The sequence below is a fragment of the Leucoraja erinacea genome, chromosome 17 (genome assembly GCF_028641065.1).
Source record: "Leucoraja erinacea ecotype New England chromosome 17, Leri_hhj_1, whole genome shotgun sequence".
Classification (NCBI taxonomy): domain Eukaryota; kingdom Metazoa; phylum Chordata; class Chondrichthyes; order Rajiformes; family Rajidae; genus Leucoraja; species Leucoraja erinaceus.
This window is the reverse complement of record NC_073393.1, coordinates 4446747-4518835: the sequence shown is the minus strand read 5'-3', so window position 1 is coordinate 4518835 and position 72089 is coordinate 4446747. Positions and strand designations below refer to the sequence as shown.

At 43.3% G+C, this 72089-nt stretch overlaps 1 protein-coding gene across 1 annotated transcript; it reads right to left on the bottom strand.

Annotated features, from left to right (window-relative positions):
* Window positions 1-25975: 25975 nt before the first annotated feature.
* tent4b (terminal nucleotidyltransferase 4B) lies at window positions 25976-68187 on the bottom strand. The gene is given in 13 exon segments (XM_055648406.1): window positions 25976-29235; window positions 31352-31519; window positions 33490-33677; window positions 35694-35797; window positions 35904-36030; window positions 36522-36732; window positions 42190-42318; window positions 42942-43049; window positions 46724-46844; window positions 55835-55881; window positions 56341-56415; window positions 56417-56465; window positions 67668-68187. Coding segments are annotated over 13 exon segments (1926 nt in total). The 5' UTR covers window positions 68087-68187; the 3' UTR covers window positions 25976-29055.
* Window positions 68188-72089: the final 3902 nt, after the last annotated feature.

Genomic DNA, 72089 nt, shown 5'->3' with positions numbered 1-72089 from the left:
AATGTTGGAGGGAGACCCGATACAAGACGGTATTGTGAGTGGCCCAGAGGTGGTAGACAGTCAGAACCTTATTCCCCACGGTGGAAATGTCAAAGACTAGAGATGATAGTTAGGTTTAGTTTAGAGAGACAGAGCGAAAACAGGCCCTTCGGCCCATCCAGTCCGCACCCACCAGCCATCCCAGCACATTAACAATATCCCACACACACACACACACACACACTAGGGGCAAGTTATTTACACCAAGCCAGTTTACCTACAGGACCTGTACGTCTTTGGAGTGTGGAAGGAAACCGAAGATCATAAATGCAAGTCACAAGGAGAACGTACAAACACCACACAGACAGCACCCGCAGTCAGGATCAAAGCTGGGTCTCAATAGACAGTAGACAATAGACAACGGGCGCAGGAGGATGCCACTCGGCCCTTCGAGCCAGCACTGCCATTCAATGCAATCATGTCTCTGGTGCTGTAAGGCAATAGCTCTACCGCTGTGCCACCGTGTTGCCCTCAAGATAGATTTACAGTAGGTGGTGAACAGTTTGAAGGATACATGTGGGGCAAGTTTGTTTTTAATACAGAGGGTGGTGGGTGCCTGGAACGCGTTTGTCAAGAGGTGGTGGTGTAGGTAGATACTATAGTGGCTTTTAAGAGGCTTTTAGATGGGCAGGGAGCAGAGGGATGTGGGTCACATGCAGGCCAGATTAGTTTAATTTTGGCATCGTCAGCACATACGTTGTGGGCCGAATGGCCTCTTCCTGTGCTGTACTGTTCTATGTAATTAAGCAGGAACGAGATAGTCTGGCACCATTGAAGCAAATGGCAACTTTCATTGAGTCACAGAGTGATACAGTGTGGAAACAGGCCCTTCGGCCCAACTTGCCCACACCGGCCAAACGTGTCCCAGCTACACTAGTCCCACCTGCCCGCGTTTGGTCCATATCCCTCCAAACATTTCCATTCCATGTACCTGTCTTAAACGTTGGGATAGTCCCAGCCTCAACTACCTCCTCAGGCAGCTCGTTCCATACAGCCACCAACCACCCTCTGTGCGAAAATGTTACCCCTCAAATTCACATTATACCTTTACCCCTTCACCTTAAACCTTATGTCAGACCCGATGCATCACAGCACAGTTTGGGAACAGCTCCATCCAGGACAATGAGAGATTGCAGAGAATTGTGGACCATCACACAAGCAAACCTCCCTTCTATTGACTCCATCTACACCTCACGCTGCCTCGGCAAGGCCAGCAGCATCATCAAGGACCAGTCTCACCCCGGCCACTCCCTCTTCTCCCCTCTCCCATCCGGCAAGAGGTACAGAAGTGTGAAAACCAACGCACACCTCCAGATTCAGGGACAGTTTCTTCCCCGCTGTTATCAGGCAACTGAACCATCCCACCACAACCAGAGAGCAGTCCTGAACTACTATCTACCTCATTGGTGACCCTCGCACTCCTTGACCAGACTTTACCTTGCACTAAACGTTATTCCCTTATCATGTATCTATACACTGTAGATGGGTTGATTGTAATCATGTGTTGTCTTTCTGCTGGCTGGTTAGCACGCAACAAAAAAGCTTTTTGCTGTACATCGGTACACGTGGCAATAAACTAAAAACTAACGAAATCCTAACAAGGTTCAACAACTTCAGGAGAGGAAGTGAGAGAGGATTGACTTAAGATGAAGCATCAATTTGTATTCATTTCCAGCTCACTTTCCAAACCATTACTGCCTGTTTTCTGACAGTCGTGGCTATTTTTAGCTAACATTTTTTTGCTCAAAGTTTCATAATCCTTCATCCCCAGCAGCTTTCGCATCTCTTGCTTTGACATGAAGACTTTTAAACAACCAATTACCCAGAATAATATCATACTCGGCAGTGTGGCTGATAGTGCTGCTGCCCTCACAACACCAGGTACTTGCCAAAGATAGACATAAAACGCTGGTAGACAAAAATGCTGGAGAAACTCAGCGGGTGAGGCAGCATCTATGGAGCGAAGGAATAGGTGACGTTTCGGGTCGAGACCCGGAAGGGTCTCGACCCGAAACGTCGCCTATTCCTTCGAGAAGAAGGGTCTCGACCCGAAACGTCACCTATTCCTTCGAGAAGAAGGGTCTCGACCCGAAACGTCACCTATTCCTTCGAGAAGAAGGGTCTCGACCCGAAACGTCGCCTATTCCTTCGCTCCATAGATGCTGCCTCGCCCGCTGAGTTTCTCCAGCATATTTTGTCGACCTTCGATTTTCCTAGCATCTGCAGATCTTTCTTAAACACGAAAAGCTGGAGTAACTCAGCGGGTCAGGCAGCATCTCTGGAGAGAAGGAACTGATGATGTTTCGGGTCGAGACACTTCTTCAGACTGGTTAGGGATAAGGGGAACAAGACATATAGACGATGATGTGGAGAGATACAAAACAATGAATCAAAGATATGCAAAAAGGTAAGGATGATAAGGTCTGAGGAAGGGCTTCATCCCGAAACGTTGCCTATTTCCTTCGCTCCATAGATGCTGAGATTCTCCAGCATTTTTGTCTACCTTCGATCTTCCAGCATCTGCAGTTCCTACTTAAACATTGTTAGCTGTTTGTTGGGTGAAAATGTGAAGGTGGTGCGACTTGGGTGGGGGAGGGATAGAGAGGGAGAGAGACAGAGAGAGAGACAGAGAGAGAGAGAGGGAGAGGGAGGGAATGCCGGGGCTACCTGAAGTGAGAGAAATCAATATTCATAACACTGGGCTGTAAGCTGCCCAAGCAAAATATGAGGTAGTACATAGAGGGAGTACAGAGAAGGTTCACCAGACTGATTCCTGGGATGTTAGGACTTTCATATGAAGAAAGACTGGATAGACTCGGTTTGTACTCGCTAGAATTTAGAAGATTGAGGGGGGATCTTATAGAAACTTACAAAATTCTTAAGGGGTTGGACAGGCTAGATGCAGGAAGATTGTTCCCGATGTTGGGGAAGTCCAGAACAAGGGGTCACAGTTTAAGGATAAGGGGGAAATCTTTTAGGACCGAGATGAGGAAAACATTTTTCACACAGAGAGTGGTGAATCTGTGGAATTCTCTGCCACAGAAGGTGGTTGAGGCCACAGTTCATTGTCTATATTTAAGAGGGAGTTAGGTGTGGCCCTTGTGGCTAAAGGGGTCATAGAAACAGGGGGTATGGAGAGAAGGCAGGTACAGGATACTGAGTTGGATGATCAGCCATGATCATCCCTCTTATTGCATGGCGGTGCAGGCTCGAAGGGCCGAATGACCTACTCCTGCACCTATTGTCTATGTTTCTATGTGAGATGCTGTTCCTCCAGTTTGCGTTTAGCCTCACTCATGACAATCCTGCCCTCCAATCCTACAATTAGTACAAATTAATCACAGCACGCGGATTCAATTCCGACTTCAGTTGCTGCCTGTGTGGAGTATTCACGTCGCTCCACTGACCATGTGGTGCTCCAGTTTCCTCCCACATCCCAATGATGTGCATGTCTCTCGGTGGATTGGCCCTCTGTGAAATTGCACACTAGTGTGTAGGGAGTGGATGAGGAAGTTGGGATAGCATAGGGCTTGTGTGAATGGGCTCGCTGGGCCGAAGGGTCTCAACCCTAAACGTCACCCATTCCTTCCCTCCAGAGACGCTGCCTGTCCCTCTGAGTTACTCCAGCATCTTGTGTCGAACTTCAAGGGTCTGTGTCCGTGTTGTATCTTGCAATCGATTCGAAGCTCTCTTCACCAACGAGGAAATGGCGCTCGACTTTAATGAAAATGAACTAATTCACGCGGTACGTGCTATTAATGAGTGACCTTGTTGGTTAGTCCAAAAAGAGCTAAATGAGCTGACCTGTGAAAATCACAAGCCTCAGCACTGAATCACTTAATGGTACATATTTAGTTAGTTACCAAGTCCAATGGGTACCCTATACGTATACAGTTCAAACGCACACAGGCTGCCCCCTCTTTGTGTTAATATTAACACACTGCCTTCACTCACTGCTATGTTTCGTGTTAATAATAAAAATTCAAGTGATCAGTGATTAACAGGGTAAAACGCTTCAGTTTTTAATTAACTGTGAATAGTCTTCTGGATATGAACCAAGAATTCTGAAATAGCATTTCACCCAAAATCTCCTTATCAGCTACTAGATCGTACAATAGTACAGAGTTGTTTCATGATTAGTTCTTGGTGATAAAGCAAACACTTGATCTAAAGTGATACCAGTTTACAAAATACAATTAGTTGAAGAAATAAAATTATAATTTAGCTGAAAATGGAAATATAACTGATCGATCATTAATTGTGGATAAAAGGGCAGCGCAGACATATAGCGGGCAGAGCTGCTGCCTTACAGCGCCAGAGACCCGCGTTCAATCCCGACCTCGGGCGCTGTCTGTGTATGTGGAGTTTGCAGGTTCTCCCTGTGACCGCATTGTGTTTCCTTCGGTTTCCTCCCACATCCCAAAGATCAGAAAGGGTTTGTAGGTTAATTGGCCTATTGTAAAATTGTCCCTGGCACGTCGGGAGTGGGTGAGAAAGCGGGATAACATAGAACTTGTGTGTGAGTGGGTGATCGGTGACCAGTGGGGACTCTTTCCATGCTGTATCTCTAAACTAAAATTGGATTAATACAGAGAGACACAAGGAATGGCAGATGCTGGCTTACAAAAAAGACACAAAGTGCTGGAGGTTTTCAAAATATCTCATAGGTTTATTTTCTCTGCAGGTTAAAACAATATGATTCATTCTGCAATAAGGAAATTATCAGATAGGCAAATCTTCATTTCCTGACAGTTCTGCATAAATGAATACTGAATTTGCAGAGCCATGCCCACAAGGTTAAAATCAACTTGATAAAACTGCACAGCGTCGAGATGCAACTGAGCTGAAACTCACTGTGCAGCCCACGCCTCGCAAAGTCACAGCCACATCACTCAATCTGATTTGCAGGAAGGAACTGCAGATGCTGCTTTAAACCGAAGACAGACACAAAAATGCTGGAGTAACTCAGCGGGACAGGCGGCATCTCTGGAGAGAAGGGATAGGTGACGTCTCGGGTCGAGACCCTTCTTCAGATCTACAGTCGGGATCAAACCCGGGTCCCTGGCGCTGTAAGGCGGCAATTCTGCCGCTGCGCCATCATGCTGCCCTGCTTCTTTCAAATTACTGCACACATGACTTGACACAGAGACCAAGTCACTGGATGGATTTAAGAGAGAGTTAGATAGAGCTCTAGGGGCTAGTAGAATCAAGGGATATGGGGAGAAGGCAGGCACGGGTTATTGATAGGGGACGATCATAGCTGATCACCCCCAATCAGTACCCCGTTCCTGCCGTCTCCCCATATCCCCTGACTACACTATCTTTAAGAGCCCTATCTAGCTCTCTCTTGAAAGCATCCAGAGAACCAGCCTCCACCGCCCTCTGAGGCAGAGAATTCCACAGACTCACAACTCTCTGTGTGAAAAAGTGTTTCCTCATCTCCGTTCTAAATGGCTTACTCATTATTCTTAAACTGTGTGTCCCCTGGTTCTGGACTCCCCCAACATCGGGAACATGTTTCCTGCCGCTAGCGTGTCCAAACCCTTAATAATCTTATATGTTTAAATAAGATAACCTCTCATCCTTCTAAATTCCAGAGTGTACAAGCCCAGCCGCTCCATTCTATCAACATAGTCCCGCCATCCCGGGAATTAACCTCATGAAGGGTCGAGACCCTTCTTCAGACAGAGTTAGGGGAGAGGGAGACTAGAGATAAGGATGGGTAAGGTGTGAAAATGACATATGAAAGGAGATGATGATCAAGGAAATGTAGAACGGTTCTTTGTCGTCAGAGGGGAAGGTGACAACGAGGCGTACAAACAGTAAAATTAATCAGGAGGAGAGTGATACTAGTCGGAGAACTAGGGTGGGGGAGGGACAGAGAGAGAGGGAAAGTAAGGGTTACTTGAAGATAGAGAAGTCAATGTTCGTACCGCTGGGGTGCAAGCTGCCAAAGCGAAATATGAGGTGCTGTTCCTCTAACGTGCGCTGGGCCTCACTCTGACAATGGAGGAGGCCCAGGGCAGAGTCAAGTCAAGTCAAGTGAGTTTATTGTCATGTGTCCCTGATAGGACAATGAAATTCTTGCTTTGCTTCAGCACAACAGAACATAGTAGGCATGGACAGGCTAGATGCAGGAAGATTGTTCCCGATTTTGGGGAAGTCCAGGACAAGTGGTAACAGTTTAAGGATAAAGGGGAAATCCTTTAGGACCGAGATGAGAAAAACATTTTTCACACAGAGAGTGGTGAATCCTTGGAACTCTCTGCCACAGAAGGTAGTTGAGGCCACAGTTCATTGGCTATATTTAAGAGGGAGTTAGATGTGACCCTTGTGGCTAATGGGATCAGGGGGTATGGAGAGAAGGCAGGTACAGGATACTGAGTTGGATGATCAGCCATGATCATATTGAATGGCGGTGCAGGCTTGAAGGGCCGAATGGCCTACTCCTGCACCTATTTTCTATGTTTCTATGATATGGCATTGACTACATAGATATGGGAGCAGATGAGCAGAGAGGTCAGTGTGGGAATGGGAGGGGGAGTCAAAGTGTTGAGCAACCGGGAGATGGCGTAGGCCCAGGCAGATTGGGAGTGGAAGGTATTGACAGAGTTGGGAAGGGTTTTGTTTTGAGGGAATGGAGGGGTGTGGATCATGTACAGGCCGAGGGGGAACAGTTTAACTTGGCATCTTGTTCCTGTGCTGGACTCCTCAATGCTCTATGAATTGCTCAATAAGGCGATAAACCTTACGGTGCCAAAGAGGTACCATCACACGATACTTGACCAGAGGGCCAAGAGTGTTTTAATGTCATCTGTACTTGCAGGTTTGTCCACACAGCACTCAATAGATAAGATCATAATCAGCAATCCTAAAAGGTTCAAAGATGCATCAGTACCAGGTACCTGCCAAGGATAGACATAAAAAGCTGGTAGACAAAAATGCTGGAGAAACTCAGAGGGCGAGGCAGCATCTATGGAGCGAAGGAATAGGTGACGTTTCGGGTCGAGACCCTTCTGGGTCTCGACCCGAAACGTCACCTATTCCTTCGCTCCATAGATGCTGCCTCACCCGCTCCATAGATGCTGCCTCACCCGCTGAGTTTTTCCAGAATTTTTGTCTACCTTTGTGTTACTGAATGATCCGAAACGTCACCTATTCCTTCGCTCCATAGATGCTGCCTCACCCGCTGAGTTTTTCCAGCATTTATGTCTACCTTTGTGTTACTGAATGATCCGAAACGTCACCTATTCCTTCGCTCCATAGATGCTGCCTCACTCGCTGAGTTTCTCCAGCATTTTTGTCTACCTTGGAGACATGGGAGCAGATGAGCAGAGTAGAACAAAGAGATAGACTTTGAGCCATGCTTTAAAGGAGGAAACATAGAAAATAGGTGCAGGAGTAGGCCATTCGGCCCTTCGAGCCTGCACCGCCATTCAATATGATCATGGCTGATCATCCAACTCAGTATCCCGTACCTGCCTTCTCTCCATACCCCCTGATCTCTTTAGCCACAAGGGCCACATCTAACTCCCTCTTAAACATAGCCAATGAACTGTGGCCTCAACTACCTTCTGTGGCAGAGAATTCCAGAGATTCACCACTCTCTTTGTGAAAAATGTTTTCCTCATCTCGGTCCTAAAGGATTTCTATTTTATCCTTAAACTGTGACCCCTTGTCCTGGACTTCCCCAACATCGGGAACAATCTTCCTGCATCTAGCCTGTCCAACCTCTCAAGAATTTTGTACGTTTCTATAAGATCCCCCCTCAATCATTGTGAAGAGTAAACTCAGAGCTTGAGGCACGAGCCAGATAAGATTCTTGATTAGCACGGGTGTCGGGGTAATGGGGAGAAGGCAGGAGAATGGGGTTAGGAGGGAGAGATAGACCAGCCATGATTGAATGGTGGTATAACCTGAAGGGCCGAACGGCCTGATTCCACTCATCTTCGTTGTGACTTTATGGGAGCTAAAAGGTGCAAAACTTCCATTCTTTCATGATCAAGATGAAAAGAGAAAGCACAAAACACCCATCAGAAGACGCACTATTCCTTTGCTCCATAGATGCTGCCTCACCCGCTGAGTTTCTCCAGCATTTTTGTCTATGTCAGAAGGTTGCAAAGAATCTGCACAGCGGCACCGCCCAGGCTTGGTGCGGAGTGGCGAATGCTGCAAATGGAGTCTGTGGCGAATTGAAACCTTATTCGTTTTAGCCGGCATGGTGGCGCGGCGTGTAGAGCTGCTGCCTCACAGCGCCAGAGACCCAGGTTCGACCCTGACATCAGGTGCTGTCTGTGTGGAGTTTGCCCGTTCTCCCTGTGACCGCGTGGGTTTCCTCCGGGCGTTCCGGTTTCCTCCCACACTCCAGAGGCGTGGGCCGCGGAAGTCGGCTACGGGAACGGATCAGCCGGCTCCGGCCGGGCCGGGGATTCAATGCCCTGGAAAATTTGACCTGTCAGTCGGCCGCGGAGGTCCTGATGAGGTCGAGATCAGACACCTCACCCGGCCAAGGCACTACATTTTCGAGGGGGACTTCCGGGAGGGCGGGGGAGGGTTCGAATGTGCTCCCGTAATTTTGTCCGGATTAAAGGATGTGCCGGACCACCAGTTGCCGGATAATCGGAGGTGGACCTGTAACTGGTGCCAAGCAGGTAAAGGGCAGCCAAATAATGCTCACTATTGTCCTTCCTGCAACCAAGAAACTGAGGGTCAGATGAGTTGCCGCTGGGCGCCATCCCGGGAATTTGAGGAAGGACATTCTTGCTATTGAGGGAGTGCAGCGTAGGTTTACATGGTTAATTCCCGGGGTGGCGGGACTGTCATATGCTGAGAGAATGGAGCGACTGGGCACGTACACTCTGGAGTTTAGAAGGATGAGAGGGAGATATCATTGAAACATAAGAAAAGCTAAGGCAGGAAACACGCTAGTTGGGGAGTCCAGAACCAGGGGCCAACATGAATTCCCGATGTAATGGGGAGAGTGGTGAGAATTCTCTGCCTCAGGGCCACAGTTCTCTGGATGCTTTCAAGAGAGCTAGATAGGGCTTTAGAACGGAGACGGGGATATGGGGAGAAGGCACTTTGATTGAGGATCACAGCCAGAGAGAATGGCGGAGCTGGTGGAAGGGCCCCTCCTCACAGAGAGTGTTCTCTGGATGCTTTCAAGAGAGAGTAGTTGAGATGGGGCTCTATTTAAGAGGGAGTTATTTAAAAATAGCGGTCAGGGGATACGGGGAGAAGGCAGTAATGGGGTACTGATTGGGGATGATCAGCCATGATCACATTGAATGACGGTGTTGGCTCGAAGGGCCGAATGGCCTACTCCTCCACCTATTGTCTGTTGTCTGTTACTGTGGTTTAAAGAGACTACTCTTGATTACGTGTGGAACCTGGCATAAGATACAAGGAACCTTGATCCAATGACTCATCCATTTACTTGCCAGAGGCAAATTTTTCATCAATTTTACATCGCAGTCTTAGGTGGAGTCAAAATGATTTCCATTCCAAAGAGAATTAAAACATTTTTAAGAAAACAGACAACCTGGTTTGAAAGGGATGCTGTCGTGCTTGTATTTGTCTGGGTTTGTTTTCATCTGACAATATCCACATGCCAAATAAATCGTAATTTAAGTACTAATTCATGTCCGTAAGTTATAGGAGCAGAATTAGGCCATTCAGCCCATCAAGTCTACTCCGCCATTCAATTATGGCTGATCTATCTTTCTCTCTCAACACCATACTTGGCCTCCACAGGCATCTATGACGGACAGGTTTGCTATTTTGAAAGATTAGTCTCATAGAGTGATACAGTGTGGAAACAGTGCCCTTCTGCCCAACACCGGGGCCAACATGTCCCATCTACACTAGTCCCACCTGCCTGCGACTGGCCCATATCACTACAAACCTGTCCTGATCATTAATTTAATGTATTATAGTGACATGTACCAAGATACGTGTGTTCCAAAAAAAAGCTTTTCACTGAATATCAGTGCACATAATTTAAGAATAAGGAGTAAGCCATTTAGAACGGAGACGAGGAAACACTTTTCTCACAGAGAGTGGTGAGTCTGTGGAATTCTCTGCCTCTGGAAGCAGGTTCTCTGGATGCTTTCAAGAGAGAGCTAGATACGGCTCCCAAAGATAGCGGAGTCAGGGGATATGGGGAGAAGGCAGGAACGGGGTACTGATTGGGGATGATCAGCCACGATCACATTGAATGGCGGTGCTGGCTCGAAGGGCCGAATGGCCTCCTCCTGCACCTATTGTCTATTGTCTGTTGTGACGATAACAAACTCCACTAAACTTTCAAAACAAGGAATTTACATTTAAATTATTTGTTTATTTGACAAGTGAATGTTGTAAAGGTGCTGAACTTTTTACCTGTGTCTGGTCATTAATAAATCGGCAGTACATTCAGAATTAATTCCAAATCTGACACCAAATGTGAATTTTAAAACATCTAAATAGATGCTTAAAATAATCATTGTTTTTCGATCTAAATTATTGTAAAATACTTTTATGTTGTCAGGACAACAAAAGCATCTCAAACTGCCCTGCTCTGCAGTATAATATCAAGCAGCGTTACATTTAAACGTTTGTAGTTTGAACCTAAAACTGCTGCCTTTTAATTCAAAGAGCCAACAATGACCACGGCGTCAACTTAAGGCTGGAAGGCTAACAACATAAACATTTGTTCTCCCAAAAAGAAAATGTACAGTACTTTCTATTTACAGGAAAGTTCTGCATGTTGTCTATATTTAAAAAAAAAAAACATAATTTGACTTTCAATTCTGGGCTCTGTAGATATATATTCTTGAAAAACAATCCGATCACATTCTAAAGCAATTTCTCCTCCCTGGCAAGCATGGTTTGGTTCTGCCGCGAACAGAGAGCCATTGAATTCTTCCCTCTGCTTTCTTTACTCCCAGAGAGGTGGGAGCAGCAATCCACCTTGAATTCCTTTCTCAATCCTGTGTTTATATCCTGGACATATGTTCATCCGTCCCTGCGCCTCAATTGAGGAACCCTCTCCAAGGCAGACGTGAAGCTCACCGTTTGACCTGTTTTTACAAAATGTTAAATGGCCAGCTCGCCATAGATTACAAGACCTACACCAAACCCAAACCAATTAGGAGCAGACGAGGGCATTCGATCCAATTTGTGATCCCAGCTACAAAGACAGATATATACAGCAATTCGTTCTCCCCCCGCACAATTAAAGCTTGGAATAATCTTCACCCTACTATAGTTACCCAACCAGATGCAACTACATTTAAAGTAGCTCTTTCTTCCCAATAAACCTTTCTGGCTTAAGCCCTCCCTTCACCACCTCCAGTTTAAATTCAATTTGGAATATTTTGGAAGAAACCAAGAACCAAGCTGGGATTGATACCCAGACAACTAACTCAACATTGCAACCAGCAGACAAAGGACAAACGATGCAACTTCCCAGCGACTCGCACAAACCTCCTCCACCTCAACAAATCAGATGGGATTTGTTCCACTCCTTCTATTAAACAGGGGCACATTAGCACCACTTACCTTTCGCTCCCCCAGCCTTGCTCCAACTTGTAGTATTTCTATTTTGCTTTCTTCTTTTTTTGTTTTGCACTTCCGTTTCTCAGCAGCCTGCGTTACCCAACAGGAAAGGTTGCATTTCAGTCGGGTTTAAAATGCGGAACTGATTCTGTGCAGCGCTTTTTGCATCACACACACACACATATGTATCAGTGCTAGCAGCGAGCGAGAGAGTGATCGGTGTTTCAGCAGCGGCTGCCCGGATCCCCGCTGTGGTAGCAGCAGCAGCAGCAGCAGCAGCAGCTCACATTTGCAAATGCATTGCATTGCATTACAACAGCCGGAGGGAACCAGGGGACCTCACACTGTACAGATGTTAGCAGCTGTACAGGTACGCGGCAGCCCACTGCACCCTCCACTCGGGCGGTGGGGTGGAAACTCAGCCCCTCCCTCCGAAGTGCAGAATAACTCAGCCTTTGTTTCCAAAATAACTTAAATTCATTCTACAGCTTCCTTGAGCCTCGTCCCCTTTGATCTCTCGTTTTCACACCCCGCGCTTCCCTATCTCTGTCTCCCCGTCCCCTAACTCGCAGTCTGAAGAAGGGTCTCGACCCGAAACGTCACCCATTCCTTCTCTCCAGAGACGCTGTCTATCCCGCTGAGTTACCCAGCATTTTGTGTCTATGTCTTCAGTGTGAACCAGCATCTGTAGTTCCTCCCTACACATTGCATCTTCTGCCCCCCCACACACACACACACCACCCCCACCCCCCCCCCCCCCCCCCCCCCCCACCACACCCCCACACCCCCCCCCCCACCACCCCCCACCCCACCACCACACACACCCCACACAGCCCCCCCCCCAACTGCAAATTCTTATTCTACTATTTTAATCTTTAAATTCATATACAAAAATGTGTTCATTCTTTCCAGCGTCTGGTAGCTGGGATTGATCACCAAGCAACTAATCCACACTGCAACCAAAAGACAATGCAAACCATTAAACTTCTCAGCAATTCATTAGTTTACACGTTACCTTTTGACCCAAGTAGGAGTTGAAGGTTTCAGTTCAGTTTAGTTTATTGTAACATGTACCGAGGTACAGTGAAAAGCTTTTGTTGCTGGCTAACCAGTCAGCAGAAAGACAATACATGATTACAATCGAGCCATTTACAGAATACAGATACATGATAACTTAAGGGAATAAAGTTTAGTGGAAGTAAAGTCCAATTAAAGATAGTCCGATCGTAGTTCTCTGGTTTGTGGTAGGATGGTTCAGTTGCCTGATAACAGCTGGGAAGAAACTGTCCCTGAATCTGGAGGTGTGCGTTTTCACACTTCTGTACCTTTTGCCCGATGGGAGAGGGGAGAAGAGGGAGTGGCTTGGGGTGCGACTGGTCCTTGATGATGCTGCTGGCCTCGCTGAGGCAGAGTGAGGTGTAGATGGAGTCAATGGATGGGAGTTCATCAGATGGGAAAAGCAGGAGGCCAGATGCAAACAGAATTTTGAGGAGGGTTTTTGCAAACAGAATGATTGTGGGCAACATCATCTGTGCAGCAGTGTCGATTTCCCTATGCAGAACACAGCCGGAACACCGCCCATCCTTATCATTGTTTCTCCACAGATGCTGCTTGTCCCGCTGACTTACTCCAGCACTCCAAGAGTCAGGAGTGTTTTATTGTCATCTGTCCCAGATAGAATAATGAAATGCTTCCTGCTGCAGGAAGGAACTGCAGATGCTGGTTTAAATCGAAGATAGACACAAAATGCTGGTGTAACTCAGCGGGACAGGCAGCATCTCTGGAGAGAGGGAATGGGTGACGTTTCGGGTTGAGACCCCTCTTCAGACTTCTTACTTAGAAACATAGACATGGAGACATAGAAAATAGGTGTAGGAGGAGGCCATTCGGCCCTTCGAGCCAGCACTGCCGTTCATTGTGATCATGGCTGATCGTCCCCTATCAATAACCCGTACCTGCCTTCTCCCCATATCCCCGGACTCCGCTATATATTACATATTACAGTAAATAATAGAATAAACAAGGGATAACTTTGTGTCTATCTTCAGAATATTGTGCGCATCATATTACAATTGGAGAGGTTGCGACAGGTGGGGGGGGGGGGGGGGGGGGGGGGGGGGGGGGGGAGGGGGGCATGTATATTATCTATCAAGACACAAAGAAAATGCAGTGCAGGAATCTTGACCAAAACACAGAAAGTGCTGGAGGAACTCAGTATTCTTAATCCCTTAGGTTTAACTGCACAATTGAAGATTGAAATTGTTGCAAGCATTTGGCACATCAGGAAGCCTATATATGAGGCGGGGTATATGTGGGACATGCTGCCGGAGGAGGTAGTTGAGGCAGGTACTATAAAAACATTTAAAATGCTTTTGGACGTGTACATGGATGGGATAGGTTTAGAGGGTTAAGTATGTAAGTTTATTGGCCAAGTATTCACATACAAGGAATTTGCCTTGGTGCTCCACCCACAAGACATACGGTGACAGTTACAAATGACTCAGAAAACACTAAACATTATAGGTCACATGCTGGTAAGTGGGGCGAGTAGATAATAGACAATAGACAATAAGGTGCAGGAGTAGGCCATTCGGCCCTTCAAGCCAGCACCAGGGTAAAGATAAGGCATCTTGGTCGGCATGGGCAAGCTGGGCTGAAGCGCCTGTTTCTATGCTGCATGACATATGGGCAGCACAGTGGCGCAGCGGTAAAGCTGCTGCCTTACAGCGCCGGGTTCGATCCTGACGACGGGTGCTTGCTTGTAAGGCGTTTGTACGTTTTCCCCGTGACCTGTGTGGGTTTTCTCCAGGTGCACTGGTTTCCTTACATATTCCAAAGACGTACAGGTCTGTAGACTAATTGGTTTGGTGACATTGTAAATTGTCCCTAGTGTGTGTGTGTGTGTGTGTAGGATAGTGTTAGTGTGTGGGGATCGCTGGTCGGTGCAGGCACAGTGGGCCGAAGGGCCTGTTTCTTCGCTGTATGACTCTATTATAGTCTTGGCCGAAGATGCAGCCTGTTTTTGGCGTCTTGGCCTGCAGTAGCATCGCGCTGGGAACCCGTGAGGTCATGGCTGGCATCCAGAGTTTCTAATTTCAGTCCATGACTGTTTATGTTTCAGTTTATGTTTTGGTTTTCCTGCTGTTTCGCCTGAATTCTTCAATCTAGTTTTTGTACTTGTCACATTTCCCAAAGAACTTGGACTTAGTTCCCAATGGTACGATTGTGAGGAAGGTATATAGGCTAAGGTACACAAAAATGCTGGAGAAACTCAGCGGGTGCAGCAGCATCTATGGAGCGAAGGAAATAGGCAACGTTTCGGGCCGAAACCCTTCTTCAGGGTTTCTTCTTGATCTTCCAGCATCTGCAGTTCCTTCTTGAACAGGTATATAGGCTATCCTTGTTAGACACAAAAAGCTGGAGTAACTCAGCGGGACAGGCAGCATCTCTGGAGAGAAGGAATGGGTGACGTTTCGGGTCACCCATGCCTTGGATCCGAAAAGTCACCCATTCCTTCTCTCCAGAGATGCTGCCTGTCCCGCTGAGTTACGCCAGCTTTTTGTGTCTATCTTCGGGAGTCGAGAGATATGTCTTCATTACCTGTACGTCCTTAACATGACTGACCAGCAACTGTGATCTCCTTCACACAGCCTCCCTCCACCAATGCCTTCTATATCAAGGGACAAGAAGGAGTCAGGGTATTTTATGGTCATACGTAGCAAAGACAAAACATTGGAAGACTTATTTACAGCAGCATAACAGGCAGCGGTAGAGTTGGGTTCAATCCTGACCATGGGTGCTGTCTGTACAGAGATTGTAAGGTCTCCCCGTGACCTGCGTGGGTTTTCTCCGGGATCTCTGGTTTCCTCCCACACTCCAAAGACGTGCAGGCTTGTAGGTTAATTGACTTCCGTAAATTGTAAAATTGTTCCTTATATGTAGGACAGGTAGGGTTACCAACTGTCCCGTATTAGCCGGGACATCCCGTATTTTGGGCTGAATCGGTTTGTCCTGTTACGGGACCGCCCTTGTCCCGTATTTGACTGCTGTTACACGGGTCGAGGGGACTGTTGGGTTGGAGCGAAACGTCAGGCCCGAAACGTCGCCTATTCCTTCGCTCCAAAGTTTGCTGCCTCGACCGCTGAGTTTCTCCAGCTTTTTTGTCTACCTTCGATTTTTCCAGCATCTGCAGTTCTTTCTTAAACGGTGGTTGGCGATGAATCGGTGGGCCGAAGGGCCTGTTTCCACGCTGTATCTCCAAAGTAATCTAAGCTGAAGAAACAAATTTGCAATCCACTGACAAGGGACAAAATTGGATGCCTGCCAACTGAGGTGACCTCTCGCTGCTAATCATGGCCAGTTTGCTCGGCTTTCTTTTTCTGTGTGAAGCGAAAGGTTTGCGAGCACTGTCTCGGTCCCCTTATCCTGACAATGTTGTTGTCGTTCCCATGACAATTTTACATTCCACGTTAGCAAGTAACCAATAAATACGCCTAGAGAGACAAAGAGACAAAGCACACATGATGGGGGGGGGGGGGGGGGGGGGGGGGGAAATAAAAAGGGCTTTTACACACAAAATCAACCGCTGAAGATCTCGAGAGAGAGAGAGAGAGAGAGAGAGAGAGAGAGTAGAATTAGCTCTTAAGCCCCTGTCCCACTGTACGAGGTAATTCAAGAGTTCTCCCGAGTTTTCCCGATTCGAACTCGGAGAATGTCCGTAGCGGGTCCGTAGGAGTTCGTGGATGTATCGTACCGGCTCGTACGAGTAAAAAGTAACAATTCTTTTCATCATAAGTATTTTTTTTACTCGTGGACATTTTTTGCAGGGGTGAAAAAACGTCACGGGTTTACCCGATGTCCCGAGTGCCTACCGTGAGCGTTACGAGCCGCTACGAGACATCCACGAACTCCTACGGACCCGCTACGGACATTCTCCGAGTTCGAATCAGGGGAAAACTCGGGAGAACTCTTGAATTACCTCGGACAGTGGGACAGGGGCTAAGGGAATCAAGGGATATAGGGAAAAAGCCAGAACGGGGTACTGATTTTGGATGATCAGCCATGATCTTATTGAATGGCTGGGATGGGAGATTGCAACCTTCACGTGGTCCACCCTGTTTCAGCGAATGCAATCAACCTGGCGTGCACAAACAGAAGATCAAACAGAACAAGTTGTCTTACAACTTTAGGCTGTGCATGCCGTACACAAGAAGATAGTGAATGGCCTACTCCTGCACCTATTTTCTATGTTTCTATAAACACAGAATATTCTGCATCTACTCAGACAAGCTGAGTGTAACAAACTCCGTTTATTTTCCCCTCCCTGAAAAAAAACGCCGTCTAATTTAGTGTTTCCAGCAATTTTTGTTTTTGTTTTTAAATCTCGCACCATGCTTTACAGTTTGCAATTTGCCAACATTGTGCGACAAAGTCAAGATTATTAGCAAGCCGGGGAAATCCCAAGACATGAATATGGGCGTATATGTCAGCAACCGAGTGTTAGTTACTAATCTAAAATGCATTTAGGTCATTGGGGTATCCAATTAGCTGCACACATACCATGGCAAACACTAGATTATCCATTAGCATCCATGACATATCCATACTCCATGACATGGTTGTTGAAACTCCGATGGTATTCCCCAGTGACCCAGAGTTATTAACACCCAGTGTTGGGCACAAGCCACCCGTGCCATGAGAAAATCAAACTCCTGGGTTGCAGATGCTGCACAAACCACTTCTGGGACTGGGATTATCATAACAAACCGTCGACACCATGTCAGCATCCCTCTGAACATCCACTAAAACACAGCACTTGTCCAGCTGTTGACCATCAAAAAATGGGAGAAGTACTGCTTGGATACAGGGACCACCTACTCAACCGCTACAGTTACCAACATACTGGAATTCCTGGCGAACCTTCACCACGATGAAGGACTCAGCTACAGAGCCATCAACACAGCTAGAATTGCCCTGCCTGTCTATTTAAAACCAGCTCCAGGACAACAGGCCCTGGGGTCCCACCAGCTGATGGTCAAACTAATGAAGGGTATTTACAACTCTAACCACTAGACCAAGGTACACCCATATATGGGATGACAGTGTGGTCCTGACATACCTCAGGGGATGCCCACCAGCCAGATCCCTCAACCTGAAACCATCTATGCTCAAAACACTCATGTTGATGGCACTTGTAGCTGCACAGAGGGTCCAGTCACTAACCTATTGCGACTGGACACCATGCTCACAGCTCCAGACCAGATCTCTGTCGTTATCCAGGGAATGATCAAACAGAGCAGACCAGGAACACCTAATCCAGTCGTGAAATTCCGGGCTTACCCGCCAGAAGCACGGTTATGTGCCATGACCCTATTATCCTACATAGACACAACCAAAATATTTGAGGGAGATGAAAAGCCTTGTGGGTCAGTCATAAAAAACCTTATGGTCGGGTGACGAGCCATTTCGAGATGGCTCAAGCAGGTGCTAAAAGCTGCTGGGATAAAAACTAACATGTACAAAGTTCATTCCACCAGGGCAGCATCCACGTCGATGGCTAAAAGAATGGACGTGCCTATAAACCACATCCTGGCTACAGCAGGATGGTGGGGGGAAAGACCGTTCAGAAATTTTATAATATGCCGTTGGCAAAACCTGTTTTATTTGCAGGAAAGATTTTACAGACTGCAAATATTTAATTTAAGCCCAGGGGAGCAATTTAATTTCTTTGTTGTTATTGTTAAAAAATACCATTGTGTTTTTCTACAAACAGATTCATTGGTTGATTACGATAACACACTTCCTCCCTCAAAGACTTCGGCAGTGATGTAGTAATAACTGTTACACGGTTTGAAATCACAGAGCTTTGAAATCTTCACGGAATCACTCACGTGACTCCGAAGTAAAATAGTAAGATTAAACGAGAACTTACCAGTTTGAAGTTTGATCTGTATTTTATGAGGAGTTACGATGAGGGATTACGTGCCCTCCGCTCCCACCCTCATTAATATGGGTCAAATTCATAAACTGATGTCTCCTTATCTTTACTATGTTTACTTCAATAACTGTGTCTATCTGTGATTCCACACCGCTGCTTTGAAGTATGCCGCGCATGCGCGCTGAACGGGTTCTTCACGTAATCCCTCATCGTAACTCCTCATAAAATACAGATCAAACTTCAAACTGGTAAGTTCTCATTTAATCTTACTATTTTAGATGATCAGCCATGATCATATTGAATGGCGGTGCTGGCTCGAAGGGCCGAATGGCCTACTCCTGCACCTATTTTTCTATTTCTACCCACATGGTCACAGGGAGAATGTACAAATGTCCACACAGTCAGCACCTGGGGTAGGATCGAACCTGTGTCTCTGGTGCTGTGAGGCAGCAACCCTATCAGCTCTGCCACTGTCGGTCAGTTAGATTGTCAGAGGTATTACGCCAAGAGGTACAGATGAAAATGTTAAATCGGCCAAAGCGACAGACAATATTTCTTCCTAAAAATGTGAGCAGCACTGCTCCTTGGAGAGTGGCGATTTATTTGCTTTCATAACAATAGATCATGGAAGTTCTCAGGTGTGTCCCATACACTCCATTTACACGGAATGTCATGTTGACATTTTTGGATCAGTGACAAAGCCACATCCAGAACCATCGACATTGTAACTGTAAACCCTCGTTATTAAGGACCATAGAGGGGGGAATGTTTAAATAGGAACTGCAGATGCTGGAAAATAGACAATAGACAATAGGTGCAGGAGGAGGCCATTCAGCCCTTCGAGCCAGCACCGCCATTCAATGTGATCATGGCTGATCAACCAACAATCAGTACCCACGTTCCTGCCTTCTCCCCATATCCCCTGACTCCGCTATCTTTAAGAGCCCCTATCTAGCTCTCTCTTTAAAGCATCCAGAGAACCGGCCTCCACCACCCTCTGAGGCAGAGAATTCCACAGACACACCACTGTGAGAAAAAGTGTTTCCTCGTCTCCGTTCTAAATGGCTTTCTCCTTAGAATCTCTGGAATTCTCTGCCACAGAAGGTAGTTGAGGCCAGTTCATTGGCTATAATTAAGAGGGAGTTAGATGTGGCCCTTGGGGCTAAAGGGATCAGGGGGTATGGAGAGAAGGCAGGTACAGGATACTGAGTTGGATGATCAGCCATGATCATATTGAATGGCGGTGCAGGCTCGAAGGGCCGAATGGTCTACTCCTGCACCTATTTTCTATGTTTCTATTCTTAAACTGTGGCCCCTGGTTCTGGACTCCCTCAACATCGGGAACATGTTTCCTGCCTCTAGCGTGTCCAAACCCTTAACAATCGAAGGTAAACAAAAATGCTGGATAAACTCAGCGGGTGAGGCAGCATCTATGGAGCGAAGGATTTCCTTCACTCCATAGATGCTGCCTCACCCGCTGAGTTTCTCCAGCATTTTTGTCTACCATGGAGGGGGGAAATAGTGTCCATCATTGCCAAATGTCCTTGAGTAATACCGAGTACGGTATTATCATTGTGTAGGAAGGAACTGCAGGTGCTGGTTAACACTGAAGAAAGACACAATTAGCTGGAGTAACTCAGCGGGTCCGGTAACATCTCTGGAGAATAGGAATAGGTGACGATTCAAGTCTGAAGAGTCTTGACCCGAAACATCATCTATTCCCTTGCTCCAGAGTCTAACGTCCAACAATTGTTTGTTTTCGAAACAAAGAACTGCAGATGCTGGTGAACACACAAAAGGTGTGTTGGAGTAACACAGCAAGTCAGGCAACATCTCTGGAGAACATGGATAGGTGACTTTTCAGGCTGAGACTTCTTCGGACTGATTCAGCCCGCTGAGTTACTCCAGCACTTTGTCATTTCACTTTAAAATTTCCTGGGGGTGGGGCCGCGATGGCAGCCTCGCTAACAGTCTGTCTGTCCTTTTCAACTTTTTTTGTTGCTATTTTTAGTGTGTTTTAAAAGTTTCTCTGGTTTGTTTAATGTGGGGGGTGGGGGGTCGGGGGAAACTTTTTTTCAATCCCTTACCTTGCCGGAGATGCGATTGTTTTCCGGGTCGTATCTCCGGTTGCTCTGCAGCCTAACATCATGGAGTTGGAGGCCTCGCTCGGGACTGATTTTGAGCCCCCCCCCCACCCCCACCCCCCGCAGGAGCGTGGACTTGCCATCGGAGCCTGCGATCCCTTGCCTGGGATCCATGCTCCAATCGTGGCCTGTGGACTTTAACATCGAGGAGCTCGCAGTCTCGGGTAGAGACCGTGTCGGGAAGCTCCAAAGTCGCTGAAGGTTTTGACTGGTCCCGACCTGGGGTCTGATCGCTCGGCGCAGGGAGCCGAGATCCCCTCCGATGCAGGAACTTGCTCGCCCCGACGCAGAGGGCCCACCACCGGCTACGGGACTTAAGATCGTCCGGTCAACGGAAGGCTCGAACCCCCGACCGCAGAAGAACAATGAATGGAAGAGATTTAACTTTTTTTCACTTTCCATCAGTGAGGAATGTGGAGGAGTCACTGTGGTGGATGTTTCTGTTAAAATGTATTTTGTGTGTCTCGTTGCTTTTTATGAGTAGGACTGTATGGCAAATCAAATTCCTTCCTCGTATGTTACAAAACATACTTGGCTAATAAAGTAGGGTTATGGTTAAAACCAGGCTTCGATGCCACTGGTCTGCACCAGCGAGCTCTTCTTCACCAGCTACCAGTCCGGTGACATGGGTGTTATTGCGGCTCAGGATGTAGCCCCTAGAGGCAGCACTTCCAACAGGTCGTTGCCACAGACAGGACGTGCTCGGTCACCATGGGGCTCCCTCCCCTCTCACCAGCTGTCGCTTTGTCCACTGCCCGCTCCACCACTGCCTCCTCCTCCTGGTTCCCCAGCTGTCGTAGGTTGTCACCGGTACTGACTTTGTTTTTCTTTTGTTGTTAAAAGTATGATTCCATTTAAAATTTTATATCGATGAGGGGGGGGGGGGGGGGTTCAGTCACCGTTTTTTCAGTGACTTGCTGCAACTATGACAGTGGCCGTCAGTCTCCTAAAAATAGCCTAAGTGGGACAGGCCCAATACTCTAGAACTTTGCGTCCTTTCATGCATTATTCAATAACTGCACTTCCTTGTTTCTATACTTGGTGCATTCATCAGTGTGACAGATGCAGATATCAACCAGTACATTAATCCATGAGTGGTGAACATGAGCTTGCACACACGGCTGGTTGTTCTGAAGACTGTGGTGAATTACAAATATATTTTGATGTATATTTATTCAAGGGACTCAAACCTCATTGGGCATTGAATTACTCATCGGCAGTTGCCCCTGGGAAAGTGCTGCTCCTCTACCTGCTTGAACTGCTGCCATCATTGAGGTGGTGGTATACTGTTGGAAAGTCCCAGTATCTTGACCCCAGTACAGTGAAGGAAAGACAGTATATTTCCATGTTAGACTGGGTGGTGCATGTTGATAGGTTAAATGGCTTGGTTCAAAATTGTAAATTGTTCCTTGTGTGTAGCATAGGGCTAGCTAGTGTATGGAGATCGCTTCTTCTTCTTGCGTAAGGCATGCACAGCCTAAAGTTGTAGGACAACTTGTTCTATTTGACTGTGCACACCAGGTTGATTGCATTTGTCGAAACAGGGTGGACCATGTGAGGGTTGTAATCTCCCACCCCATGGAGATCCTTGGTCAGCGTTGACTCGGTAGGCCAAAAGGCCTGCTTCTGCACTCTAACCCCAAATTATATTAAACTAATCTGCTGCATGCTTCCAGGAGTGCTGGCTAACTAAATACACGAAACAACAAACGTGTGAAATGGTTTGGCTTTCCACAATGACACATGTTTTCCCTTTAAAGGATATTTGGCTTTGAGTACAGCAAAGAGTGTGATTCTCACTTCTACTTATCACACTGATCCTTGTAATTATTCTCTATTGAAGTTCTGAGTGAGAATACTGTCCTCGTTTTCATTTTCTCACATGCTATCTAGAGCAACACCACGACCACATCCACTGGTCCAATGTATAAATTTAACACACGACTTAAACCAGCTTGACATCCTTGGCCTTTATAACAAGAGGAGTCGGGTATAGGAGCAAAGAGGTCCTTCTGCAGTTGTACAGGGCCCTAGTGAGACCACATCTGGAGTATTGTGTGCAGTTTTGGTCCCCTAATTTGAGGAAGGGAATTCTTGCTATTGAGGGAGTGCAGCGTAGGTTTACAAGATTAATTCCCGGGATGGCGGGACTGTCATATGCTGAGAGAATGGAGCAGCTGGGCTTGTATACTCTGGAGTTTAGAAGGATGAGAGGGCATCTCATTGAAACATATAAGATTGTTAAGGGTTTGGACACGCTAGAGGCAGGAAACATGTTCCCGATGTTGGGAGAGTCCAGAATCAGGGGCCACAGTTTAAGAATAAGGGGTAAGCCATTTAAAACTGAGACGAGGAAACACTTTTTCCTCACACCGAGTTGTGAGTCTGTGGAATTCTTTGCTTCAGAGGGGGGTGGAGGCCGGTTCTCTGGATACTTTCAAGAGCGAGCTAGATAGAGCTCTTAAAGATAGCGGAGTCAGGGGATATGGGTAGGGCAGGAACGGGGTACTGATTGGGAATGATCAGCCATGATCACACTGGCTCGAAGGGCCAAATGGCCTACTCCTGCACCTATTGTCTATTGTCGCCCCTTCCAAGATAATTCCACCGACCACTTTGAACTGCATTCCTTCAAAGATGGTTTTTCAGTTCTCGCACAAGGCTCACATTTTCATTGAATTGACTGAAAGCATGAAACCAGGCGCTGCCTGACACAGCACTTTAGAAATCCATAGTTTAAGAAAGAACTGCAGATGCTGGAAAAATCGAAGGTAGACATAAATGCTGGAGAAACTCAGCGGGCGAGGCAGCATCTATGGAGCGAAGGAATAGGTGACGTTTCGGGTCGAGACCCTTCTTCTCGAAGGAATAGGCGACGTTTCAGGTCGAGACCCTTCTGGGTCTCGACCTGAAACGTCACCTATCCCTTCACCCCATAGATGCTGCTTCACCCGCTGAGTTTCTTCAGCATTTTTGTCTACCTTGGAAATAAATAGGGTCATTTTCAGTTTGGGAGTCAAACTGATGAGCTTTACAAGGGGCAATAGTCTGGAGATACAGCACGGAAACAGGCCCTTCGGTCCACCCAGTCCTCAGGCATTCACACTAGTTCCATGTCATCTCACTATCTGGTCCCCTCCCTCCACACTAGGAGCTGTTTACATAGGAGAATGAGCCTACAAAACCCGCACGTCTTTGTGATGTGGGAGGAAAGCGGAGCACCCGGACAAAACCCTTGTGGTCATAGGGAGAGCGTGCAAGCCCCACACAGTCAGCACCCGAGGTCAGGATGGAACCCGGGTCTCTGGCGCTGTGAGGCAGCGCCTCTACCAGCTGTGTTGCCCCCCCCCCCGGTATTGAGCTAAACTAAGAGTTTGGTAATAACTTTGATCAACGCCGCACAATTTATGTGACGTTATTGATCTTAATCATTCCCAAGAGCTGATTATATGTTTAACTGTAACTAACTTGGCGATTGCCCTACACACGCTGCATTAGTCAGTTGCTAGGCTCTTTTCTATCTATCCCCGTCCCAAAACACGCACACCCACATATCCCTCGGGTTCATCGCTCTCCAGACCTCTGACGTAGCCTCTGAAATGCTTCCTTAGTTGTGGAACCATCCCGATTCCAGCCCTGGTATCAGCCGGTGTATTCCACACCTCAATGGATGCATCAGCATTTCACTTTTATATATATATATATATATATTTATTTATTTAGAGATACAGCGTGGAAACAGGCCCTTCGGCCCACTGGGTCCGATATTATTATTATTAACATTATCCTAAACAAACTAGGGACAATTTTAACATTTACCAAGCCAATTTACCTACAAACCTGTATGTCTTTGGAGTGTGGGAGGAAACCGAAGATCTCGGAGAAAACCCGTGTCTCTGGCGCTGTAAGGCAGCAACTCTACCGCTGCCCCACTGTGCTGCACAGAATCGCTCCGTGTGTCAACGTCCGAACTCACAACGAGCAGCTTTAGCACCTTCAGACATATTTTAATCATTACAGTGAGAAACTTTCTCCAAAATTTCAGCAGACTTTAAATAAACACGCCTTATGATGTTAACAAACCATTTAAGTGATCGTTTTCATTCTTTCCTGAATATAAGCCCCAAGGGTGCTTTACTCTTTTAAAACGCATTTAACTCAAGCAGAGCAAATTAAATTGGCTTTCATTGGGCCTTTTGGAAAAGCATTGCAAAGAATATCATTGAAGGCTGTATCAGAAGCAATGAGCAATAAAGAAAGAATTTGTGACTACAGACACAATGCTATATTCAACATTTCCTATTCATTTAGAAATAAAACAGATGTGACTGATTCACCATTTAAATACGACTTTCTGAATCAATTTTCTAGCTATGTTTCACTAATCTTAAACATGTTATGAGTGACACATCCCTCGTTTCAAACGGTATGGATGCAATGGAATCTTTTATTGAGAGTGCTTGACAAAGGCCCCAAAGATTGGTTTAAAAAATGCTTAAGACAGCATGTCATGGCCATGGGAAAGACAATTTATTATATTAGCAATTACATGTAATCTTCTGAATTAACACGTTTCCTGGGGGGAATCAATTGTAAACCACAACCCATTTAGAAAAAAAAAAAATTTAAACAAAACTTGTGAAGACAGACATTTATGAATCAAAACCTAAAAGGCAACAAAGTTAACTGTGCAATTTATACGTTACCAGGGAGCACGGTCCAATAGTTGGGGGGGGGGGGGGGGGGGGGGGGGGGACAGGGGGGGGGGGGGGGGGGGGGAGAAGAGACAGAGAAAGAAAAAGAAACCGTGAGAAACAGAGAAAGACAAAAGAGACAGGACAGAGAGAGACAGACACAGAGAGCGAGCCAGATACATATACAGACAGGCACTGACAGAAGGGCGACGTGGGGGAGGGGGGGGGGGGGAAGAAGGGGGGAGAGACATAAAAAATGGTGACCTGTTAACTATGAAGTGAATTAGAAGGGAAAAACAAAAACTACATGCGTTTCAAATACACCATATGAAGTGCACTGATAAAACGGTGACAATCACAGAAAAATTGCAGTCTGGTAATACACAACTAATTGGTCAACATCCTTGAAGAGGAAAGGTGAATCAAAACTTTGCTGCATAGCCTTAATTTGAAATAATTCTGATGGAGGCTTCACATCAGAATTCTCAACTCATCTTTCCTCTCCATTTCTGCTGTCGGGTGTACTGGGTATTCCTTGCATTTCCTGCAGGGGCAGTACAGTTCATATCACAAAAATGTCATACATCCCAAAGTCACAGCACATATTATAGGTTCATTTTGCCATAATCACAATTTTGTCAGACTCTAATCTGGTAAACAAACTGTGGAAAATTAGTTTTTTTTTCTCCCCTCTGTAAGCTGGTGAGGTGACCGAACACAACAAATAGGTATGAAACAACATACAGCAAAGCCACGGGCAAACAGATCAACTGTTCCCAGATGTCACTGATGTTTGAAACTATGCACGTGTTTTTTTTTTTGTTTGTATGAATGATTATAAAAAAGTTAAGGCAAACCATATAAACCTCAATATTTGATTTTTTTTTTCACTTTCAAAAGTTAGTCCACATGTGCTGTCTCAGAAACAGAGGATCAATTATCACCTCAAACAAATGACTCACTACAACTAGCAACAGTCCTTAAATGGTGGGGAACATTTGCAATGGGTCCAATATCATTTTAACTACTGCCATAGTTATCCTTGTTATTTGGTATATATCAATTTTAAGATCCCTTTCGTATCTGTCAGGTCACCTATGAATGTACAGACTACAGCAGAATAACCTAACAATCAAGCATTAAATAACCAAATTCTAATTGAAAACTGAAATACACTCACAAATGACAAAAATGATTTAAGCACCAGCAATTTAAATCTAAACTTCCATCCATTCTTAAATAGTTTCTGGTTTATCCCCCTTTGTTGTACAGCATCAACTTGGTTTAGAATGGATTAGCAGCTTATGCTGAAGCAATACAATTTATTCCCTACATTTAGTAAACTGATGTTTTTTTAAAAAAATGCATTCTTCATTAATGTATCTAATCAATAAAGTAAAGATTAACAGAACAACAATTTGGCATGAAATTTATACCCGACTAGTAAGATTTACTGTAATAAAGTAAGTTTTCTTGTACTGGTGTATATTTTCTAACACAAAAGTCAGTAATATTTTAAATCAGAAAGTATTTGTTACAGCTTTGAGATCAATATCCACAACTAGCACCATCTTAGAACTTTTTTTTTTGATCACTGGTAAGGATTCAGCATGTGGATTTTACAGTACAAGTTCTGTATCGACGCATGCCTTCACAGAAAATCTCCAGCAATCATGTCATTTTTAAAAAATATGTAAATAACAAGTTTTTGTGGAAGAATCAATGTTGAGTTAACGAGCATCTTCACTTTCTGGTGTGGATTTTGTCTGATGTTGAATGACGTACTATTTAATTAAGAGAGTCATTTCTACTACTTAGATGACGATATGGTATGCAATTAGGAAATCGGTTGAAAAAGACACCTTGTGAATCAGACTGATTGCGAAATTTGTTGTTTGCTCAGCCGGACAAGTGCTCCAAAGTATTCCAACAAAATCCAGTCAACGAAATGTCAGAAAGGTGGTTGGGTGGAACTACAACTCATTTGGACCCCTTAGAGATCCTCGTTCTATTCTAAACGATACCCATTGTGATGAATAAGTAGATTTCTATTGTTCCATAATAGAATTACAATTATAAAATGAATAAACTATATTGGATAAATTATATGGATTTAGTCGATTTACTTTTTTTGTGTTGCTTTTTAGTTGTTCATTTGCCCTAAATATCTTGTGGATACCAATTGCTAAAATTCTTAAAGAAATGAATCAAAAAAGAACATTTGATTTTTCCACTCCACTCCAGATGATTTTATTCAGCTTGCATATTAAGGATTATTTTTTCCCTACAGCAATGTCAATTGTCCATGTTTTTCTCCAGATATAGATTACGCCTGAACAGGGGGGCATTTGATATACCTGGCATTGACTCGATAGGTAAAATTTATCCACAGTTAATAGGAAAATTGTAGTGTGAACTTTTCCAGTAATGTTCATAAAGCATGTAAACACAGATGTAACTATATAATACAAGTTCTAAGTTTGTTAAATGATATTTGGTCATGATTTTATGTACAAGAAAGCAAGTTGGAAGTGCTCTAGGCTGGAAGGGCTCAACAAACAGATACATGTACTTAAAAATTCAAGGACTAAAAGCAGTATCTATCAGAGCAGAACGATGTGAGGTTATTCTCTACAGAAATTAAATATGGTTTTGCCTGTACTTAAAACTTGTACTAATACAACATAGAAAAGCCAGAAATAGGGACAACAGATTTATGCTGTCATATCTATAGGGATGTATTTAGAAGGAAATTTGTGATCATTCCATTTGGTAAAATACAATATGAATATTTACTATTACACCTGAGACAAGGAAATATTAAAACTTCCTTTAAAATATTTCATAGGAACAATTCTGTTCATACAGCATCTTTAACAGTTGTACAAATATCTACATGCTGCACACAGAATTAAATAAACAGTATTAAAATGCTGCGTCTTACTTTTCCAGATGCCATGTGCTACTTAAAGCTTTAAACCTAGTGAAGTGCAGCGGCTGCTGGCCCAACCTCTTCTACTTCAGAATCCAAATGAATCTGGAAGTTGCTGCATGGATAAGCATTAGTATAACACCTTCAAGCTTACCAAATAGCCTTCTTTCTAATATATAAACAAGAGTAAGAGAACATCATCGGGATCTGTTAAATTACCAATACTGAAAATTTTAAATTTAAATTTAAACTGCAATGACATGTAAAACTTGTTACCTCAAAAACACACAAAGATTACCAATGCAAATACTGTACCGATACAATCTTTTCTGTATATACACAATAAAAATGTCAGTATATGCAAAAATAATTTTAAAATCGTGCACAATGTATACATTTCTCGTAACATTTCAATTTTCCTTGCAAAGGAAGCAACAGAAATCTTTTTTTTTCAATAATTTTACGATCCTCTCTCTTCTCGCGTCAACATCCCATTACATCTTAAGCCCGGAGAGGGGAATTTTTGTGCAACGATTCCATCTTCGTCAGAGTTCTGCTCCGCTGTAGCTTATGACCCATCTAAGTAGGGAAGCAATGTCTGTGACAACCACTGTAGCCCATGATCATTTTACAGCAATCTGGAGGAAAACAAAAAAATCATCTAAATCCATACTCATGGGAAAGCCTGAGCACATCCCATCTAGCGCTGCCCATCTCGCGTGGCCGATGAGATCGCTGCAGGAGTTTGCCGTAACCAAGTCAACAAACAGACTACCGACACAGGTCTGCCGAGGCGGAATCTCGTTTGGGCTTCTTTTTTTTGCTTGGAAATGATTGTTGATGTGGTTTGTTGACCGAAGTCTGTTTGTTTGATACACTTCCAACTTGGCTGGAGTTCTGTTGTCCTTGGAAGCCTTTGATGGATGAACGGAAAAGTCTTGCTGCATTGAGCTGAAACACAGTCACATCAGAAATAAACTAAATATTATCTCCATCTTGAGCGTAACTTCACATATTGTGCAGTGCAACTATGTACCTCTTGCAGTCAAGTTGCAGCAGTGACCGCAATCTCAAATTGTTTACTAGCCGCGAAAGAACTTTAGACATCTTTCATTTGGAAAAGATATGGCATGAACACAAATTCTCTCTCGCTTGTCTGCCAATTTTGTAGACGTTCCCATTTTTTGTTAATTGGCCATGAAGATCTTAAAACATCTTTAAATTTGTAAAGGATATGGTATGAATGGGAATTCTCTCTCACAAGTCTGTCAGTTCCATAGATGTTCACATTTCTTTTACATGCTGTCAAAATTCCAGGCAGCACTGGGGAAACCTCTTCCACACCCTCTGCAAAGTTGCACCATCCTTCCTATAATTTGGCGACCAGAACTGCATACAATACTCCAAATGCGGCCTAACCAAAGTCTTATAGAGCTGCATCATGACTTTTTGGTTCTTATATACATAAGATCATCATCGTATGATCATGATGTTTTCAAAAGAGAGTTAGATTTAGCTCTTAGGGTTAAAGGCATCAGGGGATCAGGGGGGGGGGGGGGGGGGGGGGGGGGGGGGGGAAGAAGCGGAACAGTGTACTGAATTTGGATACTCAGCCATGATCATAATGAATGGCTGTGCTGGCCTATATTTTTATCTATCAGTGATAGGAGGAGAATAGGCCATTCAGTCCATCAAGTCAACTACGTCGTTCAATCATGGCTGATCTATCACCCCCTACTAACACCATTCTCCTGCCATCTCTCCATAACCTCTGACACCCATACTAATCAAGAATCTATCAATCTCTGCCTTAAATATATCCAGTGACTTGGCCTCCACAGCCTTCTGTGGCAATGAATTCCACAGATTCACCACCCACTGTCTAAAAAAAAATTCCTCATCTCCTTCCTAAAAGAACGCCCTTTAATTCTGAGGCTATGACCTGCATTCAATGCCATGCATATCATTTGCCTTCTTTACCACTATCTATGTGTGTTGTAACTTTCAAGGAGCTATGGACCTGGACCAACTAGCCAGCTTCCATGTTGCAACTTAAATTTCTACTTTGGAAAATGTCCAACAGCTTGAGAAGAATTAAAAGATTATTAAAGCACATGACAAGCTGCTAGGTCAAAAATGTCTCATCCCAAACAACCTAACCCAACGGAAATCTACGAATGCAGTTTTTTCTATTCACTGACTCAAGAAACCAGTGTGGCATGTCAGAACACAGTATAACAAGTATCATGACTTTAAACTGGCTCATGTAAACCTCACCACCGGAAAATACACTGCCAAAGTACATAGCAAAAGAGTATGATCGCCAGAGGAAAAAAAAGTTATTAACATCAGTTTATAAAGGGACCACAAACACTTTTGTTTCCATTTCAATTACGCAATATTAACAATACCCAAAGTATTATTTTTGAAATAATATTGTTAGTTAAAGAAATCCATTCCTTTTGGAAAAAATTAGATTTGTCTTAATTGACAAACCAGAATTATTTGTTAGAATATGGTCGCCATTTATTGATTTTCTAAAAAGAGGTAAATTGGTTCAACACAGATGCTGGACTGAAACCTGAGTTCAGGATTGGATGAATAACTATACCTTATAATCTACGCACCTATCTCCAAAACTGTTATTGCCAATTTTTTTGTTTTTGTTTTTTTCCCCCTTTTTTTGTTTGTTTTTTTCATTAGTTTATAGATCTTTCTATTAGTTTATAGATCTTTATTTTCAGTTCTTTCTCTTAAACAAAATCTATAAAAAGAACAGAAGCTTCTATGAATGTAACTGATAAACAAACCGTGTTGTTATTAAGTGTTTACGCTTCTAATAAAAATATATATTTTTTAAAAATGCAGATAAATAAATAAATAAATAATCCATTCCTTCAAATTTTAAAGATGAGTGCCTTCTTTATGGCAGGAATGTCAAAGTGAGAATTTGGTTGCAAAGCCAATTTTGTCCAAAGTGGTTAGGGCAATCAACAATGAATCGAGCCTTCTTAAGAGTTCCTCTGACCTAGAGCTAATCCAAATACCAATATAAATGATTGCAAACCTGGTCTTTAGTATTGGTGCTTGTTGAATTGCTCGATGGGTTGTGTTGCATTTTCGAACTTGGCAAAGAGGATGATTCTACTGTTGACTCTTGTGGCACTGATCTGTTAGCATTGGACTGGTGGCTGCCAGACTGCTTGGAGGTTTTGCTGGGTGTTCCATCAGAATCCTGCATATACACACAAATATAAATCACATGTAGAATTATGCACAAACACGAGCAAATTAAAAAAAAAAAACTCCTACTGACGTTAATGCTATTTTATTTACCCGAAAATTCCATGAGATAAAAATGGTGCCAATAATTTATTGTAAAGTATGCAGCATCTTATTAATTTAGCAAACCGACTTACCAATAAAACTTGCTTTTGTGAACAAAGCCTAAACCAAAAGTATAGGGCTTGATCCATAAGGCATGCATTTGTGGACAAATGGATTCATTTTCAGATTTTGTCATTAAGAATCCTGCCCAGACTGATAAACTGACCATTCCAAGGTAGAAAGAAATGCTGGAGAAACTCAGCGGGTGAGACAGCATCTATGGAGCGAAGGAATAGGTGACGTTTCGGGTCGAGACCCGAAACGTCACCTATTCCTTCGCTCCATAGATGCTACGTCACCTATTCCTTCGCTCCTTAGATGCTGCCTCACCCACTGAGTTTCTCCAGCATTTTTGTCTATCATTGTGTTACTGAATGATCCGAAATGTCACCTATTCCTTCGCTCCATAGATGCTGCCTCACCCACTGAGTTTCTCCAGCATTTTTCTCTACTTTTGATTTTTTTTCCAGCATCTGCAGTTCTTTCTTAAGTTGAACATTCCAAGCTCACAACAATAATCCAAAAACCCACAACTCAACAAAAAAAGCAATATGGTTGGAAAGATAAAATACAAGGTGGGATTGAGAATGCAGAAACTAACTAGTGTAGCTGTTGGGGAGAAAATCTCCATCTGTCCATATCAAACCTAACCTAGGCATTGTACCCTGGCCACTACCTCTTCTCCCCTCTCCCATAAGGCAAGAGGTACAGAAGATTGAAAACGCACACCTCCAGATTCAGGGACAGTTTCTTCTCAGCTGGTATCAGGCAAGGGAGCGATCCTGAGCTACTACCTACCTCACTGGAGACTCTTGGACGATCTTTAAATCGGACGTTACTGGACTATATCTTGCACTAAAGGTCATTCCTTTTATCCCCCCCATCTGTACACTGTGGGCATTTTGCTCGGAATCATGTATTTCTGCTGACTGGATAGCACACAACAAAAAAGCCTTTCACTGTACCTCGGAAACTCAGGTGACAATAAGCCAAACTAAACTAAACTAAAAATAGACAACAGACTGCAAACTGTTTTACTTGACTCCACATTAATCTTTCAAAGGAATCACTAAATTAATGTGAAATAAGGGTCAGGATAACAGAATTGCATCTTAAACAATTGACACAGCACATTGCACCCAAACCAAATTACAGGCAATTTACTGCATGGAAAATTGTAATGCTGATTCCACCTCTAGTGGAAAAAAAATCGATGCTACTATTTTGTTCGCTTGCAATATTCAAATTAAAAATGATTCCAGGAGTGATTGCGTTTGAATATAATGAGCGTTTGAAGGCACTGGGCTTGTACTCGCTAGAAGGATGAGGCGGGGACCTCACTGAAACTTACCGAATAGTGAAAGGCCAGAATGGAGTGGATGTGGAGAGGATGTTTCCACTGGTGGGAGAGCCTAGGACAAGAGGCCATAGCCTCGGAATAAAAAGGATGTACCTTTAGAAAGGAGATAAGGAGGAATTTCTGTAGCCAGAGGGTGGTGAATCTGTGGAATTCGCTCCCTCAGACCATAATTGAATATTTTTCGGGTAGAGATTGACAGATAAGTACAGGTGTCAGGGATTATGGGGAGAAGGCAGGAGAATGGGGTTAGGAGGGAAAGATAGATCAGCCATGATTGAATGGCAGAATAGAGCTGATGGGCTGAATGGCCTGATTCTGCACGTAGAACTGAAAAAAGGTGATTCCACAATACACGAAGGACACGAGGAATGTCTAAGGCATGAGGATATCTCCACGGGATGGTAGCATATACATTTAACCGTAGCGGATCTAACCGAACATCCAGTTTGTTAACTTACAACATCACTTGAACTGGACAAGGTAGAAGATGCAGAGGATAAGGGGCCAGATGAAGAGTTTGAAGAGTGTTTACTAAGACACGTTTCAGAGGTCCTACTTTTGGGCTGGCTTATTACTGCGCATTCTTCTGAAACATTGTTGTTGCACTTATCCAGTTGTGGGCCGACTAGCAAGGTTACGTCATTGCCTGAAGAAGGAGGAAGAAAAAGTTTGCTTATTGCCATGCCTCTTAATATAATTTTACTTTTTGTAAAGAACTGCAGTTATTCACCAAATATTATTAATTAAACAATGTAGGCTAAACATTCTCAAAACCTGCTAAAACTATCCAGCATGGGGGGAAAATGCAGCAAAGAAAGCCGAGAGGAGATTTGAGTGGCGCAATGCTTTTTTTTTTGACAGTACGGAATACTGACTGGCACCTCTAAAATGTTAAAAAGATTTTCACATTTTTTTAATTTCCATTTTCAAAAATGTGTCGATTTTATACTTATTAATCTTTTAGTTAATTAAATTAGAAGTCGATTTGTCGCAAAATTGTAGCAGAAGGGAGCAGTATTTCACGGAAAAGAATGGTTGATATATGAAGAGGCGTACTGGTACATTATGGTTTATGAAAGCGCTGGATCGAAGTGTCCAAGATCATGACTGATTTATATATAGTAAACATAGGAATGCCACACCCATTACCAAATGACTCAAGGGTCACGGAGGACAGAGATTTAAAGCTCTGCGCAAACATTACAAGGGAAACGCAAGGAAAATCAAACTGCACTTAAGGTCTGAAAGGACAATCAGTGACATCAAATGGAAATTTTGGTTACTTCAAAGAAAAATAATAATTTATGGGGCTATGATGAAAGAATGGGAAAAACAGAATTGATCTTCTAGGAGCTGGCACAAATAGTTGTCAATTCATGAGCTTGCCTTGCTGAAATAACATTATTACCCAATCTGCAGCCACTTTAAGTTTGAGGTTATAAAAAAAAATGTTTTAAATAGATAAATAAAGATCGGCAAAAGGAGGTGCCAGGTGATAGCCACTATCCTCCATCGGGGTGGTGCCCATTTACTGAGGGTCTGGGGCGCCCCTGTTCAGACCTCAGAACTCTGCACACTGGGGGATGAATGAACTAGCACCCATGATAACTGGTGTAATCTGGGCATCAAGACATCAACTCTTAAGAACAGGGCTAACCAGTGCTCTGATAAGCAAAGGGCAGGTACGTGGTCCAGGTGTTTGGAGTTCCAGGTGTGCCATGGCTGGGGATTTGTGTTGAGCTTGAACCCAAAGACTGCACTGGGATGCTGATCTCTATGGACATCTGCAATGTAGCTGCAGAGGCCTCTGCTGGATTGGCAGGAGGCAGCTCAGAGGAGAGGCAAATGGCATCTTCAGTTGTCCACCCATCTGATAACAGTGGTAATATGCAATTGTGGACATGCACATTTAGACTCCCATGATGACATGTCTAAAATGACTGCTACATACCAAACGTTAACACCTTCATACACAACTACCGACTAATATGATTAGAAATAAAACAATGGGGGGGGGGGGGGGGGGGGGGGGGGGGGGGGGGGGGGGGGAGAGAGAGAGGGAAAGTAAGAAGAAAACAACGTTTGGGCGGGAAGGTGGCGCAGCGGTAGAGTTGCTGCCTAACGGCACCAGATACAGTTTCAATCCCGACTGTGGGTGCTGTCTTGAGTTTGTACGTTCTCCCCGTGACCTGCATAGGTTTTCTCCAGGATCTCCGGTTTCCTCCCACACTCAAAACGACATACAGGTGTGTAGGTTAATTGGCTTGGTACAATTATAAATTGTCCCTAGTGTGTGTGTGTGTGTGTGTGTGTGTGTGTGTGTGTGTGTGTGTGTGTGTGTGTGTGTGTGTGTGTACAGTGTGCAGAGCATTTGTGTGGGTATACAGTGATTGTGTGTGTGTGTGCGCGCGCGCGCGCGCAGGAAAGTGTAAGTGTGCGGGGATCGCTGGCCGGCGCGGACTCGGTGGGCTGAAGGGTCTGTTTCTGTGCTGTATCCCTAAACTTAACATACCAAACGTACGTACACACATACAAGTACGTACACGCGTACACACAAAAAGGAAAGGAATGAAAGGACAAAGAAAACAACATTCTATTTAATTTAACTTATCTTCTTGGAAAATTCGTGTGTATAGGAATGATTTACTCAGAAGAAACCTACCGTTTAATGAAGAATCACCACTGTTCTGTGATCCCCAATGCTCCTGTATCCAGGTTCTATAGTCAGCAACTTCCTGGGTGACCCGGAGTATGCGACCCAATATACTGTCAAAATACATTGTGTATTCAGTAGCTGATTCTATATAGCTTACAAGATGAATTATAATGTGTTTTACAGCTAATGTGAAATTGCTTAACAACAACCCCTTACCTCTCAGAATCTTTGTTTGGATAAAACTTTGCAATAGGAGACACTGCATGACTCAGAACAACGTAGGCATAATCAAAGGCTTGCTTTACCTGCATGGCACCGTATGAACTTCTACCAACATCATTCCCTATGGAAAGAAAGAAAAATCATTTAATATTACACGGTAGGCATGCTGAGTTTAGTTTAGTTTAGAGATATAGAGCGGAAACAGGTCCTTCGGCCCACCGAGTCCGTGCCAACCAGCGATCCCCGCACATTAACACCATCCTTCAGTCAAGTATACATTGACAGAAGGGAACCAGTTAATAGACGCCTACTAATTACACACAATAATTGGAAAGAACTACTCCTATTAGAGATAATAACAAAAAAAGCACTCACTCGGCCTCAAAACTACCAGAGTGCACGAGCTTGTTCAGAAATGATAGGAATAATTTCTTGGATTTTACTTCACCGACATTTGAAAGAGTCGCGTTCATCAGTTAGAGCACTACCTGGTAATCATTTCCATTAGCATTTGGTATGAATGGGAAAATATTTAAGTGCGCCACTGCAAAATATGTGACGTTTACAAGGATTAAGATTTGGCTCTCAACCTATAAAAAAAATAGAATGTACCTTGCTGAAGTGGATCTTCAATATACAACATCGACGGCCTGTATCCATCAGTCATGTTTTTTTGTACTTCGTCTTTCGCAACATATGAGCCACCATCATTTATCCGAATACCAGTCTTTAGGTAATTAAAATGCCTTCCATACAGTTCAAAAAATTCAATTAGAAGCACTCCAAGATTCTCATCACAGCTGCAGACATCTCGAGTATGTAACTACAAGCAAATGAATATGGAACAATTTAGACACTATTATTTTTGTGAAATTAAAAAGCACTTTTACTTTTTTTTGTATCAAAAGCCCGAGTCTTTTAGTTATTTACTATAATTGCGAGCTGTAGAGTTAACAAAAAGTTGTACAAGAGTGTAAGGATGAAATGGACAGAAGATTGAAAATATGGTAGGATTTATTCCAATGTATAAAACATGTTACATTAAAGTATCTCTTGACTAGTATCACCAATGGAAAAGAACAAATCATCTTCCAAAAAAAGTCATGGAAAATGTAGTCTCTGCATTGAGGTAAAGCACAAACAAAGGCCAGTTGTTTATCATCTAGCTGGTTTAATGCACAATAATAACACCAAATAATGCAACTTCGCAATAATGTTCACAGGTTAAACTTTACTCAGTTAAAAAAAAACTCAACAATGATAACTTTAGTGGAATAAAATTTTGGAGATGGAGCATATCACACAGCAACTACAGTATTGTGGAGACGCAAGGAACTGCAGAGACTGGTATCCTGACTTAAACAAAAAGTATTTCAGCGGGTCAGGCAGCATGTCTGGAGGACATGGATGGGCAATGTTTCCGGTCAAGAAGGTCAACACAAAATGCTGGAGTAACTCAGCGGGATAGGCAGCATCTCTGGAGAGAAGGAATGGGTGACGTTATGGGTCGAGATCCTTCTTCAGACTCCTTTACCCCTCTCTTTAGCCTGAAAATTCCCGACCCGAAATGTCACCTATCCATATCCTCCAGAAATGCTAGATGACCCACTGAATTACTCAGGCACTTAGTGTGTTTGCTACAGTATTATGTTGTGATCACACAAACAAATCACAATCCAGAAATAAGAGGGGAACAAGAATTACAATACAAGCACTGATACATGAGGAATTGACAGGCATGCAAAACGAATAACAGCAGAGAAAGGGCATCAAATACAAGTGATACAAATACAGGTAATAAATAAGTCGGGTAGTCAAACTTAATGTTTAAGAAAAGTAACAGGAGGAAAATAACGTTTGAGTAATCTTGCCTAATTTGAGGTCACTAGCATTGAACATAAGGGAGCTTTTACCAAATGTTGTTTATTTCAAATTCCAAAGGCTTTATGTAGAGAAAATAACAACATTGAGAGCAAACATAAACTCAAGACATAGGTTCTAAACCAACATGTAGAGGAACCAACGAGAGAGCAGGCTATTCTAGACTGGGTATTGAGTAATGAGGAAGGGTTAGTTAGCAGTCTTGTTGTGCGCCGCCCCTTGGGCAAGAGTGACCATAATATGGTTGAGTTCTTCATTAGGATGGAGAGCGACATAGTTAATTCAGAAACAAGGGTCCTGAACTTAAAGAAAGGTAACTTTGAGGGTATGAGACGTGAATTGGCCAAGATAGACTGGCGATTGATTCTTAATGGGTTGACGGTGGATATGCAATGGAAGGCATTTAAAGACTGCATGGATGAACTACAACAATTGTTCATCCCAGTTTGGCAAAAAAATAAATCAGGGAAGGTAGTGCATCCGTGGATAACAAGGGAAATCAGGGATAGTATCAAAACAAAAGATGAAGCGTACAAATTAGCCAGAAAAAGTAGCCTACCAGAGGACTGGGAGAAATTCAGAGACCAGCAGAGGAGGACAAAGGGCTTAATTAGGAAAGGGAAAATAGATTATGAAAGAAAACTGGCAGGGAACATAAAAACTGACTGCAAAAGCTTTTATAGATATGTGAAGAGAAAAAGATTAGTTAAAACAAATGTAGGTCCCTTGCAGTCAGAAACAGGTGAATTGATCATGGGGAACAAGGACATGGCAGGCCAATTGAATAACTACTTTGGTTCTGTCTTCACTAAGGAAGACATAAATAATCTGCCGGAAATAGCAGGGGTCCGGGGGTGAAATGAGATGGAGGAACTGAGTGAAATCTAGGTTAGCCGGGAAGTGGTGTTAGGTAAATTGAATGGATTAAAGGCCGAAAAATCCCCAGGGCCAGATAGGCTGCATCCCAGAGTACTTAAGGAAATAGCCCCAGAAATAGTGGATGCATTAGTGATAGTTTTTCAAAACTCTTTAGATTCTGGAGTAGTTCCTGAGGATTGGAGGGTAGCTAATGTAACACCACTTTTTAAAAAGGGAGGGAGAGAGAAAACGGGGAATTACAGACCAGTTAGTCTAACGTCGGTAGTGGGGAAACTGCTAGAATCAGTTATTAAAGATGGGATAGCAGCACATTTGGAAAGTGGTGAAATCATTGGACAAAGTCAGCATGGATTTCTGAAAGGTAAATCATGTCTGACGAATCTTATAGAATTTTTCGAGGATGTAACTAGTAGAGTGGATAAGGGAGAACCAGTGGATGTGTTATATCTGGACTTTCAGAAGGCTTTCGACAAGGTCCCACATAAGAGATTAGTATACAAACTTAAAGCACACGGTATTGGGGGTTCAGTATTGATGTGGATAGAGAACTGGTTGGCAGACAGGAAGCAAAGAGTAGGAGTAAACGGGTCACACAATGGCAGGCAGTGACTAGTGGGGTACCGCAAGGCTCAGTTCTGGGACCCCAGCTATTTACGATATATATTAATGATTTGGACGAGGGAATTGAATGCAACATCTCCAAGTTTGCGGATGACACGAAGCTGGGGGGCAGTGTTAGCTGTGAGGATGATGCTAGGAGGCTGCAAGGTGACTTGGATAAGCTGGGTGAGTGGGCAAATGCATGGCAGATGCAGTATAATGTGGATAAATGTGAGGTTATCCACTTTGGTGGCAAAAACAGGAAAGTAGATTATTATCTGAATGGTGGCCGATTAGGAAAGGGGGAGATGCAACGAGACCTGGGTGTCATGGTGCACCAGTCATTAAAAGTAGGCATGCAGGTGCAGCAGGCAGGGAAGAAGGCGAATGGTATGTTAGCATTCATAGCAAAAGGGTTTGAGTATAGGAGCAGGGAGGTTCTACTGCAGTTGTACAGGGTCTTGGTGAGACCACACCTGGAGTATTGCGTACAGATTTGGTCTCCTAATCCGAGGAAAGACATTCTTGCCATAGAGGGAGTACAAAGAAGGTTCACCAGACTGATTCCTGGGATGTCAGGACTTTCATATGAAGAAAGACTGGATAGACTCGGTTTGTACTCGCTAGAATTTAGAAGGTTGAGGGGGGATCTTATAGAAACGTACAAAATTCTTAAGGGGTTGGACAGGCTAGATGCAGAAAGATTGTTCCCGATGTTGGGGAAGTCCAGAACAAGGGGTCACAGTTTAAGGATAAAGGGGAAATCTTTTAGGACCGAGATGAGGAAAACCTTTTTCACACAGAGAGTGGTGAATCTCTGGAATTCTCTGCCGCAGAAGGTAGTTGAGGCCAGTTCATTGGCTCTATTTAAGCGGGAGTTAGATATGGCCCTTGTGGCTAAAGGGATCAGGGGGTATGGAGAGAAGGCAGGAACAGGATACTGAGTTGGATGATCAGCCATGATCATATTGAATGGCGGTGCAGGCTCGAATGGCCTACTCCTGCACCTATTTTCTACGTTTCTATGTTAGTGACTGGTTGGCAGGATGTAATAACTGGTGTTCCTATCGCATTACCAACTTACGCAAAGGAATAGAGAACAACTTAAGTCACACATACGGTATTAAATTAAAAAGTAATGGATGCCGACAAACTAAATAAACATCCAAAATGATGTTAGATGGAACCCAATGAGAGAAATATTCAAGTGATCAATTAGTAATCCAAGAGAGGTAAAATGGTTTTCATTAATGAGAAAGTAAAAACCCGAGAACAAAGGGAGCTGTGTATTCAGGTGCACAAATAATTTAAAGATAGCGTACAGCCTCAACAAGAAAATCAAGACTCATTGGCTTTTATCACAAGGGGAATACAAACATGAGAATGGCATCACGTATACATTCTGGTCAGCCCTCAATTACGACACATTATTCAGTTTTGTGCAACGCACGATAAGCAAAATATATTGACTTTTGAGAAGAGTCTTTGCAACTGAATGATGTCGGGGTCTTAAAGATTAAAATGAATAACATTTATATGAATATGGTTCATATCCTTTTCAGCTTAGGAGAGGTAATCGAATGGAACAGCTTTGAATGATGAAGGAATTGAGAAAAATTGCAAAAAACGGCTTAATTTTTCAAGGAGTTTATAAAAAGCAAAGGGGAACAACTTTAACATTACAGTTAGACCAATGAGTGATGAGTGTAATCAGAGAAAAAAAAACCTGCTCAAACAAAATTTAAAGAACATTTAGAATACTCTTTTCCAATGTTTTTATTTACAGATTCAATGATTTTTGAAAATGTTCAAGAGGTTAGTTAAGGTTATCAATATCATTTTGTTCAAAGGCAAGTTTTGGGTTGGAGACATGAAACTGCAGATGTAGAAATCTCGAGCAAAAAACAAAGTGCTGGAGGAACTCCGCGGGTCAGGCAGCATCAGTGGAGGGAATGGACAGATGATGTTTTGGGTCAGGACCCTTGTTTGACAGAGAAGGTTGCCCCCAGATGAAGGGTTCCCCACCCAAAACGTTATCTATCCTTGTCTTGCAGACACTGCCTGACCTACTGGGTTCATTCAGCTCTTTGTTTTTTGCTTTTAATGTTGTTGTATATATGACATTATTGAATTAAATACAGATTTTCACCACTGATTTTCTCGCAACCGATGGTTCAGCACCTACTTTAATCCACACACAATCACATGAAATCTCCCCCCATTGGGAACCCCCACCCCCGAAAATGTGGCGCCCAGGCTGGGTGGGGCGGCCGATCTCAACCTCTTCGGGACTTCCTTGGGCAATCAACGAGTCTCCTGCAGCCGGGGCTCTGGAACTCTGGCCCGGCCAAAGCCAGCAGATCCGTTCCATAGTTGACATCAGAGATTGGCTTTGCAGATCAGAATCTCGGCCCATTGGTGGCCTAGGCAGACCGTTGCAATACCATCGGACTTGGACAACGTGACCTCTGTTGGTCCGGCAAAACGGATAATCAAGAAAGGCCCTGGAACAAGGACGTCGGAGATGGACTTCATCGATGGACTTTGCCAGTGGTGGGCTTTATCATAACAGGTTTGGGGCTTGGGTGATTTCTCTCCATTTTAAAGGAAACTTAATGGGCACATACCTGCACACACTTAGTTGGCAAAACCTAGTGACATTTTTTCTCATGACTATTTAACATTAATTCAACGTACAGCCTAATAATGAAAGGGAAACATTCACTATCAAGGTTGCAAAACATTAACATTTACTATTGACTCATCCATAATGACAGATCAATTCATCTTCAGGAAGTGTTATTGGGGAGAATGGTGTGTGGGGGGAGGTAAAATTAAGAAGAAGAAAAAAATAAAGAGAATATGAACAACAAATTAGAAGAGACGACAAGCAAAGTGCATACAAGTTGTTTTTTTTCACCTGCAGAAAACTAACAGCCATTAGGAATAGACTGTAGGAACCAATCCCGCCTGTGAATACTTCGTTTAGATCTCTCTGCAGCAAGAATTGCTTTAGCACCAGAACCAGGCATGGCAGCACAGGAAACTTCTACAAATAAATTAGAGGTTTATTAGATGTCATCTGATCAAAATAATGATCATCCTTCATAGAAATCTGAAATAAAACACAAAGAATGGCCTTGTGTAGGAAGGAATTGCAGATGCTAGTTTAGACCAAAGACAGGCACAAAATGCTGGAGTACCTCAGCGGGTCAAGCAGCATCTCTGGAGAGAAGGAACGGGTGACGTTTCGGGTCGAGACCCTTCTTCAGGCCTGAATATTCAGACTGAAGAAGGGTCTCGACCCGAAACATCACCCATTCCTCCTCTCCAAAGATGCTGCCTGACCCGCTGTGTTATTCCAGCATTGTGCCTATTTACAAAGAATGGCCTTCATTCTATATATTAAAAAATAACATTGCTTCTTTTGCAAATTATGTGTTTACTATTTCTGTGTCTTCTCCCTTAATCCCTTCTCCTTAGTTCTTCCTGCACATTTTGTGAATGAATTCTTTTTGCATTTTTCTGGTTTAAACTCTGCGTATTTATGAGGATATTTAATCTAATTTCCTAGATTACAATTAGGGTCTCTGGCGCTATAAGACAGCAACTAAACAGCTGCACCACCCGTAAAAATGAAATCTATACCAAATAAGTTGCAGATTTTCATACCTTGATAAATTCACGGATTAGCTGAGCAGCCTTTACTCCGTTTTGTACATTGAAGCTGATATCCACTTTTACTTCAGTGTAAGAATCCATGAGTTTGATTATCGGTACCTGATGTAGCCAAAAAAAAGTGAAACCAAAAATCACGTAAATGAATTAACTCAAGGAATCTAAATAGTGAACTAATTTCTTTAGAACATAATTCTTGACAAAAAGTATTAGTTGACATGCATATTGAGTTGTGACTAAACAGCGTGACATTACTGAGTCATATCAAGAAATGCCGAATCGCTCCCCATCCCCAACTTAATCAACAGCCAAGGTAACGATAACCAAATCTCATACATCAGCCATTTCAGTTCCTTACCAATGTACAAACCGTCCCATGAATTCCCGCACACTTGGGTCATTCCAGTTCTTACTCACTGGTTACAGTTTAAATATCATGGCAAAGTGTGGAATGGGGTTGGTATGGTTGAGCGCTGTACTGACGGGAATATTGCAGCTTATCTTGGACCCAGCCCCATTTTAACAATTAGCACTTCAGAACCAGTTAAAGTATTCCACCTGAGGCAGGACGGAACTTGTGAATGACATGCCCACGATAATAATCGGATCATAACAAATTATTTAAGAACATCGTACCCAACACAAAGTAAATGCAAGATAGACACAAAAAGCTGGGGTAACTCAGCTGGACAGGCAGCATCTCTGGATTGAAGGAACGTGTGATGTTTCGGGTCCGGACCCTTCTTCAAACTGATATTCACAACTAATCATGAACTTGTAGCATTGATTTCTGCAAGCTGGCTGGGGTTTATGACTTTAAAAATAAAATTTTGAACGTTAAGATATTTTTGTTTTGTTCAATATTAATAAAGTAGTAACATTTTACCATGAGTCCTGCTGTTGGTTAGAAAGTTGGGGTGGGGTGGAGGAGGAGCCTCAATCATCAAGCAAGAGCAGCAGGCAAGGCTCCGAGAAGCCAGGAGATAACGCCACAACCTTAGTAAAGACCCGATTCATCCAACACAGTCAATAAGAAAAGGTTGGTATTTGTTTTACACATGGATAGGAATGGTGTACACATGGTGAAGAATAGATTGGATGGGGATGGGGAAAAGAGTGGATGGGGAAAAGAGATAACCACAGAACTGAAACAAAACATGAACACGGCCATTTATACATCCCCTAGCAGTAGCAAAATGATTGGGTAGAGTATTGTAAGTGAGATCCACTAGAGAGTATGAGACCCCAGGGTAAATATTTTTGAAAATCATGCAAATGTAAATACACACAAATAGAGGGCAGGACAGTGGCATCGCTGGAGGGGAATGGTGAGGTTTCTAAACCTCCATATAAAGGCAAACGTATTCACTGTAGCCATCCCTACAAAATGGGATTGGTATTCAATCGTTTTTCTGAATCAATGGATAGGAATGGGGGCGGAGTCACAAATAGTTCAAACAATAAAGGTGAAGAATAGCAAAGTTTATTTTTGAACGGGGATGGGGCAAAAGAGATAACCAACCGAATTGAAATTAGCTTTAAAAAAATGAATATGATTTTTTATCTACATCCCCTAGCAGTGATTTCAAATATGATCTAGGATCCAGAGCTCTGGCAAATAAGTAAGACCACTAGTAATAAAAATATGAACAGATATGATAGTAAATATTTTATGAAAATCAAAGCTACACGTATCAAATACATAAATACTGAAAAAACAAGAACAGACACAAACAAAACAGAAGGGAGATGGGGGGGGGGGGGGGAATAGGTGCAATGCAGCAGGGACAGGCAGCATCTCTGGGAGAGAAGGAATGGTTGACGTTTCGGGTTGAAACCTCCATATAAACCCCCAACAGAAAACGTAATTCAACTGTATTTTCTTCTTTGCCCTGCTACATTCCATCAGGGAGGGGAGAGGGCAACCAATGATGCGCTGATACCCTCGCCTGGCAGTCAGCGTCAATCTCTAATTTTTATGAATCAATTTTTCGAAGAGTAAGCAGCAGGTTAGAGTCCAGGTTGGGGAGGACCCTCAGGAAGTCACAAATAGTTCAAATGACTAATGTAAGGTAAGGACAGCAAATTTTGATTTTTTGAACGGTAGGGGGAAATGACCCTCCTGAGTCGACAATGAGCTTTTTTTTCCTGGTGTTTTTTTTTTCTGCAACAAAGGATAGTTACAAAAACCGTAGTGTATTAAAATTTGAGCTTTAAAAAGTCGTAGGTGTAGAGACAGATAAGAGGGGGCTGACACAGCCCTGTTTTTTGTAAGTCTCACATTCTGGGGCCGTTTGTGACAATGTTCTGGGGAGGCCGAGAGTGACCAGTTTACCAATGAGGATCATGATCTGTTGAAGGCTGAACTAAAACCCAAAGAGCATCTGGCGTAGCTAGTGCTTCACTGGCTCAGCACAGAGGGAGAGATTTGTAGAATCTACTAAAATAAATAGTCCTTGATGTAGTGTAGCAGCAGTGTATTGGATTACTAGTTTCAACAAGTTCCTACGTGGCCTACCCTTGGCTTTCAAAATAAGTGGCTACAGATATAACACATGCATTGGCTGGGATCTTCCAGAACTCAATGGATCTTGTCATGGTCTGAGTGGACGGATAGCAAATATAATTATTTTTAATAAAGGATGGAAAAGATAAGGCAGAGAACTACAGTTTCAGGATGAGTGATACGCATTTTAGGACTCAGTTAACAAACAAATTCTTCACAGGGCGTCTTTGCAATTCTCTGCCGCAGAGGGCTGCAGAGTGAGAGAAGAAAATCTATAAATGTTTCGACGATAAAGGAAATCAACAGAAAATGGAAATGAAGTGTCAACAATTATATTTTTGAAGCATGGAACATGCTTAAAGGGCTACAAACACATTCTTGTTTCTTTCACATACATTTTTATGCCTGAAGCCATTCATATTTAAACGGGGCACGTATAAACAGAGAGAGGAGTCATGAAGGGAGTTGTCAGGTTTACAACAGACACGAGGTGAGAAATGCGGCCTGTTTGTGGAAGCACTGAAGGCAGCGAGCAGCAGGCGAGTCTATGCTGAGTTTGAGAATGAAATTTAGAATAGGGAGCGACGATGAGAGTTGGTAACTTATGCCACTGTGATTGGCATTGATGGAAGTGGTAAACGCCTTGAATCCCGAAGAGACAGACTGAGAACACAAGCAATAAAAAAAAGGAATGAAGAACTGGACTCACCATTGCTGATCAATGTGACCAGAATCCTGTCTGCTCCTGTATGAAGACCTTTATACATGATGACATTCTGCAACTCTTCATCTGAAATCTTTCAAGCCTTCCTCTGTAAGACTGTTTAACATTCTTTTTATGACCTGGCAAGAAATACACTTGCCAGCTGTCCTGAATTCTGCCACAAATACCTCCAGGGAGGCACTTGAACATTGAGACAACCTTTCCCCTTATTCTAGCCATTGCCAGTGTCTTGAAGTAGCAGAGTCAGAAACAAAGAGTGTTTGAATACAGTGAACCCAAACTAATCACAAGAGACCCACCTCCATTATCCCTCATGTTGGTCAGATGGCCAACTCTCCACTTGAGAGTTAGCCATTCTGGTGATGTAATTCAGGTCCATAGCCTGTCTCAACGCTCAGCGCATTAATCCTGTGCTTTGTAAGAACCAACACCCCTTTTATTGTGCAGCTGGACTGATTCTTGAACCACACCACATCTTATGCCTTGCACTCTTTACAGCCTTCTCAAAATAAAGTGTTCCACAAAAAAAAGTAATCAGGTACTTACAGTTGCTTTATCCAATACTTTCACAGAACTCTCATCAGCTACACTGTGTTTCCTAAGTGCTTCTTCCAAAGTCCACAGTGGTAAAATCTCCCATTTCCCAAATACCACTAAGTCAATATCACTGAATAGTAAAGAATGAAGAACATTAGTGAATTACTGTTAACTCCAGCTAAATATATAAATCTATTGGAAAAAAACACTCTAGAATTTTCATTATGATGTAGACATTTGAAGACCAGAGAAGGCAAAATGAAAGCATTTCAAATATTTGCCAAGATTTGGAAACAAATAAGACACAAATGCATCAAGCTAGACCAGTTCTGGACATTCTCCAAATTTAAAATGGCACATGTTAGCAACGGCCATTATCTAATTGACTGAAATCAGGCAAACATTCGTCTATGTTCACCTACAAACTTCCTGTAGCACAAAACAAACAACTTTTATATATGCTGATATTTACATTCATTCAATTGAATTGAGCATCTTTATATGAACATGCCAATGCTGTCAAATAATTTTACTTGCTTTTTGATTTTTCCTGTATGACAGCTTTAACCACAGAAAGAGATCTGGGGTGAACTAAATTAAAGATGATAAAAATGTCATAACATTTATTTTCATGGCTTCAAGCCTTACAAAAAGCAGAAACATTTTTAGCATCTTAAGCTTTCTTCCAACCCACATTTTCTCCATCCAAGAGGTTGGTAAAGGGACGCTAATATACTCAACATCATCTTTCTTTCTTTCCCTCAAAAAACATACTTACTTTGAAACTTCAACTTAAATTTGATTTCCTTTAAAACAAAAATTACTCTGAAGAAAGACTGCCAGTCTCTCTCTCTCTCTCTCTCTCTCTAACTGGATGGTTGCAAAGTTTTCCATCATAGTTAACTTTACAGATCTCAGCATGTCAGATCAGCATCTGTGGAGAGAGAAACAGAATTAACATTTCGGGTTGATGATCTTTCATGATGGACCCGATGAAACATCATCAACCTAAAATGTTAACTCTATTTCCCTCTCCACAGATGCTTCCACACTTACTGAGTATTTCCAGCATTTTCTGTTTTGTATCAGATTCCAGCATGAACAAAAAAAATTATCTTGTAGGAATAGGACTTTGTATTAAGGAGTCTTAATATCCAACTATGAACAAATTAATGATTAGTTAACAGAACTGGTCAACAGCAAACGGGTATTAACACAGGAGTTCCGTCCCAATGTCAGCTCAGGACCACCTGTGATATTATACTAGTGTTGGTCCTCGGGTTTTCTCCTGGCTGGCTCTATGGCGCTGACTACTAAACCATAGCAGTTGAAGCACCAGGTAACTGGGTCTTTATCGTGACGGTTTTGATTCATAAGTTCATGTCAAAGAAGTAGAAGCAGGCCATTCAGCCCATCGAGTCTACTCTTGCCATTCAATCGTGACTGATCTATGTTTTTCTCTCAAATCCATTCTCCTGCCTTATCTCCGCCTTAAAAATATCCAATGACTTGACCACCACAGCCGGCTGGATCAATGAATTTCACAGATTCCCCGCCCTCTGGGGAAATAAATCCCTCCTCATCTCCATTCTAAAGGTACGTCCTTATAATTCCAAGGCTATGCATTCTGTTTCGACACTCTCCCACTAGTAGAGACATTATCCAAGCCTTTCAGTATTTGGTAAGTCTCAACAAGATCACCCCTCATCCTTCTAAACTCCAGCGAATACAGGCCCAGTGCGATCAAACGGGCAAGTACAATTCCTGCAAGTGTATTTTTGTAATCAATTACCTGGAGAGAAATATATACAAAGCAACGTAGCACTGGCAAATACTTTCAAAGGAAGAATGAGCTGCCCTACAAGTTAAGATAGGAGCTCTAATACTCATTCTACAACAATGTTGCATCATATCATCTGCCCCTCACATACTTTATTGTGATGAAGGCAAGCCTTATTTACAATTCATTGCACTCATCTATTTCCTACAGCCTCAGAAAATCTTGCACTTCAGCTGGGCATATACATTTAGTGGTTGGTTTGGGTAAATTCATGGACTTTTATCACAACAATGGAAGGTAAAGCCATCTAGGTTGATGAATTACTGACTTTCACAATAGCAGGAGTGCCAAAGACTGCACATGCTTTGCTCTGGCAGTTCCTAAAGACAACCCACTCAGCAGTCTCATTCTTGCAAAGAGGGAGTATTCATGTATTAGTCAGAGATTCACCAGTACCAGCCACTCACTGGACAAGTCAGCACAATATCTAGACTATAATGCTTGACCGTAAGCGCTACAATGCCAGAGCACACTTTAAATTGACAGTTCAGTGTCATCGTTGCCTTCTGTGGAACACAATTCCACTCTGTCTGGTATCTTATTACCCTCACCTCACATTCAGAAAGATCAGCAAATGAGTCGATTTTTCATGAATATCGCACAGCTCTAAGCATGCTTTTTTTTTTTTTTTTTAAAGCAAGCCCATGACAGGCTTTTCACTAATAACTTGTTACCTAATGGCCCTTTTACTGCCTTTATTGCTTCTCCTTGCTGAATACTAAAGGCCAATAATGAGTTGGCTCCTTAAAATATCACGGTGGAGCCTTGTCGATGATCCTTAACTTCCATTCCCTCTCCACCCAGTGATGTATTGCCCTGTAGTGGGTTGAGACACGTTAGATGCACTGTTTTATTTCTCTCTCCACAGACCTTCTGCTATGATCCTGCCCAGTCTCACTCACCACACTCCTTTCCATCAACTCCATCACCAATTGTCATGTCATCTGCGAATGTACTCCTATGTCCCGACCACAAAAACAACTCGAACAAAACCACGCTGCCCACCTCTGATCAAACTAACTTCCCAAGAATAGACTCATCCTGTCCCTTCGATGTCTCCCAATAATTTCCCCCATCACTGACATGAGATTAACTGGCCAGTAACTACCTGGCTTATCCCTGCTTGCTTCTTGAATAAGGGCAGCACATTTGCTTTGCTCCAGTTGTCTGGCGCCTCACTTGTGACCAGAGAAGTCAAAGAATAATCACAGAGAGACAACAGAATATTCTCTCCAGGTCTCATGTCTTTTGCCATCCATGGCAGCCTGGGATATATCTCATTAGACCCTGGTCATTTATTCACCACTTAAGCCGTTAAGAGTCTTATGCTACTTTCTTTTCAATGACATGTTCTAGAATTTCCTCGCTTCCCTCCCTGCATTATCCAACTGCAATATCCTTCTCCTCAACAAATACTTCCATATTCATTCAAGACCTCGCTTCGATTCTCTGGATAAGTTTGGCCTCTAACAAGCCCTCGCCTTTTCCTAATTACCTTCTTCCCCATATAAAATGCTATAGAATGTTCCTTAATCCTGTCCACCAGTTATATTCCATGTGTCTTAAAGGCCTCTGCTTGTTGGCATTGAGTTTGAGAATTCAGCAGTTGTTCGTATCCCAGCAAGTTCAGAGTACTCCAAAATACTCTTGATTTCTGTCTCATGTAGATGATGGAAATATATTGGGAAACTGGTGGCAAGGCGGTTGCTGGACAACATTGACCTCCAGAATGTTGACGTTGAAAGATGTGGCAATAGTAACATTATTAAATGTCAAGGATAAGTGGATAAACGGTTTTCTCATCAGGGACAGCTTGAAACTCGTGTGGGATGAACGTTTTACTTGTTTAACCAGTTGATGCCTAAATGATGTCACGGTCTTGATTCATGCAGACATGGGCTGCGTCATTATCTGAAGACATGCAAACAAAGTTATCCTTGCAGCGTCAAACATCTCTGTTTCTGACCTTAGGTTAACTGGATGGCCACTGGTGGTAAAGCAGCTGAATGCAGTTGCGTCCAAGGCACTGCAAAGCGAAACTCTTGCAGTAGTATCCTCGGGCTGGGTCAATTAACATCCATCAACCATATTCATCTTCCATTCTGCTGGGTATGATTCCCATTTAACTTTACCAGGCAAGCTTGATGCTACATTGTCAAGGGCTTGCATTTTCTCTTCAGCTCTGGAATTCAGTTGCTTGGTCAACATCTGTTCCAAGATGTAAAGAGGCATGAATCCCAGTGGTCCTGGTGAAATCCAAACTGAATATTGATCAGCAGTTGTAGATAAGTGCTGCTTCACAGCATATTGAAGACACCTTCCAACATTTTTTTTAATTGATTGATGATAGATTGATAGGTCATTAGTCAGCCAGATTGGATCATTCCTGCTTCTTATGGGCAAGAACGTACCCCGGTAATTTTCCACATTTGTGCTACTACATTTCAAAATTTACATCTAAGCTATGCATCCTGCACAAAACGTATTTTATTTCATATTTCATTTTTACAGTACTTATTCCGCAGTATTATAAAATACAAAATGTAAAATTATTTCTCAGAAGCAGTCCAGACACCCAATTTTAATTGTCTGATTTTGATATTTATTTTTTCACCATGTAATTGCTACATTTTTTTTAAATGCCTGCAGTATTTTCCCAATTTATTTTATCCATGCTGAAAATGTATAGTTCTTGCATGGAGTACTTCTTGAAATAGTCACTTTTACTTAAAAGGACATGACAGACTATAAACTTTACATCATTGAAAAACACTAAGACACACAAAACATTATATGCCATTCCTATTCTTGCATTCAAACACAATGCAGCTTAATTAGCAGGAACATTGCCAAGTGCTCTTTAGATACACAAAAAAACAAGAGGGTGACTAGGAAGAGGACCTGGAGGATAGCAAGATTAAGGAGGTGTAGGCTGTTATTCTAGGAGATGTTGATATCAAGCAGGTGGTAGATTTGGGCTCTCTTGAAGAACATCTCAGTGGGTACATCTCCAGCCCTGGTGGGATCTATCCCATGTTATTTGAGAGAGGCAAGATAGAAGATTTGGTGAGTTGGTGAGCTGCGGGACTGTTTGTACCACCGCCCGGTGGGGAATCGCCTCAGCGCAGAGGGAGCAGAGGGAGAGACTGCAACCCTAAGATTTTTGCCTCCACCACAGTGAGGAGGTGTTTGGAGGACTCACTGTGGTGGAAGTTAATTTATGTTTATTGTTGTTATTATTGTATCATTGTATGTATGACTGCAGGCACGAAATTTCGTTCAGACCGTAAGGTCTGAATGACAATAAAGGAAATTCAATTCAATTCAATTCAATTCAATTCAAGATTGCTGGGGGCTTGGTAGGGATCATTGCACCCCCCTCAGTCTCTGGTGGGATCCCAGAGGACTGAAGATAGCCAATGATGTTCCTCTGCATTAGCAGGGCAGTAGAGGCAAACAAGGAAATTATAGGTCAGTGAACCTCACATCAATGGTAGGGAAATTATTGGAGAAGATTCTTAATAAAAGGATCTACTCGAATTACCTTATTAAGGATAGTCAGCAGGGCTTTGAGCAGAGGAATGTTTTACAAACCTGACTGCATTTTCTGAGGAGATGACAAAGATAACCGATGAAGGAGAGGCTGTGTATGTTGTGTACATGAACTTTAGTAAAGCTTTTGACACGGTCCTTCATGGTAGGCTGATCCAGAGGAGTAAGGCACATGGGATCCAAGGAGACTTGGTATATTAAGATTGAAAATTGGTTTGTTCATAGAAAGCAGATGGTAGTGGTGGAGGGGTGCTATTCTGACTAGAGGAATGATATTCCATGTGTTCTGTTGGAAATTATTCAGTTGACAATATGCATGGGCTGATTAGGATATTTGCACAGTTTAAAAAAAATAGCAGTTGTTGATAGTGAGGAATGTTGTGAAAGAAATAAGTAGGTAATGGACCTGTTGGAAATATGTGCATAGAAATGGCAAATGAACTTAATGCAGAGAAGTGTGAGACATTACATGTTGAGATGTCAAATGCAAGAGCATGGTATATAGTAAAAGGCAGAGCATTCATATATTGAGGGATCTTGGGGTGCAAGTTCAGAGCTTCCTGAAAATGACAACACAAGTAGTAAGGGTGCTTTTCTTGCGTGGTCAGAGTGTCAGGTATAAAAGCTGGGAAGCCATGTTGTGTATTACATTTTGATTGGGACACACTTGGAATGTTGTCTGCGGTTGTGGTTGTTGCATAACAGAAAGGAGGTGGAAGCTTTGGAGAGCATGCAGAATCTTTACCGGAAAGCCGCCTGGATTAGATAGTGTAGCTATAAGGAGAGGTTGGACACATTTGGATCATTTTCTCTGGGCCTTTGGAGGCCGAAGAATAACCTGACAGAAGTACAAAAAATTATGAGGTGCTCAGATGTAGTAGACATTCTGAATCTTTTCAGCAATTTTGAAAAGGCCAAATACTAGATGGCGTAGCTTTAAGGTGAGAGGGGGAATATTTTAAGGAGATTTACACGGCAAGTATTTGGTTAAACACAGAGTGGTAGGTGCCTGGAACATGCTGTCACGGGAAATTTTTAGAAACAGATTCAATAATAATGTTTAAGAGGCATTTAGACTGACAAATGAACAGGCAGGAAATGGACCATATCCCAGCAAATGTACAGTTTAAATTAGCTTCATGGCTGTCGCAGACACTGTGGGACAAAGGGCCTGCCCTGCACTGTTCCCTATTGTGTTTTATATTGCATGCATTCCCCAAATCACATTTAGTAATTTTTTTTTAAAGCAAAGATTTGAAAATGCTGAAATTCTGAAACAAATACAAAAATGCTGGAAATGTTCAGCATGCGTACTGTGATAAAGAGAGTTAACATTTCAGATCAATGACCTTTTACAAAAGATTCTGCTGAAAGATCAGCAATCTGAAAAATTAACATGCAAGGTATTTTTCTATTACTTCTTTGGTCAGGCATAACAGTATATAACTCAGTCACCATAAATTAGAGTCCTAAATCATACAGTCTACACCAGTTCAAGCTGCACCAAGTAATTAAAGAACATTATGCCAGTGATTCACTGTGAACAACAGCATAGGACACCTGGCATTTTTATTTAACTTAAGGAAACCTTCACATTCATCCTGATTGTTCCCATCTTCAGTGCTTTGTTCAAGCCCAATTGAAGCTTCCAAATTTGTACACTGATCATTAGATGAGCGCTTAGTATTAAACTGTTAACTTCTACAACTTGTATTGTTAAATGCAAGTAATTGTGCTCAGAGGTGCATCAGGGGATAGCCACAAATACTCACCAGAACAACAAAAAAGGCACTTTCACAAGGCGATTGACAGCTTGGTTACAGAGGTGGATTTTGACCCATTTTAAAAGGAGAAAAGGGAGAGGGTAATCAGAGGGTGGTGAATCTGTGGAATACTTTGCCACAGAAGGCTGTGGAGGACAAGTGAATGGATATTTTAATGTCAGAGATTGATAGATTCTCGATTAACACAGGTGACATGGGTTATGGGGAGAAGGCAGGAGAATGGGGTTAGGAGGGAGAAACAGATCACCCATGATTTAATGGCAGAGTAGACTTGATGGACCGAATGGCCTAATTCTGCTCCTGTCACCTATGGCCTTTTAACAAACTTCCCCAAAGGATGACTAAGCAGTTTAAAAAACGGATGCAAGAGGCGACATGCATAAGTAAACAAGATTCCAGCCCTGTACATTCCATCATGAAAATCATTCACTATCAGTTACATAGCGTTAAAAGTGCCCGCCCTTATCTTCGGGCACCTGCCACTAACTCCTGTCGTCTGTGCAATGTAGCATACGATTACTCCCATGGCTAACTTTCCATACTCTTTGCCCAAATAAATCTAAACTAATCATTTCCATACTCTCTCCTAGGGCAAATTCCACTTGCTTACCACTGATATCCTCACTCAACCATATTAGTTCCTTTTGACCCAGCACTTTAAATTTATGATTCATATTTAAAACTATTCATGATTCTAGCCTTCCCTTTTTTTTTAATCACCCAGTGCGACCACACGGTTGGCTCAAACTTTGATCTTGTTCACTTATACTCATGCTTTAAACTGCTTCGTCATACTCTTGGGAAATCTGGCTCCCTCTTGTGCAAGAGTGATCAAATTCTGCTGCTGCACCCAAGGCGTTAAACACTTTATGAATTCACCTTTTTTTGTTTCTCAGGTTCTATTTTTTAAGTGATCGATCCCCTGATGCAATGCAAATTGTAGACGCAAACAATTTAATTCATAAACATCCCACGATGAACTGTGCACTTATCTAATGGATAGATTTATTACACAGGTGATTAGCATTACATGTTTGACCTAGTATACGAATAATTTAGCTGATCAGAGTTGGACAACAGCTGCATTTCCAAGGAAGCAACAGGGCGATCAAAAACTAAAGTTAATGGGATCATAATTTCCATCTTGTTTACTAAATCCCCAGCCATTGCATGTTGTGACAATTTCCCTCTGGGGATGAGTAAGGTCTTATCGCATCGAACCGTCCCAGTAAAAGTGGCAAGATCAGATTTGGCTATGATGTGCTACCACACAAGAACGGAACTCACTATCAAAACATGGAGGGGACGGGGGACACAATTTTTTGCCGGCTGTGCACACATGCGCACACTTACTCTCGCGCGCGAGGCTTCGGAGGCTCAATCCAGCGCTAAATGCAGCTCAACTGCCTGTCTCACCGGGTTAACTAACAGCCCTGTCTGGACTGACGGGATACCAGCGCTGCTTCTCCGCGCTGGCCATATTGCCCGCAAGCCCAGGCAGGTTAACCTGGCAGGGATGTCGCCCACCTCTCAAAACATGGGGTGGGGGGGGGGGGGGGGGGGACACACCTCAATTGTGTTTTTTGCAAGTTATTTGTAATATTGTTCTAAATTTGAAAGAATAAATAAATATAAGAGACACAAAGTGCTGGAGTAACTCAGTGGGTCAAGCAGCATCTCTGGAGAGCATGGATAGGTGACGTTTTGAGTTGGGACCCCTCTTCAGACTTTATATTTTATATTAATATATATTTTTTAAATTATAAACATAAACAAGTCATAAACATCAAAATATATTTAGAAATAATGAAATAGTGCCTAAAATCTGAACTAATTTTTTCCACATTGTAAAGTTTAAACAAGGATCAATTGCAGCTATTGCCTGTAGATTAGTTATCAACATCAAAAATTAACAAAAAATTACAAATACTTTCCAAATGTTACCTTGTTGGCAAGTATAGGCCTGTGCTAAAACTTCCAAATATCTGCACCTGAAATGTAATGATTTAGCATTAATAAAATCAATGTACATTAAAAGCATATTTGAAAAAGTAGAATCATAATACAAGCAGTTGCTAACTTAACCGTTACTGCCCACTAGTGGCTACATGATAAAATAAAACAGCGGGGGGGGGGGGGGGGGGGGGGGGGGGGGGGGCCATCCAATATCAAACTGAAAATTTTAAGCAGATGCTGTGACCATTTTCTGGAACACAAAATACACAGATTACAAACTAGCACGAAAGAGTAAACAAAGCATGATTGTTCAAGAGTTTCCAATAGAAGCAAATGTGTTTAAACAAAAGGCAAAGCAAAATTGTTTAGCAGTAAATTACAGAAGAGTCTTCAATTGTACATTAAGGGCACCACAACATCTCCTCCAAATTAATGCCTCTTATTTAATTTAGTAATCGTTAAAATTAAAGTTAGTACCTCTCTGTAATGCTCACCTCTGCACTGGGCCATAGTTCTTTAATGACATTTTCTATCCTTTCAACAACTTCCATCCGCATTTTAGCTTCCTCATGATCTTGGTGACATGTAGTTATAGAAGTCAATAATTTCTTCGTGAAGTCTGAAATGTTACGAAAAGATATTAGAGAAACTGCAGCAAATTACTAAAATAATCCAACTATGAAATGTGTTAGCAATCTCGGAGCATCGTTGGGGATAAGTTCATACGTGATAGGAGCAGAATTAGGCCATTTGGTCCATCAAGTCTACTCTGTCATTCAATCATGGCCGATCTATCTCTCCCTCCCAACCCTGTTCACTTGCCTTCTCCCCATAACCCCTAACACCAAGGGTCAAAAGGGTTGGAGGAAGGCAGGAGCTGATGCCACAGGATTACAAGCAGGAAATATGTTTGGTATGAAAGTGAAACTCACACTTCTTCAAGTTAGATTAAAAACTAATTGTATATCCATTTGCGTATTCGCATATTCCTACATGTGCTATTCACTTTACTTCCTGTACCACAGTGACCTATTCTTAAACATCAAGATTGCTTCTGTTCTAATTCACAAATGTCTACCCCAAGTCCTTACAATTCAAAATTAGATTTCCTTGCTGCATCCATAATCTTTTGGTTGTAATTTTAAGCTTCGGGTTTTGATTGCTAAGAAACGGACGGTTTCCAAAGAAACAAAAGAATGAGGCCAGAGGAGGAAGAACAATCAAACAATGATGAACTGTATCAGGTACAGAACACAACAGTTAGTAGAAATCTAAAACGCAGTTCTGAACAAACTGGAAAGGCAAATTCTCTGAAACTGTTGAAATCAACTGGGCTGCAATTTGCTTAAATGGAAGATGAGGTACTGTTTCCTGAACTGTGTTAAAGAGGTCAAAGAGAAATCAAGGACTAAAGCAATGAAGAAACTGAAATTCATCATCTATTTGACACTTTGGTCTGAACATGGCTGCAAATATTCAGCTCTGTCATCACTCATACTCAGAACCCCACAATTATTAAGGATGGAGATGAGGTCAAAAACAATCTCTTTCCTCAAGCTGTTTTATTATCCACCACCATTCACGATGAGACACAGCAAGACTCAACAGCTTTTATCTGATCCAGTGATAGCGAGATCCCTTCACTGTCTGTTGCAGGCTGCTTTTGCTGCTCACATACATGGAGTGCTGTATTTCAGCTTCACTTATTCACCTGGTGTTCCTCTAACAACCTGAAAACAATTGGGCCTTACAAAATATGACCTCAAATAATTCCGTCAACAATGTTTTAAGTGTTCTTTTGACATTACCTGAATCCCCTTGGTTATCAAATGTATTACAATACACACAATAAAATTCCCCTTCAAGCTGTGAGTAGCACAGATGTGTTTAAGGAAAGCAGGAGGAAGAAATGAATAGAACAAAAAGAAAACTGCTGGAGCAACGCAGTGGGTCAAGTCAAGTCAAGTCAAGTTTATTTGTCACATACACATACGAGATGTGCAGTGAAATGAAAGTGGCAATGCTCGCGGAACAACAAAAACAACCAACAAAACAAATTATAAACACAATCATAACACACATATTATTTTACATAATAAATAATAAAAGGAAAAACGTTCTGTACAGTTAGTCCCTGGTGAGAAAGGCGTTTACAGTCCGAATTGCCTCAGCATATCAGCATACTCAGCGGGTGCAGCACCATCTATGGAGCGAAGGAAATAGGCAACGTTTCGGACCGAAACCCTTCTTATGTGCTGGGAAATCGATAGTCGATGTTTCAGATCGGCCCATCTTCAGATTTAAGGGTTTTGGCTCAAGAATCCAGCATCTGCAATCTCAGATTTAAGGGGTTTTGTCTCAAGAATCCAGCATCTGCAATCTCTTGTCTCCAGAAGAGAAAGGAATATTTTTGTTTGCAATTAGAAGGGTAGGATGCCACGCAAAAGGCACATTAGCTCAAATTGCCTTTCATTTAAAATGTAACATTCTTGTAGTCGCACTCATACTGCATGGATACAACCTCTTCGGCCCATCTCAACCATGCCAACCAAGCTGTGTCCCTTTATTCCGAAAGATAAACACAAAGTGCTGGATTAACTCAGTGGGTCAGGCAGCATCTCTGGAGAAAAAAGGGTCAGGATCCCTTCTTTAGACCCGATTTGCTTACTTTTTGACTCATAAGTAGCATTTGCATGGAAAATGCAAGACAAATAAAAATTCCACAAAATATAAAAGTCTGATTGCCATGGAACCGTATATTTGAAGCTAGCACCACCTATACTGTACTGTTATTTATTTTAGAAATTGTGGAGTGGGTGAAGCACAGAGTGAAAGCACAAGATTAAATTTACCTCTCCATGGGGAGAGCTCGATGTTGCCACAACCAGAAAGTATGAATTTTATTAATTTTAAATATTAATGACAGAGGATTAACATCCATATTGCAAAGAGAAGTAGAATTTCAGGTGTTTTGCTCATGGATACTGCTGCTGGGAGAAATACAATGAAGAAGTCTGATACGGGTCAGTTCATGTTGCTCAATTCTATGTGTTGATTGGGGAAGTCCCAGAAGACCAAGTGAACATCTCTCTATATTCTTTTGGAGACAAGATCAGTCATAGTATTGAGTCATGTTGGGAGGTCATGTTGTCGTTACATAGAACGTGGGTGAGGCTGCATTTAGAGTATTGTGCTCAGTTCTGGGCACCATGTTATAGGAAAGATGTTGTCAAGCTGGAAAGGGTGCAGAGACGATTTACAAGAATGTTGCCTGGGCTCGATGCTGAGCTACAGGGAGTGGTTGGGCAGGCTAGGACTCTATTCCTTGGAACACAGGAGGATGAGGGGCGATCTTATAGAGGTGTACAAAATCATGAGAATAGATCAGGTAGACGCACTGCGTCTCTTGCCCAGAGTAGGGGAATCGAGAACCAGAGGTTTGTGGTAAGGAGGGAAAGATTTAATAGGAACATGAGGGGTAACTTTTTCACATAAAGGGTGGAGGGTGTATAAAAGGCTGGTGCACAAGTTAAGAACTCATGATAGTAGAAGGTGCATTGGCATGGAATGAAGATTGGTCAATACATAGAAACCCTTCAGAATAAACAGGTCTTTTTCAGGCGAAAGAACGTGATTAGTGGAGTGCCTCAAAGATCAGTTTTTGGCCCTCAATTATTCACTATTGGAGGAGGGTACAAGGTGACAATAGGTGCAGAAGAGAGGGCATGTGGTGCCAAGAACATTGCCATAGGATTCAGATAGGTTTAGTGAGCGTGCAAAAAGTATTTAATGTAAGAAATGGCAAGATTCTGCACCATAAAGAGAAATATACAGATTGCAGATGATGAATCTAGATGTTCTTATGCAAGAAATGCATAAGTTAGCAGGCAGGTGTAGCAATGAGTTAGGAAGGCAACTGGATATGTCTTTATTGCAAGTGAACTGAAATTTAGAAACAGGGAAGTACTGTTAGTTCGACAGGATACTGATGAGGCAACAGCTGAAGCACTGTGCACAGTTTTGGTCCCTTATTTTTTTAAAAAAGGCATACTATATACTAGAGAGCGTATAAAAGGATTCAGGCTAATTCCGGGAATGAGAGGATTGCCGTATCATATGCAACTAAAAATATTATAAATTCTTTGTAGGTTAGAAGAATAAGGGATGATCTTACTGAAACAGATGAGATGCAAGAGAGAATGTTTAAGAAGGAACTGCAGATGCTGGAACAATCGAAGGTAGACAAAAACGCTGGAGAAACTCAGCGGATGAGGCAGCATCTATGGATCAAAGGAATGGGTGACGTTTCGGGTCTGAAGATGGGTCTCGACCCGACACGTCACCCATTCCTTCGCTCCATAGATGCAGGAGTAATGTCAGGTTAGATTTCGAGACATTTTCTCTAGCAGAATAGTCTCTCCAACAAGGGGCATAGTTACAAGATTAGGGGTGGTCATTTCAAAATGAAGTGCGCAGGAACATTTTCGCACAGAGGGTAGCGAGTCTCTCAAATTCTCTACCTTGAAGGGAACCGACCTATAATAGAGGAGGCCTGGGGTAGATCAGCCATGATTATATTGAAAGCAGGATTAGACTCCTCAGATCTTCAAGCCTGCTCTACCATCTCATAAAATCATGGCTGATTGACTGTTATACACATTCCCACCTAATTTTGGTAACTTTCCACCCCCATGCTTATCGAGAATTTATCTAACTCGGTCTTAAAAATATTTAAAGACTATTTCCATGCCTTTTAAGGATGAGGACTTATGACCACCTCAAAGTAAACAAATGTATGCTTCATACCTCTTAAATGGGCAACTTCTTGCTTCTAAACACTGCTAGATTGTCCCACAAGAACAAACATCTTTGGCATATCTACCTTGTCAAGGTCCACCAGAAACTTAAAATGTTTCAATCAGGTTTCCTCTCAGTTTTTAAATTCCAGTAGATAAAAGCCTAACTTGCCCAGTCTTTCCACATACAGCTACATGTGCATTCCAGTATGAGTCAAGTAACATATGCCAACCAATGCATCATTTCCACATAAGGAATCCAATATTGAACAAAATGCCAGATGTGCATTCCCCTATATAACTGTAACCTGAGAAGCAGGGTCAGTCTGAAGAAGGGTCCCGACCTAAAAAGTCACCTATCCATGTGAATTACTTGACCATTGAGTTATTCATTAAGAAGGTATTGGTTTAAACCGAAGATTAAATAAGCTGGAGATCCAGGCAGCATCTGAACAAAATGGGTGTCGCGGGTCGAGACCTTCGTCAGACTGGTTAGGGATCGGGACAGATAAAGACAGTGATATAAAGAATGAATAATATGAGTGCGATGAACCAGCATCTGAGGGTGAAAATGAGGGGAGCAAGGGAATGCTGGGGCTAGTCTGAAGAAGGGTCCCGACCTGAAAAAGTCACCTATCCATGTTCTCCAGAAATGCTGCTTGACCCATTGAGTTATTCCAACACTGTGTAAGAAGGTACGGCAGATGCTGGTTTGAAACCGAAGATTGACATAAAAAGCTGGAGAAACTCAGCGGGGCAGGCAGGCCCTGGTCCCCCAACCAACCCATTCCCCAACGCAATCTCCCTCACCCGTACCCAATATTCCACTTACGCCCATCAAATCCATCTCTTCCGTCTCTGCTCTCCCCCCCCCACCATGCTCTCGGTCCTCCCTCCCTCCCTCCCTCTCTCGCTGCGGTCTCTCTCCATGAGGTGCCCTCTCTGAGGCGCTGCCCGTCTCTGGGTGCGTGAGGCGCTGTGTCCATCGCCTGGGAACGGGTGTCCAGACAGCGGGGCGGGGCTCAGTGCTTCTCCCCACCCCATCTCTACCACCCCATCTCCCTCATCCTACTCCCATTCCCTGCCCCAGCATCTACCCAGGTCGTAGAGCAGCGCCAGGGCCTGGTTCTTGTGCCCGGCCTTGGCTGTTGGCAGCCGAAGCACTCAAGGACCTGGCCCTCTGAGCCGGGCTCTCTGTGCTATGGGCGGGGCGAGGGCTGCCGAGCCAGAGCTGCCCGCAGAGCACAAAGTGGAGGCTGTGCTGCAGGATGGCGGTGGCCGGGTGGCCCCCGAGGCACTGGTACACCTTGACCAGGGCACGACTCCAGCCCTCAGCTTTGCCGCTGCCTGGGATCCAGTCTAGGCCCCGACAGCCGTTGCGGCCAATCAGTACGGTGACAGAGCCAGGAAGGGGCATTGCCGTCCCGGCGACTCCCCTTCCTGACTGACAGGAGAGGAGACCAATCTATGTGGAGGTGACTGACAGCAATCTGCGCGTGCACGGTTTTTAAACCTTAATAACTTTTACAATATGCCATAGATTGGAACGAAACTTGTTGCACTCGACCACAGGCGAATGGCGAGTAAGCAGGCTATCACATACCATTTTTGTGTAAATAGAAAAAACACACAAACCGGAAGAGCACAAGATCAGAGTTTTAGTTATGTATAGATATATATATATATATATATATAGCGTGGAAACAGGCCTTCGGCCCAGCGAGTCCATGCCGACCAGCGATCCCCGCACACTAACACTACCCTACACACAGTAGGGACAATTTACAATTATACCAAGCCAATTAACTTACAAACCTGTACACCTTTGGAGTGTGGGAGGAAACTGAAGCTCCCGGAGAAAATCCACGCAGGTCATGGGGAGAACATATAAATTCCGTACAAATTTAGTGGCAAGTTCAGCAGCTGAGTGGGAGTTAGGAAGGACTGCATCGGACATCCAGCTTGTCATCTCAGACTTCCGTTTTAGGCCATGTATGCACCGAAGTCTGTAACGAGTACACTTCCAACAGCTGGCAATGAACTCAGTCCAACCCACTGTGCGATCTGCAGACTGAACTTGGACTTAAATTGCATGTATAGAGCTCAGATTTCTAACCATGTACTTCATTTGCTGCTTAGCACACGGTTAGTGTTCCCATGATAGTCTCCCAAAGTAAATCATAACTTAAGAATGTGATATACTGTTGAATCAAAGGTGGCTTGTAGAAAAGTGGACAGAGAACAGGTGACAGAGAATTCTATAAAGAGTTCTGAAAGATGTAAAAGTCACAAATAAAAGATGTACAAAATAGTGATATTTTGATAAACTTATCATAGTACAGTGATTAATGGAAAAAGCAAACTTTTATTTTCCATTAACAAGCGATAGACATAAGGTTAACTTTAATCTCCTACAGGGGTTTTACTCTCACTCACCAATATTCCAGTTACAAAGACAAGATAGTTTGAATCATGAGCATAACATTCTGCAAATGCTCCTCAGAGTGCGTAATTTGTTTTAAAAAAGTGATAATCTGTCCAAAGCAATGAAAGGGACTGGTTTTTACCAAACTTCGAAATCGAGCAATGCACCAGAATATTAACTCTATTCAGCCACACAACTAAGAAATTAAGACTAAGAACATGTAACTAATATTTTTTATAATGAGGTGAATATTCAGTTACTGTGAACATGCACCAGGAGCTAGGAGCTTACATCCTTTACAATTGGGTTGCAAAAAAATGTTCAAAAGTTAAAAATTGACTTACAAGAAGATAAGTAATATTTCGTAAATATCTACATTCAAGATACCAGTAACAACTGATCATCGTCTCCCGGTAAACACACCATAATCATTAACCAACAACTAATTCAGTTAAAAGTATCTGATTCTCAAACTCTCCACAGCAAAGAACAAATCATAGGGACAGGAAAGCAGAGTTCAATCAAGAACCAAAACACTAACATTTGTAGGTTACGAGCCTTCGGACAGAATTGGCTTTGATCCTTAAACCGTTTTTACAGACTGGCAATCCAATATTTTTTTAATGCTACTGAGTTTTATACATATCTTTTCATTTAATCCACAGCTGGAATTAAAATTCAGATCAGTCTGAAGAAGGGTCACGACCCGGAAAGTCACCGATCAGCCCGAAGAAGGGTCTCAACCCGAAACGTCACTTATTCCATAACTCCAGAGATGCTGCCTATCCCACTGAGTTACTCCAGCATTTTGTGTCTAACCTGGAATTAAAATGTTGACCAAACCCATGACCCATAACAATTTTAAGCTGTTGTTTCTTGCATCTCAATCCTTGACCCTAACTGAACACCCTCTTCACCATGCACCAAATGTTTGTGGTGGTCAGAGTTGGAGGGTCAGGGAGGCAGTCAGATGTGCAGGCAGAACCAGGTACGAGTAAAAGGATTGAGTATGTGGCCAGACTCAGGAGCTGGTGACTGGAGAGCTGCTGGGATGGTGGGCATGGCAGCATTGTGGAAGGCCCCAAGGCCTGAGCGTACATGTGCAATGCATGGTTGAGGGTGCACATGCCAGCAGTTTTGTGTGTGCCAACCACTGTGTGAACATTAATACCCATGTAGCAGAGCCTGGTCTCCAGACAACTTGGGTCTTCTTGTCCATTGATCAAGACCTTGCTTTGTCAAGCACATGTGACAGGTGATGTTAAAACAAACTGTGCCCAGGTAACCTCTGGTCCAGAGTATAATGTTCAGGAACCCCAAAGGCAATCCCAACAGTGGCCCTGCATGTCATTCTGCTATCATGGTTTTGGCACTCGGACATCAATATAGTTAAATTGAGTTATACATGATGTGCAAGCATTGGTCTTGGCACCTCAGCGACTCCCACGGTGGAGTTAATGAATGCCTGGTGACCCTTTGGCTTGGAACCAACACATTGTGCCATCAGTACAAACACCCTAAGCCTTTGTTTGGAAGAATCCAAGGAAAACTACTATTCCGCCTTTCAATTTAAAAAAAACTTTGTCCATATCCTTTTGGGAGACAAAGTGAAGCAACAATGAAGATCAGCACTAGAGTGGAATGGGGTGAGTCTTTCTCCCAGACAAAATGCTTTGTCAGCTGAGTCTTTCTCCCAGACAAAATGCATGGACTCATCGTAATGAACTCCCTGCTTCAACAGCAAGGCAAGCACAAGATGTCGAGACAATGCCCTCACATCCAAGCACTGTGACCTTTTAGATTATAACACTGTCCGATAGGGACTGCCCCTAATAGGGGAAATTATGGTATGACTGACCACTGCCAGATCCATTCTATTATCTCCATTAACTGCGAACAATCTTCTTTCACCCTATAAGCACTGCAAAATGCCCACAGTTTATGGCTACCCTGAAATCAACCCCTATTGTCACCAAAGAAGACTCTCAAGGGCCTGACCCACTTGGGTGTCATTTGCACGTCATCCTAAAAATTGGTTGGCGCGTCGTGAGGCATGGTGGCCTATGAAGTGACGCGCGGTGCCCCAGGATTTTGTGAGGCTCAAAATCCCCACTTGTCACCTGCGTGACATATCCTTTGCGCACGCTGACGTACTGACCGCGTATGTATAGCGCGTGGTGACGCATGGTTATGCACGAACGTTGCCAACGCCAATTTATTATGCGTCAACGTCCGTAACCATGCGCCGCCTGTAAGCTGCTGGCGCTCCATTTGCATGTCATTTGAGCATCGCACCACGTGACCACATGGTTATAAAGCGCGCGTAGTTTTGAAATTTTTTCACCATAGCATCTCTGATTTTCACTGGGAAAATCCTTGCAACAGAGATTGGACTAAGAACGAACGACATCACAAATGGCCCCCAAAAGAAGCAGGGCCCTCAAGAGCACTTGGCACGTGACTGTCGTATTGCTAGACAATTTTCGCGTGACAGTCGTGAATTCCTCAGCAAATTACTGGGATTGATTTGATAGAATAAAACCAGGTGATTGCATAGATACTTAATCATATACAAAAAGGTGTTCCATGATTGGAAACTATCTTTCCTCATGGGAAAAGAAACACCTTTGTGAGCATCTAAAGGCAAGAGTCCAGTCCAGCAAAAAACAAAAGACATAAAGAACAGTTTGAGATGGCTCATGAGGCTAGGCCACTCTGCTGACTTGACATGTATGGATTTATCAGCACAGCAGAATCAACATGGGTGAATTTAAAGACTGACACTACCTGCTGAAAAGAACAGTGACTTTCTCAAACACGACTCAGTCTTCATACAAGTAGACACATAGAAACATAGACATAGAAAATAGGTGCAGGAGTAGGCCATTCAGCCCTTCGAGCCTGCACCGCCATTCAATATGATCATGGCTGATCATCCAACTCAGTATCCACAAAAAGCTGGAGTAACTCGGGACAGGCAACATCTCTGGAGAGAAGGAATGGTGGTTTCGGGTCAAGACCCAGAGTCTGAAGAAGGGTCTCGATCCGAAACATCGGCCATTCCTTCACTCCAGAGATGCTGCCTGGCCAACTGAGTTATTCCAACTTTTTGCGTCTATCTTCGGTTCAAACCAACATCTGCAGTTCCTCCCAACACAATTACATATCCTTGTCGACAACTGCCACTCTCATTAACAAAGACTGGACTTTAAAAAAAATGTTTAACCCTCAAGTATCATAATTACTCAGTTATTGCCTTAAAAAGTAAAATCATCAAAATGTATATCAGTAATACACATCAGTATCATCAAAATGTGTCACGCACATTAGCTTTACATAAATCAAGCAGCAAAGGAATAAATTAGATTTCATTTTTTAACTGTAAATGTTAAGCATTCAATGTAAATTAGAGTTAAATGCAAACTAATGAACAAATGCATCATGAATCAGATTTGTTTAATGATCCAAGGGCAGATTTTTCATATTCTGCTGCGGCATTCGTGAAAAAATAACTCCAACTTTCTTTCAAAGCCTTGAACTTCCCTTCACTCCAAAGTCTACATGTGCAAATCTGCCCTAGCTCAAGGACATTAGATTTTCTAAAGTGATAGATAGCTGCCTGCTGCTACCACGTGGGTTGAATGAAGTTCACTAATTATATCCACTTTCAATCATTTGGGGAAATTATTTTACAATATACACCATACTTTACTTGACCACTTCACTTCAAAATCAAGACCATTACTGTAAAAGTTCCAAAAGAACATTAGATATCCAAAAATAGGCATGGAAAGTGACATTTTAACTGGCACTATAAAGGTGCCATGCAAATACACTCAAATTTGAAGAGCCACTAAATGAAAGCTGTCAAATTCATATAAATCGTACCTCACTTTACAATGGCCACAAGGACTAAAATACATAAATCACGACAGATCAGAATTTGGCAATATTACCAACTCCAGCTACAAGGAAAAGTCGATTAAAGGTTTAAAGAGGAAAGCCCACATGCCAAATCCTTATTTATGAATATTAAACAGAATTCTTGATAGCAGTTAATGGATTTGCATGCAATAATTTCCCCGTCCTTAATACAATGAAAGATTTATTGCACAATCAGAACAAAATAAGTATTAGTCTTTGTACAATTAAGAACAAGCAAATTCTATCTTTACATTACAGCTCTTCAAATCAAATTTGTATGACACCCTTACAGTCCTGCACTATTTCTACTTTGTAAAGGAATAATTTGCTGATAAAGACAACTTTAACTATCCATATTCCTTCATTTACATTCAATTTTAACCTATGCTCAAGAAACCGTATAATATATATATTATATATATACACACACACACACACACACACAGATATAAAATATATGCACGTGTGTACGTGCATTTATATTAAATAGCTTCCCAGTCCTCTTTTGACAGTGCACCTGTAAATCACGGGCTGCCATCTGCAGTATGGGCTGCATTTATAGATATGGCACCACCGGAGCTGTCCTCGGGAAGGATTTACGAAGTCCTCCACAGCACCACCACCCGAATTAGCCTTGCGGTGGCGGAGCAGCCTAAAGAGGAGCGGCCTTACTTACCCCAGCACTCCCTCCCTGTAGTTGCGGTTCTTCCAGGGGGTCCCGCTGTAGGGGCCGCTCGACACCAGGCTGTAGTTCAAGCCGAAGGTGCTGGCCTTGTTGTCCCGCTTCCTCTTGTTGCGGTTGCTGTGCTCGGCCTGGCCTTTCCTCCAGCCCGCTGGGGCGGCAGGGCAGTTGTCGGCGCCCGCTTCGAGCGGTAGGAAGTCTCCCTGTGGGCCGAAGTCGCCCGCACCCTGGCCCTGGCCCTGGCCGCCGCGCTCCCTCAACATGGTGTCCGTGGCCGCTGCCGCCGCCGCCACACAGTTGTTATTATTAAAGAAAAGATTCCTCAAGCCTTGCGTCGTCTCCCAGATTTGCATCCACAGGACGTTGGCGGGTCCGAGCTGTTCTGGCTGGAACCAGGCGATGCGAGGATCCATCAAAGGGGAGCCGACGGTACGGAAGATGCACAGCGCGGCTCAGCCCGGCGCAGCCTTGTCACAGGGCCCGTAACCAAGGGGCCGCCCCACAGATAATGGCGGCCGCTCGGCTCCGCTCGGCTTCGGGGCTCCGCTCGGCTCCGCTCGGCTTCGGGGCTCCGCTCGGCTCCCGTCGGGCTTCAGCTCCCCCCGCCCCTCCTGCGTTCGGCTTCTCTCGGCCGGGCCGTGGCTGCTGCGCGCACGCGCATTGCCCTCGGCTCGCCCCCACCTTCGGCTCGGCTCAGCCCCGCGCACGCGCATTGCCCTCGACTCGCCCTCCCTCGACCGCGCGCGGCTCTCCGCGCACGCGCACGAGCGCCGCCCTCCTCCCTTCGGTCCCTCCCTACCGCCCCCGAGCGGCCGGCGATGGGCGGCGCAACAATCGGCCGGCCGAGAGGCCCCGCCCCCCAGCGCGCATCCCCGCGACTACGCTCCAAACCAAAATCTTTGCTCCAAACCTTCACTCTCGTTTCCCCAGAAGCGAAACTAAAAAGCTCAGCGGGCGGAGTCCAGGGACTCCAGCTGGTTGTAAACATTGCAAAAACAATTAATGCAATTGCCCAACACGTGTCAACTAAATCTAGTTGCTCTGCATTTATAATGCAATTGCCCAAATAGTATTTACTGAAACTATAAGTTGCTTTGCACTTATTAAAACAAGATTCAATTACTTTATCCTACTTCCTAAGTACGTTTTTAGCATTTAAATGTGCTAAATGACTCCCATTAAGTGTAGAAAATAACTGCAGTGGCTGGTTTAAATCGAAGGTAGACACAAAATGCTGGAGTAGCTCAGCAGGACAGGCAGCATGACTAGACATGGGTGATGTCTCGACCCCGAAACGTCACCCGTCCCTTCTCTCCAGAGATGCTACCTGTCCCGCTGAGTTACTCCAGCATTTGTGTCTACCTATGACTTCCATTAAATCAGGTTCCTATTAAATCATTCCCATCTCATCTTAAACCTATGGCTCTCAGTTAAAAATAAGACTGTGTATAAAATCATGAAAGGAATAGATCGGGTAGATGCACAGAATCTCCCTTCACCCTGCATTTATTAACAATGGCATGCACTTGTCCAAATAGTGTTTAGTAAATCTTATAGAGACTCTGATTTACCCTGGTGGGTAAACCTGCCTAGTGCACATCAGTGGGTAAACTTACAAAATTCTTAAGGGGTTGGACAGGCTAGATGCAGGAAGATTGTTCCCGATGTTAGGGAAGTCCAGGACAAGGGGTCACAGCTTAAGGATAAAGGGGAAATCCTTTAAAACTGAGATGAGGAGAACCTTGTTCACACAGAGAGTGGTGAATCTCTGGAACTCTCTGCCACAGAGGGTAGTTGAGGCCAGTTCATTGGCTATATTTAAGAGGGAGTTAGATGTGGCCCTTGTGGCTAAGGGGATCAGGGGGTATGGAGAGAAGGCAGGTACGGGATACTGAGTTGGATGATCAGCCATGGTCATATTGAATGGCGGTCAGGCTCTAAGGGCCGAATGGCCTACTCCTGCACCTAATGTCTATGTTTCTATGTTTCTATGTTTCCACACACACTCCAACACTTCACTCTCGTTTCCCCAGAAGTGAAACTCAAAGATCATTGAGTGGAGCAAACTTTGGTGAAACTAGTGCAGGGGGCGGAGTCCACTGCTTGGAAACAGCTCATAAACAATGCAATGCAATCTCGAAGTTGCTCTGTGTTTAAAAATACAATTTGCAATTGTATTTGTGTCTATTGTCTATTGTAATCATGTTCTATTTCCAATGTATTTCTCCTACTTTCTAAATGTGTTTTTAGCATTTAAACCTGCAACACAAGTCCCATTAAATCAGTTGAAAAGAACTGCAGATGCTGGTTTAAATCGAAGATAGACACAAAATGCCGGAGTAACTCAGCGGGACAGGCAGCATCTCAAGAGTAAGAGAGGAAATAGGTGACGTTTCAGGTCGGGACTCTTTGAGTCCATCTTTGGTATGAACCAGCATCTGTAGTTACGTTTTATAACTTTAATCAATGGAAGTCAAACAAATTCAGACAGTAGGCCACTGTTGTCTGTCCGACAGCACTGTTGCCAGTTGTACGGCACAGTGGTGCAGCTGGTGAAGCGGGTGCCTCACTGCACCAGAGGCCTGGGCAACGGCCAGATGCCCATTCCGCACACACGGCAATCAGCCCGCCTGTGATGTGCATACCCCGGCGAGGGGTCACCCCAGCTTGGTGCACATCTTTCCACACAATCTCCACCCCTTCCGTGCAGGGGGTGGAGTCCACTCATTGGAAACAGCTCATAAACAATGTAATGCAATCGCCCAAATAGAATCTAGAAGTTGATCTGCATTTGAAAATACAATTTGCAGTCATTTTCTTATTCCAACGTCTTACTCCTGCTGCCTGTGTGTGTTTTTTTAGCATTTAAACCTTCAACACAACTCATAGAAACATAGAAAATAGGTGCAGGAGGAGGTCATTCATCGTGATCATGGCTGATCATCCCCTATCAATAACCCGTGCCTGCCTTCTCCCCATATCCCTTGATTCCACTAGCCCCTAGAACTCTATCTAACTCACTTTAATCCATCCAGTGACTTGGCCTCCACTGCCCTCTGTGGCAGGGAATTACACAAATTCACAACTCTCTGGGTGAAAAAGGTTTTTCTCACCTCAGTCTTAAATGGCTTCCCCTTTATTCTAAGACTGTGGCCCCTGGTTCTGGACTCGCCCAACATTGGGAACAATTTTCCTGCATCTAGCTTGTCCAGTCCTTTTATAATTTTATACGTTTCTATAAGATTTTTCCCCTCATCCTTCTAAACTCCAGTGAACACAAGCCTAGTCTTTTCAACCTTTCCTCATATGACAGTCCCGCCATCCCAGGGATCAATCTCGTGAACCTACGCTGCACTGCCTCAATCACAAGGATGTCCTTCCTCAAATTTGGAGACCAAAACTGGACACAATACTCCAGATGTGGTCTCACCAGAGCCCTATACAACTGCAGAAGAACCTCTTTACTCCTAAACTGAAATCCTCTTGTTATGAACTTCCATTAAATCAGTAGGAAAGAACTGCAGATGCTGGTTTAAATCGAGGATAGACACAAACAAATTGAATCACAGTTATTCCTGCTTTCTCTGCCTTTTAAATATTTCCCCTCTAACCTTAAATCCTTGTCCCCTGGTTCTTGATTCCCATACTCTGGGTAAAAGATGCTGTGCATCTACTCTATCTATTCCCCTCATGATGTTATACACCTTTGTAAAATCACCCCTCATCCTCTGCAGTTGCTAAGCACACAATTTGAAATGATTTTCTAATTCCGACATTTTTTTTCTCCCACTTCCTAAGGGTTAAAGAGAAAGGGAGAAGGTTGAGGGAGTGTTTCATTGTCCAGAAGTGGAACAATCTTCTTCTTGTCGAACCCACACACAAGATTAGAAGTTGTTCAGCCAGAGCTGAACACACTTCTCGGCATCTGCATACAATGGTGTCTGTCTTTGACCAAGCGTAGGCTTGGGTTCGTTTCGCCGAACACCTCTCCGCTCGGTCCGCATTAACCAACCTGATCTCCCGGTGGCTCAGCAACTCCCCCTCCCATTCCGAATCCGACCTCTCTGTCCTGGGCCTCCACCAAGGCCAGAGTGAGCAACACCGGAAATTGGAGGAGCAGCACCTCATATTCCGCTTAGGCAGTTTGCACCCTAGCGGCATAAACATTGACTTCTCCAATTTCCGGTAGCCCTTGCAGTCTCCTCCCCTTCTCAGCTCTCCTCCTCTTCCTTTCTCCTTTCTTCTCCCTCCCCGCCCCCCCCCCCCCCCACCCCACATCAGTCTGAAGATGTGATGGCCTGAAACGTTGCCTATTTCCTTCGCTCCACAGATGCTGCCGCACCCGCTGAGTTTCTCCAGCGCTTTTGTCTACCTTCGATTTTCCAGCATCTGCAGTTCCTTCTTAAAAACATGGTG